Source organism: Rhinolophus sinicus, chromosome 14, assembly GCF_057876585.1.
Source record: "Rhinolophus sinicus isolate RSI-liver-muscle chromosome 14, RSI-T2T, whole genome shotgun sequence".
NCBI lineage: Eukaryota > Metazoa > Chordata > Mammalia > Chiroptera > Rhinolophidae > Rhinolophus > Rhinolophus sinicus.
Window position 1 is genome coordinate 67,350,929 of NC_142514.1, and position 72,089 is coordinate 67,423,017.

The 72,089-nt window shown below is 39.3% G+C and overlaps 3 protein-coding genes across 7 annotated transcripts; 1 reads left to right on the forward strand and 2 right to left on the reverse strand.

Annotated features, from left to right (window-relative positions):
* Positions 1-5,506: 5,506 nt before the first annotated feature.
* On the reverse strand, positions 5,507-34,845 carry LOC109439539 (guanylate-binding protein 7-like). 5 transcript variants are annotated; one of them, XM_088791300.1, is made up of 12 exons: positions 34,810-34,845; positions 27,667-27,772; positions 23,485-23,679; positions 20,476-20,603; positions 18,343-18,452; positions 17,948-18,144; positions 16,330-16,575; positions 15,119-15,399; positions 11,252-11,464; positions 10,077-10,179; positions 9,561-9,754; positions 5,509-8,698 (listed from the first exon to the last, which is right to left on the reverse strand). In XM_088791300.1, the coding sequence occupies exons 3-12, from the start codon at positions 23,672-23,674 to the stop codon at positions 8,504-8,506; spliced, it is 1,857 nt and encodes a 618-aa protein (XP_088647426.1). In that variant the 5' UTR covers positions 23,675-23,679; positions 27,667-27,772; positions 34,810-34,845; the 3' UTR covers positions 5,509-8,503. The 5 variants fall into 5 exon arrangements, with proteins under 5 accessions (XP_088647427.1, XP_088647423.1, XP_088647425.1 ...); XM_088791296.1 differs by lacking the exon at positions 34,810-34,845 and adding an exon at positions 34,535-34,673; XM_088791301.1 differs by lacking the exon at positions 23,485-23,679 and having other exon boundaries at positions 5,507-8,698.
* Positions 33,664-36,207, forward strand: LOC148755715 (uncharacterized). Its single transcript, XM_088791302.1, has 2 exons — positions 33,664-34,364; positions 34,557-36,207. Exons 1-2 carry the CDS (start codon positions 34,349-34,351, stop codon positions 34,907-34,909), a joined length of 369 nt encoding a protein of 122 aa, XP_088647428.1. The 5' UTR covers positions 33,664-34,348; the 3' UTR covers positions 34,910-36,207.
* An 11,297-nt stretch (positions 36,208-47,504) lies between these two features.
* LOC148755716 (guanylate-binding protein 1-like) lies at positions 47,505-59,250 on the reverse strand. The gene is made up of 11 exons (XM_088791303.1): positions 59,111-59,250; positions 56,395-56,603; positions 55,391-55,518; positions 54,382-54,491; positions 53,914-54,110; positions 52,997-53,239; positions 51,878-52,158; positions 50,870-51,082; positions 49,963-50,065; positions 49,529-49,722; positions 47,505-48,442 (listed from the first exon to the last, which is right to left on the reverse strand). Exons 2-11 carry the CDS (start codon positions 56,582-56,584, stop codon positions 48,326-48,328), a joined length of 1,776 nt encoding a protein of 591 aa, XP_088647429.1. The 5' UTR covers positions 56,585-56,603; positions 59,111-59,250; the 3' UTR covers positions 47,505-48,325.
* Positions 59,251-72,089: the final 12,839 nt, after the last annotated feature.

The following is a 72,089-nucleotide window of genomic DNA, read 5'->3' on the forward strand; positions in this document are numbered from 1 at the left end:
GCTGTATCTGTGGGAAGCCTCTGAATCCAAGTTGAAGACAGCCTTACAAAAAGCACTTGCTGCTGCTAGGTGCTCCGGCGCCCCACCAACTCCAGCCCAATTTAAGCAGTTTCCTAAACCACATTTATAATGTAGATTAAATCCAAAACCCAGGTGAGGGAAAGGTTTTATTTTTAAATTCTAAGGTAGTCTAAACTCAATTTTTCTTCTGCTGTAGACAGATATTTATTAGTCTATCCTTTCCTGGAAGTCCTTAACATTCTCTAATTTATTCTAAGTTTCTAATTAGAAAAAATCTACCTATCTCAGTCCGAAGTCTGCATCCTCTGATCTTCTTTTCGCCATAAAGAGTCAAAGATACTGACACCAAGATTGACACATGCCCTCAGGGCGGTTACAGCTTCAGATTCTACTTAGCACCATGGTTTTCTTCAAGTTTTTTATATTTGATTCCTGGGACCTTATGATATTGTGAACTTAGCTATACATTTCAAAATATTAGTAATATTTTTTTTTGGCAATTGTAGGTATAGATGTTTTCTAGGAAGAAGGTTTTTTCTCCATATCTAGCCTGTCATAATTGCAAATCTGATTATCAAATGCATGTGCACAGAATAATTTGAAAAAAAGGAATGAAAATGAGGAAGATGCTTTCTCAGTTATAGTATTGTATAGAAAATAAACAATCTCTTAATCCCTTGGCTTCAGAGCAAGAGTAATGTACCTGGTGATGTACGTACACTCTGTTTCTACTAGAATGGACATAATATTTGCAAGGGTATATCATTGATGAATAAAATTTAGATATAGAACTAAATCCCACTCCTTTTAGTCAAATAGTTCACCATAGAATGTTATATTATGCAAGCAGGGGTATGCTAATTTGGGTAGATTTTCTATAGTGATGATCCCGAGAAAATGACCTTTTGTTCAGCAGAATACATTAAAGAGTTGTTGAATATACAAAGGTAAGACAGGAACCTGGTTTGAAGTAATCAGCTAATCACCTAAACAGCTGTACAAATAAGTGAACAGTGATTGGGAATTGGACATAGGGAAAACACCAGATTCAGAGTAAAAAAGGAGGCCACAAAAGAAGACTAGGTTGACTAAAACACACACCATCACCAAACAATTGACTGTCCTATTTAGGGGAATACCAGGAAAAGAAGGAATTAGAATGCTGTACATCTGGGGAAAAGTGGTAAAAGAGGAACAGGGGCAGCAGATGACGAATGGGGTAGGAATGGAGAATTCAACTGATGAAAGAGACCCAAACTAATTTGAGTAAAAATTCCTGTCTAATTCTTATAACTTAATTTTGAGTTCCTCTGTCAATGGTTGTTACAAAGATGAATGAACCCTTCATAGGTCTACTCCCAAATCATGGTCAACAGGTCACATTTACTTTTGCTAGAAGTAAGCCCCCATATTCTGTGCCCATGCCTATCAACGTGAAGGCTGGAATGAGAAGCTTGTGTGATGCCATTTAGAAGAGTGTTTGACTTGCTGAGAAAAGCAATAAGAGACAAAGTCAGTGTAAAGCCACTGCTAAACAGTAATCAGTCTACAAGAATATACTGAAAATCCTGCGTGTAGGTATATAGGAGGGTATGGTCAGGACCGTAACAGCTCTATTCAAACAGCAAACCTGCTGAGGAAATCAACTGAAGACGAGGTTGATCATGAACGCTTTGGTTATAGCTGGACAAATACCCCACACCCAGCTACCCATAGAGCGACCTGCAGATACATCTTCTAGTCTTTCAGAATTAGTCAGGCCTTACAAAGTGGTTATTGAAAGACTTTAGTCTTTCCTTCTCGGTATGAGAGAATAAACCCACCTTCGTAGTATAATATTCTTTGATTGTGAAGCTGAATTTTGGCATCAGTGAAGAGAAGGATGGAGGTGGCATGTGCAGAGGTATTTATTTCCTCCCTCTCTAAGGTGAGAAGTTGACCAAATGTTCAAAATTATTCATTTTCTTTTCTTACCCACTGCTCTCTTTGATCCAATTTTAGTCAGGCTTCTCTCCTCCCTAATGACCCTGAACTCTGTCTGCCCCCCAGCTCCAAGCAAATACTAAACCCCAGAATGTGCCCCCTATCAGCTTATCCTGAGAACAAGCTGACCACAGCACCTCACTTTCCTGTGAGAGTCTGCTCGTCATGGCCCATTGCTTGCCCAGATTCCTCAAAGGTCCTGTAAAAGCTTTGCTTATAAAAAGAAAGCCTTTGTATGTGTGGTGTCTACAAACTTGGAAATTCCTGAGATTAAAGAGTTCTCCTGATTATAATGGGTTCTTATCTAAAAAAAGTCCCACCTTCTCTCAGTCTCAGTTGGCTTTTATTACCATTAATAGATACACATAAAATAACAAATTGCATTTGGTTTGTGTATGTGTGTTGTCGCCACTTTCTTTCTGTCCAGTACTGTTGCTGGCTCCTGAGGGAATTTTCGTTTGTTTGTTTCACGGAGACCAAAGGAAACTTGGGAAAAACAGTACCTTTTCATTCTTAGTGTGTTGAATTAATATGTGACGCCTAGAACTACAGCTGTCATTTTGGGAACAAGAAAGGAGCTGGCCTCAGAAAACAAAAATGAGGTAGTCGGTGAATAAAGTAAAAAGAAAGCTGGGTCAATTATGAGGCTCTTTGAGCTGCACATTTAACCATTACTTTTAATGACCTACCTTCAGATTTCTTAGAAGACTATCTTCTAAGAAATATCTTCTAAAACGTTCTGTTATAGACCATTTTATGTTGTCTTTAAATTTAATACCCTAAATTATTATTTTTTGTTTGTGCTTACATTATTTTTTATAATTTACAAAGTCTGTTGAAAACCATGATTAAATACATTTGAAATTCTTGTAAAAATTTAAAGGATGGTGGTCTCAGGACGATAAAAAAAAATAGGTACTGCTTCAAGAGAATGAGAAGACATGCCCCAGACTGGGAGAAACTTTTGCAAAAGATGTATCTAATGAACTACTTGTATTCAAAATATACAAAGAACTCTTAAAACTTAAAAATAAGATAACAAATAATCCAATTCAATACTTAGCAAATATCTAAATAGGCACCTTCCTAAAGAAAATATACGGACAGCAAATAAGCATATGAAGAGATGGTCAACATCATACTCATGTGTCATTAAGAAATTGCAAATTTTTTTATATATATTTTATTAAATTTATTGGGGTGACAATTGTTAGTAAAATTACATAGATTTCAGGTGTATAATTCTGTATTACATCATCTATAAATCCCATTGTGTGTTCACCACCCAGAGTCAGTTCTCCTTCCATCACCATATAATTGATCCCCCTTACCCTCATCTCCCACCCTCACCCCCCACCCCCCTTACCCTCTGGTAACCACTAAACTATTGTCTGTGTCTATGAGTTTCTATTTCTCATTTGTTTGTCTTGTTCTTTTGTTGTTTTTGGTTTATATACCACATATCAGTGAAATCACATGGTTCTCTGCTTTTTCTGTCTGACTTATTTTGCTCAGCATTACTCTCTCAAGATCCATCCATGTTGTCACAAATGTTCCTATATCATCTTTTCTTACCGCCAAATAGTATTCCATTGTGTATATATACCACAACTTCTTTATCCATTCATCTAGCGAAGGACATTTTGGTTGTTTCCATGTCTTGGCCACCGTAAACAAAGCTGCAATGAACACTGGAGCACACGTATCTTCATCTATAAATGTTTTCAGATTTTTTGGGTAGATACCTAGGAATAAATTTAACTAAGGACGTGAAAGACCTATATGCTGAAAATTATAAAACATTTTTGAAAGAAATTGAAGAAGACACAAAGAAATGGAAAGACATTCCGTGCTTATGGATTGGAAGAATCAACATAGTTAAAATGGCCATATTACCCAAAGCAATATACAGATTCAATGCAATCCCCATCAAAATCCCAATGGCATATTTTAAAGAAATAGAACAAAAAATCATCAGATTTGTTTCGAACCACAAAAGACCCCAAATAGCCAAAGCAATCTTAAGAAAAAAGAACAATAATGGAGGTATCACACTTCCTGACTTTAACCTATACTACAGGGCTACAATAAGCAAAACAGCATGGTATTGGCAGAAAAACAGACACATAGACCAATGGAATAGAATTGAGAACGCAGAAATAAAACCACATAAATATGGACAGATAATTTTTGACAAAGAAGCTAAAAACATACAATGGAGGGAAGACAGCCTCTTCAATAACTGGTGCTGGGAGAATTGGATAGCCACGTGCAAAAGAATGAAACTGGACTGCTATTTGTCACCATGTACCAAAGATAATTCAAAATGGATCAAAGACTTAAGCATAAGACCTGACACAATAAACTGCATAGAAGAAAACATAGGTACTAAACTTATGGACCTTGGGTTCAAAGAGCATTTTATGAATTTGACTCCAAAAGCAATGGAAGTAAAAGCTAAAATCAAAGAATGGAACTACATGAAACTTAAAAGCTTCTGCACAGCAAAAGAAACCATTGACAAAATAAAGAGGCCACCAACTGAATGGGAGAAGATTTTTGCAAACAGTGCCTCCGATAAGGGGCTAATATCCAGAATATACAAGGAACTCATGCAACTCAACAACAAAAAAACAAACAACCCAATTGAAAAATGGGCAGAGGACCTGGAGAGACATTTCTCCAAAGAGGACATACAAATGGCAAATAGACATATGAAAAAATGCTCAACATCACTAATCATCAGAGAAATGCAAATCAAAACCACAATGAGATATCACCTCACCCCAGTCAGAATGGCTATCATCAACAAGACAAATAGTAACAAGTGTTGGAGAGGCTGTGGAGAAAAAGGAACCCTCATACACTGTTGGTGGGAATGCAGACTGGTGCAGCTGTTATGGAAGGCAGTATGGAGGTTCCTCAAAAAATTACGAATAGAATTGCCATATGACCCAGCAATCCCTCTCCTGGGTATCTACCCAAAAAAATCTGAAAACATTTAGAGATAAAGACACGTGTGCTCCAATGTTCATTGCAGCTTTGTTTACAGTGGCCAACACATGGAAACAACCAAAATGTCCTTCGATAGATGAACGGATAAAGAAGTTGTGGTATATATACACAATGGAATACTATTTGGCGGTAAGAAAAGATGATATAGGAACATTTGTGACAACATGAATGGATCTTGAGAGAGTAATGCTGAGCGAAATAAGTCAGACAGAAAAAGCAGAGAACCATGTGATTTCACTGATATGTGGTATATAAACCAAAAATAACAAAAGAACAAGAAAAACAAATGAGAAACAGAAACTCTTAGAAACAGACAATAGTTTAGTAATTACCAGAGGGTAAGGGGGGTGGGGGGTGGGAGATGAGGGTAAGGGGGATCAAATATATGGTGATGGAAGGAGAACTGACTCTGGGTGGTGAACACACAGTAGGATTTATAGATGATGTAATACAGAATTGTACACCTGAAATCTACATAATTTTACTAACAATTGTCACCCCAATAAATTAAAAAAAAAATACAATTGTTTATTTTCTGTACAATAGTATAACAGAGAAAGCATCTTCCTCATTTTCATTCCTTTTTTTCACATTATTCTGTGCACATGCATTTGATAACCAGATTTTCAGTTATGACAGGCTAGGTATGGAGAAAAAAACCTTCCTCCTAGAAAACACCTACACATACAATTTCCAAAAGAAATATTACTAACATTTTGAAATGTATAGCTAAGTTCACAGTATCATAAGTTCCCAGGAATCAAACATAAAAAACTTGAAGGAAATCATGGTAGTAAGTAGAATCTGAAGCTGTGACCGCCCTGAGGGCATGTGCCAATCTTGGTGTCAGTATCTTTGACTCTTTATGGCCAAAAGAAGATTAGAGGATGCAGTCTTTGGACTGACATAGGTAGATTTTTCTAATCAGAAACTTAGAATAAATTAGAGAATGTTAAGGACTTCCAGAAAAGGATAGACTAATAAATATCTGTCTACAGCAGAAGAAAAATTGAGTTTGGACTATGTGGGGACAGAGCCCCGGAGAGTAGTTTACAGGCTCTCGGTCTCATGTGAAGGGGTACTGGCTCGGGTGGTGAATGGCTGTCGGCTGTGGCTGATTGGCCGTCGGCTGTGGCAGGTTAGCCAATTGGCCGCTGGCTAACTACTAATAACTGCTGCAACTACGGCGGACTGCCGAGGATTGCCGAGGAGCCGAGCAGAGCCGAGCAGAGCCAATAGAGAGGAACAGAGTTGAGAGAGTGGAGAAGAGTCGTCGGTCGGTTGGTTGGCAGAAAAGCGGACGGCAAGTCGGCATCCGGTGGGCCCAGCCTCCAGTGAGACCGTGGTGGTATGGCTCCCCTACCTATGGCTCCGTGGGTGTTCCTTGTTGGCCTCACCGTATCCTATGTTCTTGTGTGGGGAGCGGGAGCAGAGACCCCGCAGGTCGCCGCGCACGACAAATGGCACAGCGAGCAGGGTCTCCCGCAGGACAGACTACCTTAGAATTTAAAAATAAAACCTTTCCCTCTCCTGGGTTTTGGATTTAATCTACATTATAAATGTGGTTTAGGAAAGTACTTAAATTGGGCTGGAGTTGGTGGGGCGCCGGAGCACCTAGCAGCAGCAAGTGCTTTTTGTAAGGCTGTCTTCAACTTGGATTCAGAGAATTCCCACAGATACAGCCAGAGAAACATGGAGCCAAAGTGCAAGCTGAGTGAAATAAGTCAGACAGAAAAAGCAGAGAACCATGTGATTTCACTGATATGTGGTATATAAACCAAAAACAACAAAAGAACAAGACAAACAAATGAGAAACAGAAACTCTTAGACACAGACAATAGTTTAGTTGTTAGCAGAGGGTAAGGGGGGTGAGGGGGTGGGAGATGAGGGTAAGGGGGATCAAATATATGGTGATGGAAGGAGAACTGACTCTGGGTGATGAACACACAATGGGATTTATAGATGATGTAATACAGAATTGTACACCTGAAATCTATGTAATTTTACTAACAATTGTCACCCCAATAAATTTAATAAATAAAATTTTTAAAAAAGGTGATCCAGTTTCACTTTTTTTGTATGTATCTGTCAAATTTTTCCAGCAACATTTGTCAAATAAACTGTTTTACCCCATTGTGTATCTGTGCCTCCTTTGTCATAGATTAAATGACCATATAGCTGTTGGTTTATTTCCGAGTCCTCTGTTGTGTTCCATTGATCTATGTGTCTGTTTTTAGGCTAAAACCATATTGTTTTGATTACTACAGTCTTGCAATATACTTTGATATCAGGTAGCATGATACCTCTAACTTCATTCTTTCTCAAGATTGTTGTGGATGGGGTGGACAGATGGCTGAGTTGGTTAGAGCATGAGCTCTGGGCAACTGGGGCTGCCAGTTCGATTTCTACATGGGCCAGCAAGCTGTACCCTCTGCAACTAGAATGAAGTCAATGAGCTGCTGCTGAGCTCCCGAGTGACCAGATGGCTCAGTTGGTTGGTGTGCGTGCTCTCAACCACAAGTTTGCCATTTCAACTCCCACAAGTGGTGGTGGGCTGAGCCCCATGCAATTCACAATGGCTACTAGACCTGGAGCTGAGCTGCACCCTCCACAACTAAGACTGAAAGGACAACAAATTGACTTGGAGCTGATGAGTTCTGGGAAAAACACACTAGTGTTCCCGAATAAAAAGTCCCGGAAATACACACTGTTCCCCAATAAAGTCCTGTTTCCCTTCCCCCCACAAAAAAATCTTTAAAAAAAAAAAGATTGCTGTGGATATTTGGGGTATTTTGTGGTTTTTGTATAAATTTTAGGATTATTTGCTCTAGTTCTGTGAAAAATGTCATTGGTGTTTTGATAGGGATTGCATTGAATCTATAGATTGCATGGGTACTATGGACATTTGAACGATGTTATTCTTCCTATCCACGAGCACAGTATATTTTTCCATTTATTTGTATCTCCATCATTTTTTTTTTTCAATGTCGTACGATTTTTTGAGTAGAGGTATATTACCTCCTTATAAATTTATTCCTAGGTTGTTGGTTTTTATGCAATTGTAAATGGGATTGTTTTCTTACTCTTTTTGATAGGTTGCCATTGATGTATAAATATGCAACTGATTTCTGAATATTAATTTTGTAAATTTTCCTACTTTACTGAATTTATTTATCATTTCTAATAAGTTCTTTTGTGGTACCTTTAGTGTTCTCTCTATATAATATCACATCATCTGCAAATAATGACAGCTTTACTTTTTCTTTTCCAATTTGGATACCTTTTATTTATTTATTTCTTGTCTAATTGCTGTGGCTAGGACTTCCATTGATTTCTTTTTAATCACTTTTTATTTTTAAACTTTTCTTGGGTGAAATTATCCTGACACACATATTTCCAAAATGAGCCAGAGTGTTATGCTATTAAACATAAGAAATCTTTTGTAATATACTTAACAGGAATTCTCATCCTGTCCAGTAACAGATTATATCCATGGAGGCATTTTAATAGGCATCTTAAAATATTGTAGAAAAGCTGCAGTGACTACTAACTGAATGAACTCTTGAAATGTACGCCTATTGTTTTTAAGTGTTTCAATCTTTTTTTTTAGTTGATTTATCTCTTTTTCCATCGCCTCAGATTTCTCCTTAAATCCTTCATCAAGTAGTTCTTTTTGCATCTGTAGAAAAGAAAATCCCCAATTATGAAAACTTTATATTTAACAACTGCAAGTAAGCATGTTCTAGTTCTCTACTAACGTACATATTCTTTGATGAGTTTGTCCAATATTTTCAAACATTTGGACCTGATAGTGCGAGTATCCATGCTTAATATCTTTCTATGATTGCATAGCACCATCTCATTGAGGCTAGGGAGGAGTGGAGCTGGGTCAGGCCTGACAACTGTCCCAGGAAAGTGTCCCAGCACTAAGGATGCTCTTTGGGAAGGATGGAGGTTTAATTTGAATTATTTCTCGGTTCGTCCAAAGTAGGATGAGCACACATGTAACAAATAATGGGAACTAGTAATTCTGTGTAGAACATTGGCTACCAAACTCTATGTTGGGACAAAGGATGCACTGTACTTTCTGGGAATAGAATGAGCCAGACAGATCTGGAAACAAATGTGGCAAATTTTAGAGCTTTTAGCATCCTATATTTCATATCAGGCACAATCTGATACTTCCAGACCAGATGGATCTATATCAGGCCTCCTTGATGGTTGTACAAAGCATCCTAAGGACTGTAGGACTGAGATACTATTCACTTGGGGGCACAATGACACCCTATCATTATCACAAGCAGCACTCCAGGAGCCTGAGGCATGTTATTTGTACCCTGCAAACTCTAATACTACAGAAGGTGTGAGTCTCGCAGATTCAGGGCTTAGACATGATCCAGATTAATTTGACATTTCATTGAATCAATATGTCTTTGGATTTCCTTTAGGGTGTATGACATTAGTTAAAATGTTTGTACTTCCCTTCTTGAGGAAACAGGGTACTGTCCTTTATTCACTGACCAGGGCCCATACAGACTTACTTTCAGCTTGTGCTCCAGCACTTTTTCCTGCTTTTTCAGTAGTATTTCTCTTTCTTCCTCCACCTTTTTCCTCATTTGGACCATGTGTTCTGTGAAAGCTTTCTCTTGAGCCTCCATCTTTTCCTGCTCTTCCTTCCGTTTCTTTCTTTGCAGTTCCAGTTCCTCCTCAGTGGCCTGATTCTTGGCAAGGTCAGCTGTTCCCCAAGGGTTTTACAGAGGAAAGAAAGTAACAGTTATGTTGTGCTGTACCGTCCTGAGTTCAGAGACTGAAATGATTTTTAAATGGTGGGGAGAAATCTCTGCATATTCCTACTGGCCACACCAACAAATCATGCTTGATATATGATTTTATTGCCTGAATATGCAAGTAGAATTCCCTCGGTTATTTCCAGTTTAGCAGAGTTGTTGGACAGAAGGAGCAGACGCTCCTTGTTTCAAGAGGTTTTTGTTCTCAGAGCTGTCAAAGGGCCCTGTAAGAACTTCTCCTCCACTCTGTGACCAAGCCCTGCCCTGCACCTGCTAGACTCTTCTCTGCAGCAGTGAGGGCTCTGTCTGCCTGCAGGATGGATTCCTCCGTAGCAGCCAGTGACTGCAGGATGCTCTGGAGAACCTCATTTGCCTGAGGAAACAAGAAGGAGCACAGACTTGTTAGGCAACAAAGATATTGCTGTGGAAATTATCGTTCAACAAAACTACAAATCAGACCCGGTAAATTCTTCATTCTTTTGGGGAGATTCACTGTGTGGTTCCTTTCCTTCTAGACCATAATGAAAAACCACCCTTCTTAGATAGACATGAAAACCCTCTATAGCAACTTGTTTCCTAGCCCCTCCAGCTTCCTATACTAAAGAAGCCACCTGCCTTCTACCCTGAGTTATTGAAAACTAGATTTATGTGCAGTTCTATAAGTACCAATCTTCCATTGTTTGCAATATCTGCACATTCTTTTTCTTCTGACTGGATGCTCATCTACTCTTTTGTTACTCAGATATCATTTATTGATACTTTTACTTGAGCTTCTACCTCCTGTTCCAGGAAGCGTTACTAAACTTCTTGCGGACATTTAAATGGCTGTCAGGTACACAGAGCTGCCCTACCATTTGCTGGCAGTATTTTCTTAGGCAACTTAATAGATTTTCAGTGCATCACATTTCTCAATTGCATAATGTGGGTGACAGTAGTAGCTAATCCATAAGATTCTAAGGATTAAAGTAATAATCCAAACACAGAACCTAAAATGATATCTAGAATAGGAAGTGAGTGCTCTATATAGGTTAGCCACCACCACCATCATCATCATCGTCAACGTCATGTACTTGTATGATAATCATTACTCTACCATATCTAATTGTCTATTTCTATGTTTTGTTTTTGTAAGATCATAAGCTTTTTGAGATTGTTGTTTCTTTAATTATATATCCCCTATACGTAGCATGAAAGCTGTTGCATTGCTTAGTGAAAGGAATATCCTCTTCATCTAGATTTCTGATAATGAATCTTATATCTGGGAAGAAATATTTCTAGTTTATTTAAGAGTATCTAACTGTGGATATAAAAGTTAAAAATGTAAACGTATTGTCATTCTCTGATTTCTCTCCACAAATAGTGCTGTGGGCTCAGATTTTCAAAAGAATCAACAAAGACCCTCTGACCCTAATGTGATGTTCTTCCTTCCCCTTTGTATTTCTCACCTTAACTCCTTTCCTGGGCACCAGCTTATAGGATTGTTCAACCTTGTGCCTTTCTTCTAAGTAGAGTTTGTATCCTCCAGGCACAGAGAAAGTCCCTCTAGAAATATCATTCCTCAAGGGCTCAAGAAGCTTCGTAAGCTGAGCATCGCAATATTTACTAGATGCTTCTTCATTCTGCAGCAAGAAATCTTCTTTCTTTTCCTGTATGATGCTCTGTGAGGGAAAGGTGGAGAAACCCAAAGGAAAGATTCCATTAGAAGGGAAGTTCCAACAGTAATCCTCTGAGGAGAAGCAGTCTGCCTTGCAGTCAAGATGGTGAAATATGTAAATGTTATGCTTGCCTCCTCCCACATCACACTTACAACTGATTTACAGAGCCACCATCACTGAAAACCATCTGAAGAATAGCCTGACAAAAATCTTGTAACTAAAGACATAAAGAAGACGCCATGATGGGACTGATAGGAGAGGCAGAGAAGCAGAACGGACAGGTCCCACACCCATAGTGTGGTGATAAACAATTGGGATGAATATCTTGGCTGCTGAGGTTCCATCCTGAGGAGAGGGGGGTCCAAACCCCATCCTAGGCTCCCCATTGCAAGGGGCCTGGAAGAAGAGTTCCCACAACATCTCTCTTTGAAAACTAGGAGGTATTGCAGGTGAGTGAGAGGAGGGCTGCTGGAGGACCGGGTGTTCCTCTTGAGGGGTCCACATAAGGACACGCTTGCTCACAAACTCACTTGCTCTAACCTTGCCGGGATAGCAGCTTGGAAAGCTGCAGGGACATATATACAGGGAGGAGCTGAATTGACTCGGTTCAGGATTAGGGCTAGAAGGGCAGAGGTCAGGGTGGCTCTCTCTGGAGATGGGAAGCAGGGGCAGGAGCCATTGGCTCTTTTGATGAGCCCTCCCCTGATGCTCCCAGCAGGCACAGGTGGGCACCAACTCTGAGCTCTCCTCTAACCTGGTTAGAATAGTTCATACTACCCTGATGATGCATTGCCCCACCAGTTTGTACCTGGACCGATTGTTTCCAGCAGCTTTTCCACACGAGTGGCCTGTCTTGGCTCACACTATGCACTTTCCTAAACTCTCTGAAAGGTCCACAAACCCCACACAAGCAGCAGCTAGTATGGGTGCCCTGTACCTCTTGCTAAACAGCCCCGAGTTTGGCACAAGCTGCTACTAGTATAACTTGCACTGTAACACCCATCAGGTAGTCCCAAGCCTGGCCTAAGCTGTGGCAAGTGACGGCTTGGAATGTAGCCTCAACAAAGTAGCCACAAGCCAAACACAAGTGGCAGCTGGCCTCAGCTCACATTGTAGTGTCCACCAAAGGGTCCCAAGGTTCATAAGGTTCTAGTGGTAGCTGGCCTTGGTTCAGAGCATAGACTCTCCCAAAAATCTCCAAGTGCAGCACAAGTGGCAATAAACTGCAGATCATTTTGTAGCTCCCAGTAGGTGGTCCCAAGCTGGGAACAAATGGAAGTTGACCTTGGCCTGCATCAGAGCCCCTCCTAAGAGGCTCCAGAACCAACAAACCTGGTGGCAGGCTTCAGGCCACACCAGGGCACAAAAAGATACACATGAAGTTTTGACTTAGCAGGCATGAGAGTCCCACTGAGGAGACTCCGAGTCTGTGAAATCAGCTCCTGCACAACAGCTAGTCCCCCGCGGTCAGAGCCAGCCTTCACAGCAAGTCAGCCTGCGGGTCAATCCCACCCATCGATGTGCGAATAGCAATCAAGGCTCAACTACAACAGGAGGGTACACACAACCCTCACAGGGACAACCCTGAAGCACTCAACTCAGGTGACCAGGTAGACTGCACCACTGGGTCCTACAGGACACCTACTAGATAAAACCACTCTGCCAAGACTAAGAGATGTAGCAAACCTACCTCATATATAGAAACGAGCAAATAAGACTCCAGGAAAAGAACTCAATGAAATGGAGAAAAGCAATTTACCAGATGCAGAGTTCAAAACACTGGTTATAAAGATGGATAAAACATGCAGACTGAAAATGAAGAAACAAACAGTGGCTTTAAATAATGCTTTAGAGCAGGTGAACTTAATTGATATTTTTTAGAACATTTCTCCCAAAAGCAGTAGAATATATACTCTTTTCATGTGCACATGGAACATTTTCCACGATAGACCACATGGTAGGCCACAAAACAAATCTCAATTAATTTAGGAAGATTGAATTCATACCAAGCATCTTCTCTGATTACAATGGTGTGAATCTAGAAATGAATTACAAGAAGAAAACTGAAAAAACCACAAACATGTTGAGACTAAATTACATACTACTAAACAACGAATGAGCTAGCAATGAGATCAAGGCAGAAATCAAAAGATACTTTGAGATAAATGAAAATAAAAACACAGTGACCCAACTAAATGGGAGAAGATATTCGCCAATGATACATCTGATACGGTGTTAATATCCAAAATATATAAGGAACTCTACAACTTAACACACACACACACACACACACACACACACACACACACACACACACACACCAGAGAGAGAGAGAGACAGAGACAGAGAGCGAGACAGAGAGAATTCAATTTAAAAATGGGCAGAGGACCTCAATAGACATTTTTCCCAAGAGGACAGAGGGCCAACAGACATATAAAAAGATGCTCAACCTCACTAATCATCAGAGAAATGAAAATAAAAACCACAATAAGATAGCACCTCAAATATGTCAGAACAGCTATCATCAATAAACCAACAGACAACAAGTGTTGTCGAGGATGTGGAAAAAAGGGAAGTCTCACCCATTGTTGTTGGGATTTTAAATTGGTGCAGCCACTATGGAAAACACTATGGAGGTTCCTCAAAAAATTAAAAATAGAACTACTAAAAATAGATCTACCAAAAAATAGAAGTACCCAGCAACTCCACTTTTGGGTACTTACTTAAAGAAATCCGAAACACTAATTTGAAAAGACATAGTCATTCCTACAATTTTACAGCATTATTTACAATAGCCTAGATATGGAAGCAACCTAAGTGTCCATCGATAGACAATTGGTAAAGAAGTGGTACATATATTCTTTCAATGAGGGTTTGATTGTGCAAAAATATAGGAATAAAATTTATTTGTTGTGCTTCTCCATTTTGATGCAGGTGGATTTCTTCTACATGAACTGAGAGATTTTTATACCTGTAGGATAGTCAGAGACAGACTGAAAGACAAACTTTCAGTGAAGGAGCCTGTGCTAAGTAGAATCATGATGTCTTCCAAGAGTTCTCTTCTCTGGTGTCCACTCTCTAATTAAGCCTTGAGCTTGTGACTCTGATGAATATTAATCCTCTGATTAGAGTATGTTCTGCAGCACAGGTTGACTTTAAGATGGAAATTACCTGGGTGGGCATCACCTAACTACTTGAGCCCTTTAAAAGCAGTTTTCTCCAGTTGGTGGCAGAGAAGATAGTCAGAGACATTAGAAACAATACAAGGATGTGATGTCCATCGCTAGCTTAAAGACGGAGAAGAGTTTCCCAGAACCTCCATTTGATAACATAAGCCCCTTTGAACCTTGCTTTCAGTTGTGCTACACTGAGCAAGGTACGCATATCTTATGCTGGATTCTGACCTGAAGAAATCTGATCTAATAAATGTGTGTTGTTTTAAGCAGCTAATCACTTGGTCATTTGTTTTGCACTAATTGAAAATAAAGAACCAAGCCTTTAGAAAAAGGAACCATTATAGCCTATAGAGCCTTGTTACCCACAAGAATCTAAACTCCTACAATGAGAAACACATAAACTATGGGATTAAAAGGAGGTAATCTTGGCATCACTCTAAAAGGACAGGAATCGGGAAGAATATATGCTAAGACATATTACCACAAGCTTCTTCTGGAACTCCTGGTTTTCATCCTTGAAGGAGTGCTCCATGAAGATTTCAGTGGCTTCCTTCTCACAGGCTGCGTGCAGGTCCAGCAGCTCCTGGAGCGTGTCTGTGGGGAACGTCACTCGCTGGGCCATCTGCTCACTGTAGTGGGCGGCTGCCTTCTGCACGGCCGCTGAGTTCTCACGCTGGACCAGAGTTGTCACTGCATTTTCCAAACAAGGTACTGCTCCACTATTGATGGCATCCACATAGGTCACCACCAGGGTCCCCAGCCCTGGATGACACATGGTATTTAGGGAATGGACAGGAAGTTCTCATTCATTGCTTGAGAGATTTAGAGATTAGCATTCTAAAAATCACAACAATTTTACTAAAGTGAAGTTTTACTTTTTCTCTTTCTTCTTTTCCTCCTAATCTTCTTTTGGGCCTCAATGGTCTCCTTCTCCTTGCTCTTCTATGGATCCACCTCCTTATAATAACATCCCCGTGTCTCCTATTCACTGTCTCTTTTATGGTTCATGAACTCATCCATTACAATATTAAATTAATAACCTCAACCAATATGTGAAAGGTTTCCTAGAACACTTTTCCCATTGAAATAAAATATAAAAGATTGTTTTACACATAATTAAAGTACTTAATTTGTTGGCACTGTTCCAAATGAAAATACAGGGGCTCTGGTAAAAAAAAAAAAAAAAATCAAGAATCTTGGGACCGTGACATAAATATTAAACCAAGCCTGGGTGCATCTCAGCACAGGGCACTTTGTGTCCACCCAGGTCACATATCCATGAATCTAGCCTTGTACATAGGATTATATATAAATTTGCTTCTCAAACTCTAAATTAGTTCTCAGACACTATTTATCTTCTATCTGGTATAAATTCACAAAATATCCTGTGTATCCTCACCAAGAAATACTTATCCCACTGAACGTCTCATCCATATGCAGATTTGTATCCTTATCAGCAGCTCACGCTTATGTCGTAAGTGTATTAGTTTTATGACATACAGTAAGCTTCAATAATCCCTCATATAGGGAAACTATAATGAAGAAACAAGCATTGTCTATATGTGGTATGAACATCTGTTTTTCCACATCACATAAAGAAGAGAAGAAATTACTGACAAACCCAGAGAGCAGTCACAGTTTCATCACACACACTGAACCACAGAGAGACACGCTGTAATAAAGGAGACTTACTATTTCCATTGACAATGATTCCCTGTCTTAGGGTCTTAGCTTCGGCATTTTTGAAGACATATGAACAGAAATTTTTGGATTGCTCCTGGAAGGTCGTTTCCAGTTGGGTCTCTGATGCTTCATGAAGAAGGCGTAATACTTTTTTGTCATTTGTAGGCCGGTCAAAGACAAAGCACTTCCGTTTGGGGAAGAATTTCCTGATACACTCTCTGGTCCTGTTGCTGTTTTGGATTTGGGAACTCTCGCCTGCAGAAGTGAAAAAGAGCAATCATCGATTTGACTACCTTCAAGCAAGTTACTTGAAGACCTTCACTTCCAGAGATGTTTGTGTAACTGTAATTCTGGTGTCTGTAAATCTTTTATTTAATTATGCAAATCTAATCTACTCAAGACTTGGAAAATCCCCTACCCCTTTTTTTTCCTTTGGATAGAGGCAAGAATGAAGAAAGTACTTCTGGGGAAGAAGGAAGGCACGCATTCCAAGTGATGAAACGTCTGATTGTTCCTTAGTCTTTGTATGGCATGCACTGGATCGACTATTTATTAGATATTTGTTGAAAGATCGATTAACCAAAACAATTTTCAGGAATACCTTTTCAACAATACAGTCCCTCTGTCGGAAATGAAATGTGGGCTCTAACGTAAAGTAAGGGTAGGAATAAAAATATGTATATTTCAGAGAAAAACCCATGTGTAAGACCAATGATATTCAAGACAGTAAAAAAAGCTTTATAACACCAGAACCCTCTGTAAAAAAAGAAAACTTATAAATATGTTCAGAGACTCCTTTAATAGACACCACCAAATAGTAAGGTCACATAAATGTAAATTGGAGACCTCACCAGTTTTCTGTAGCAGGTTATATTGGACTTTACAATGTCACGCAATGGGATTCTGGCATGTATCAGCTGCTCAATAAATATTTTTGAAAAAAATGAATAAATGACTAAATAAACAAAATGAATATTGCTTCTAGGTGCCACTTTTATCCTCTCTGCTACATGCCAACCTAGAAATGAATTTATTACATTAACACAACAACATATTATATAAGACTACAGTTTGAAGAGAGTGTTGTTAATGAGAAACAGAAAATGAAGCATTTCATAGTGTCACTGGGGAGATATGCCAATGATTTGTTTTTTTGGACTCATATAGTGTATAAATATCCTTTATGTGAAGGATGTAGCTCTATGCAGTTAGTCAAATAGACTGCATGAAATATATTTCAAAAAAATTTGGTCTTTTGATATCTTTGTGATTCTCCAAATAGAAGTTGAGGAACTGTGAAATTAATAAGTAACAGAAGTATTTGTGCCTGAGGAAGTTTTAGCATTAGCTGTAATCCTCAAATTTTTTTTATGGTGTCTATTTTTCCAAAATCTTTTGGCCCGATATTGGATTCTAAATTCCTTCAGTGAGGTTCAACTGTAGTCACTGGAGTTATTCCAGTAGTAATGACTAAAACCATATCCACCTGTCACACACCAATCACCACTAGCAAGCCTCAATCCAATCTCAAGTAAAGATTGATGTCAAGTGCTGAGTGACAGGGCTCAGTTGGTCAATCTCTCCTACTCAGCTGGTCAATCTCACCACCCAGGCCGTGCTCTGATACCTTTAATCATCTTCAAGGCATTCTCCAAGTACTCATCTTCAGTGATGGGCTGTCCGTTTAACTCCAGGTCCAGCATGAAATCCCGTACAGTCCAGACAAAGTCTGGAAAGAAACTGACAAACTCAGCTGAGTCATCTACGTCACCAGAACGGGGAGAGGATTTTGTCCTGATTAGGTTGGTTAGTTTAGTCACGTAGCTGGGATCTTAGCTAAGGAATGAGAATAAACACCAAAATTTCCAGATCTTACCCAGAAACAAGATTTATAAATATTCCTGTTAGTCCTGTGTCCCATTCTCTTCAACCGTGAGAACTGAGTCATGGAAAAGAAGAAACAGTCTCAGTTACATTCCCATAACTCAATGACCCAGGGCGGTTTAATTTCTGGAAGGATACTGCAGCTGCTCCAGGGCCTGGTGGTTGATGGTCCCCATGCTGTTGTAGACAAACATGTTGCTCAGAAGCACGGCCAGCGCGAAGATCCACGAGTCATTGTTAGAATCACCCTAAAAAAGAAATGCTTTACAGCAGGCATCTATAAGCATTATTTAGGCATCTACTCTTCTCACTCATTCACTATGTCAGCTGGACTATAACTGAACGGGAAGGCGAATAACATAAATTGTGAAGACCACATTAAAATTCAAACCCCACTTCTAGTACCGACGTTGACCCCACTAAGGGCATGAGTTTCTTTAGCTATTAACAGAAGTGAACGACACTGTAAATATATGTGAAATATTTAATACAGTGCCTAGAACATGGAAGTATGTTATCATATGTGGGCAATGATTCTTTTGCAAATTTTCCTCATCATGGGCTTATTGGGGACAGAAATGCTATTCAGTTAAATTCATCAACTACTCATTGTGCAGCTATGAAACGCCAGACTGCATTTGCTTGTGTGGATATAAAGTTCCATATGATAATGCTTGTTCTTGAGAGATGAATTTCCTGAGGGGCACATATACATGGCAATGTGCAAATGCATCCGAGATGATAAACTCTGCCAGGAGTGGAACCACATATTATAATGTAAAAGACATGGGAGGGATTCAAAAACCAGATATGTGCTCTGTGAATTTAGAGCCAGAAGTGATTATGTCTGAATGAGATACAAGCCCATAAGGTTGAAAATAGCTGGGTTTTAATAGACTGACAGAATGTGAAATTGTGGACATAAGGGACCAGGCAGGTGGAAGGACCAACAGACCAAGCAGAATTGCCAGAGCGTGCTGTCATACAAAGGTATTATTATATGTACTATATGTACATATATCACTGGGGTATCCGCAGCACTTAACAAAAAGCCCTAGAATTTAGCTGCCCAATAAATATTTATTAGGTTGCATCTTTTACCCAGTGCTAAAAATAAGATCTATCCATAAAGCTTTGTATGGCAAGTGTTCAGAATAAGACGTATCCCTATATGTACTATATAGGTTATTTTATTTGACTGAAGTAGTGGTAATGTGTGTAATGGGAGATGATAAGGCTGAAAATAAGATTCAGGTCAAGTCATGTGACTTTGTAACATTATTTGATACTATTCAAATACACTCTAAGGTGTAAGGGCATCAAATACTTCTGATGCTATCAGTTTACTTTTGATATGCTTTGGTTCCTTGAACAATGCACTTAGATAAAAAGAAGAAGGTTTATACAAATTAAAATTTGTTAGGAATCAGTAGACCATTTTGGGTTTATATCAAGGTGACTATTGAGTACATTAAATCAAAAATTTTAAAATTCAGATTATCTAAATTCATGTCCCTACTCTTTTTGCAGTAATGGAAGTCAAAGACCTATTGTTGTTACTTTCACTTTAGACTCAGACTAATATAAATACGGAGAAAAGATTGCAGCTAACATTAAAATGGAGAAAATACTAAAATTACCCCCATTTACAATGATTTGGTAGCTCATGTTGTATAGAAGTCAGTCAGGAATTCATCTTCAAAGCACAGAAATGGACAAAACCTTAATGAATGTTCTTGGAGTAACTAAAGTCTTTGTGGAGATTAAGTAGATTACTTCACTGAAACCCTATTTTCATGGGTCTTACTTCCAATCCTATCAACCTCACACACCTTAAGTAGTAAAGTTCACTGATCCCATGGTTATAGCTTCCCTAGGATGTTTTCCCTAACCTGAATGATTGGATTAGGTTCTCACTTTTTGTATCCATAATGATAACACTGCATATTTCTCATCTCCCCAACTATGCTCTAGGTCTTTACCTTATTCACTGGGATATCTGTAGCACTTAACAAAAAGCCTTAGAATTTAGTTGTCCAATAAACATTTATGAACTTGCATGTTCCACCCCAGTGTTAAAAATAAGATCTATTCCCAATAACAAAAATATTGAGTTTACCAAGAAAGTAAATTCAAAGATACAGAATTTAACCTCATTAGTAATAACTAGTTGGATTTGTAGTTTACAGAAAACTGACATAAATGTTGAACTGAGTTTGTAAATTAAAATGTAAGTGGAGCATCAAGAGCAAAGAAGATTCTCTGCCTTACCTTTTCCACATCGCCCAGGCCCTCTGTGTCCAGAAGGACCAGGGTATGATTCTGTTTGGAGGGGTGGGGTACACACCACATCCAGATGCCCTTGGTTTCAGACTGCACCGTGGAGCCCAGAGGGAAACCTGCAAAGGAAGGGGAGAAAGCAATATGCCGTAACAGCTGATAGTGCAGACTGCAGGTGGGTTACGTTGGTTAAACTTCTTGGAATGTGAGTGCCTGGCTGGGAGGAAGGTTGCTTCCATTTCAACAAAGACAGTCAATACAACCTTTCCACACATTATGGACTTTCTAAAGAAACACTTTGTGTCCCCTATTCGCCTCATACCATCCATGACCCAAGCTATGTCACATTACAGAGTTAATATAAACTCTATTTACCTCTGTGTTTTTATCCAACACTGAAGAGCTTCCCTGTCCTCCAGGTTCTGAAGGAGTTCAACCAGAGGGAGGCAATAGCAGGACAATGAAAATCAGGCATGTGTTCCTGTAGCTTCCCCTCTGGTGAGCCACACTGTCCTGGTACCTCTGTTCCTGCACTTAGGGTCACAGCGCCTGTCATGTAGCTCCCTCCAACATCTCCAGTCTTTGCCACATGATGGTATCCACTCTTTGCTAGCCTGTTCAAGCTATAGGAGTTATAATGGCTACCTAGCCATGCTATTGCCACTCTCTAGGTGCTTGCCCATCGCTCACTGGTTTCCTTTGCCCTGCATATGCCCTTGTAAGCAGTACCTCCATTAAACACTCCTTAGTTACCTCTTGAATGGGTCACATGTGTTCTGCCAGGACCTGGAGTCGCCCATCAGCTTTCTGTAGGATTCCCCCACCCCTATTTCATTTCTTTTCTCTTCCTCTTCAAGCAAATAATGAGCTCTTCATTCTTTGCCTCAAGTGGGGATTAATGGAAGAGAAAGGAGAAAAGACCTGTGAGACTTACTTGCCCCTCTTTCCAGAAGCTTAAATTAAACACACAGGGGGAGAGAATGTGAGGTAGATGCCTTAGAACATGAGGGTGACATATCTTGTCCAACAGTTCACGATTTTGATTATGTGCCATATGCCAATACTTGTTAACGGAGAATAGAAATGGACACAATGAAATACATAGGGGAGGTTTATTCAGCATGGCTCGGGCCATTCAATTTCCACATCCAGTGTGATCTCCACCGAGAGGGTATAAAGCCTGAGATGGTCTGCATTCTTCTAACTGTGATAGCATTTGATGGCATGCTGATTAATACAGAGAAATCTGAACTTCCAATTCCCCGGTGAGATAAGATAGGTATAATTGGAGGCCATTACACTAGATTATGAGAGGTAATAAACACACAAAGCAGGTCATCAACAAGGACGAAGACTAGTGACCTGGTCATGCTCTTAGATCCTGACAAAGTGCAAATCTCTTTTTGTTCTTTCTGTGATATGAGTGGGGTGGTAGAATAGCAATTCAAGTGTTTGAAAACATTTTGATGTTAGGGACTTTCTCAGCAATGCAAATACCTCATTATTACCAGTTGTTCTCTGAATAGATTAAAAATGACATTGTTGAAACTCCTTGACTGATTTCTCTCTCTTAGGGGTTTCAAATCATTAATCTCTCACAAAATTGCCCATTAGTGAATTTAGGCTAAGCAAGAAAAAGTGCCCTCCCCTGATTGATGGTCAAGAAATTCTCTGCAATAAAAACCAAGATGAAATGTTTTGTTAGAAGTCAATGGGAGACTGGGAAGCAAAAAGGAGAAAGGGAGATAAAAGGGAAAAGGAGAGAGGGAAAGGAGAGACAGAAAGAAGGAGACACAGTGAGAAAGAGATAATGAAAGGTATTCCTAGGGATCTTTAGAGTTCATTGGACTGAGGTTTAACCTCTAATGGTGTTGAGCTGCTGAGCCACTAGGAAGACATTTGAAAACTGGTATGTGGTCTTCATAGACAGAAATGCCTAACAGGACATAGGCAGATTGTTCTAAAAATCAGTAGGAACCAAGAGAGACAACCTAATAGAAAACAAAACAAAAACTTCCTGAAATAAGAAATGAGACAGCACATAAATATGTGAAAATGTGCTCAAATGTATTTGTAATGAGCCAAATAACATGCAACTCTACAGTTAACCAGATCAGCAAAAGTTAAAAAGTCTTGCACTAAATTTTTATTAGGGTGTGGAGAATTCTTACTGCCGTTATGCACATAAATTGCACATAAAATTTGATATTACCTAGAAAGGCTAAAGACGTATATACCCTGTGACGCAGCAATTCCATTTCTGGGTATCTCACCCAGGGAAGTTTGTATAGTCGTACATATCCACCAGGATGTAAATAAAAGAATATTTATGACAACATCATTCATAAAAGATAAAAATTAGAAATGATACCAATATTCATCAACAAGTAGATAAATAAATTGTGGTATCTTCTGACTACAGCACATGACAAAGTAGTGAAAACAAATAAATTATCAACACAAATGACGAACTAGATGTTTAATGCACTCTTCTGTGTGTTATGTTCACATGTAGTTAACATAGAGAGAGAGCGAATGGGCACAATTTTTCAAAGTTTTGCTATGAATTGAATAAAAAAAATTGGATGATAGCCCTACTGAGATATAGGATATGTGGGATTCTGCTGTCTGTTCTTCCTTCTATATCTTTTGAAAACAGGGCATATTGAACAATACTTGGGTGCCACTTGAAATGACTCCGTAGTTTATGGCAAAAGTCATGTAGGTAAAGGAAAGGAATGATTTCTGGAGCTGAGCTCCTGAGCAGATGACTAATGGGATGGGTCTTTGGATGAAGATAGGAAACTCTTTATTACTGGACATGTGAAGGAGATGTTGTGGACAGATGGTGCTGCAGTTATCAACTGGGCAATAAGAATTAAAAGTTTTCTTCAGTGGAAAGAGTTAGGCTCATCCTTAAGATGACTCTGAAGGAGGTGAGGTCAGTCTGTGTTATCACTGCTTCCAAGCAAACGGCTCCTGCCCCAGGACAACACTCACCATGGTTCTGTCCTGCCAGACGGTTCATTAGGTAGGATTTTCCTGTGCGATACAGCCCTGCGATGGCTGCCACCACCACAGGCTGAGTGATCTTCTCAAGAATCTCCAGTGCTTTCCTATTTACTGTCAGCTGGTATTTCTGGTTTTCCACCAGACAGATGGGGGCCTTCATCATAGATCCACAGGCCATGTTATCTGTAATCCAGAGGAACACCTCAGTGATATACAGGTCTTGAAGTCATATCTAATGGTCACACAAGTCGCGTGCGTGTCAGTTTTCTGTGTGTAGAACTTATGAATAGGTTTCCTATGTTTTATGTGTTTTTCTCAAAGATAAGTATTTAGCCAGGTGTGTCAAGGACTCATACAGATACCTCATGTACATGATCGTGTTCATCCTTAAATGAACCTAAAACAACCCTGCCATGTGATGCATAAAATGAATAGGACAAGGAAAACGAAGAACTGATGATGGAGTCTAGAGAACACCCACATCATCGGGGAAGTTCAGGCAGAGTGGGACATGCGGGAGATGAGGAATGACCAGAGAAGATATCTGGAGTTCCAGCATGATTTGGTCTCTCATTAATTGCACAAGTATTCACTGCGTACCTATCATGTTAGAATGATGAGCGGGGAAAACAAAGGAGTACACACACAGAAGTTTTAAAGGTTTTAGTATATATGTATTTACTATTGATCAAAATCACTTGGCTAAATATACAAAGAAAGTTAATAGGGAGCATCCAAATGCAGTAATAAATTCTATAGGATAGCAACTATTACAGTAGATGCCAAAAGCTCATCAAACCGTGGGAAAGCAACACTAGAGAGGTTGGGAACTGATCAGATAATCACCTGTCCCATGGCTGGAGATGAGGGCGTCCCCTGATGCTGCCAGCTGCAGCTGCCAGCTGCATACAAGTTCCCAATAAAGGCCGTTAAGACTAAACTTTACATACTAATAACAATGTTATGCCAAAGAAGCTCACCAAACCATGGGGAAACAACACTGGAGAGGTTGGGAAACAGCCAGACCTCACCAGGTCCGCGGCTGGAAGTCAGGGCATCTCTTGATATTGCAAGCTGCATACAAGTTCCCAATGCTAATGTCAGCATGATGACGAATGACGAATACACTGCCAACTGAGGTCTGTCTTATACATCTCTTCAGATGTACTTTTGACCCAAGTTTTTGTTCATGCCTCGCCCCCAGAGAATTGTCAGTTCTGGGAGGTTTCAGCAGTTACTGTGATGAAAATATTGCTTGTACAGTTGAAGGGCCAATGCATTCAAACAAACAATACCTACTGCTCTTGCCTGGGACCATTGGCCCAAAGTCTTCCAAAGCCTGGCAACATGCCTGTCACGTCTCTCTGATATAGCTTAGATATTTCTTCACCTCATCTGCTGATGTGGGTAAAGCAGACAGAAAGCATCACCCCATATCTCTCCTGCCAGGAATGAGATGAGGGAGCATTTTCTTAACCCTAAGCTAACCATCCCCTCCCATGAGGGAAAAACAACAGCATCTCATGTGAAGGAACAAAAAGCTAACAGACAAACCTAACCATCACCTCATGAGGGAGAAACATAACCATCACCTCAAGAAGGAACTACCATTACCTCATAAGGGAGAAACAGACAACATGAAACAATGAAGCTATATCAGCCCTGGAGGCTATATCAGCCAATGAAGGCGAATTTTCCTAACATCCTACCCACACATGTGCTGGGCGCTGTGCTAGGTCCTTAGTATCAAGTGGTGAACAAAACGAATAGAAATTCCTGCCTTGTGGAGTGCTATTCTAGTGGGAACAGACAGATAACAAAGAAAACAAGCTAAATATATATATAATACATGTATTACATATGTAGCTTTATATATAATTATAATTATCATGAATCTATATATATAATATGATGATAGTAAGTACTCAGAGGAAAATAAGCAGGTACTGGGATAGGGAGCACGAGGGCTGAATTTACATAGAGGGCAGTCAGGGAAGGCCTCTCTGAGAAAGAGAAATTAACGTGATTTGTGACCTTGAAGAGGAAGATTTAAAGAACTGTGGGAGCAGGAGCGGACTGGAGGAGGAGAGACTTTGAGAGGAAGAAGAAGAGATAAAGAATGCCATTTGCTCTCAAAGCACAACAGGACAGATCTTTATAACCTACATAAAGTTATGGCTGCAGGAATTCACTTATTTCATTGGAATAAAAGGAAATTTCTTATGTATAGGCTGACAGGGAAGAGGAGCATTAGGCAGTGTTTTAGGATCTGCCCAGATCTGCTTGAGTCTGACAGCAGGGCTGAGCTCTCCTTTAATGTTTTCATCACATTGATTGGGTGTTTCATAAAATTGAGACACAGAGAACCGTTGAAGAGCTCTGACTGTCCCTTTGTGTTCTCAAAGACAACGCTAAGCAACATTCATGTGTTCCCATACTAGCCCAGCTGTGTGACCAGTGGAAAGATGATTAAATTCTCTGTGCCTCAATTTTGTCTTCTGTAAAATGGCAACACTACAGTACCAATCTATTGGTCATTAGAGGGATTAAATATCTCATAATATTTATAATGCTCTTAAAAATCACGCTGGTACATACCGAGTCCTATGTAAGTATTGGTTAGAATTTGAGTGTCTAAGAAGGATAAAGGGTAATTTCTAAATGAAGGAGGACTGCTTTTGCAGTGAAGTAGTGTGACACTTCCCTCCCCTGTCCCAAAGAAGTGTGAGGACACATCCCATGAGGAGAATGTGCAGGCAGGACAGTGCCAGCAATGACAGCTGAGAGGCAGGACACAGACATTGGACGAGTGTCCTTGGAGGAACCCAGAGCAGTCCTGGGATGGCAGAGCACAGATTTTGGAGTGACGCTGCCAGGCTTCAAACCACAGGGTTTAGCTCATTTACTGTCAGTGAGATCTTGAAAAAGGAACTTAACCTGTGTGTCTCTATTTTCTTATCAGTGTTATAGGAAAACAAGAACTCCTGCCTGATCCATTACTGTATAGGCTGGTAACACATAGGCTCTTGATAATTAGAAAAATTTCCCAGCATTAATGTACTGTTTCAACAATGAGCAAGTTAGGTAATGTGTTGAAAGGCGTCAATACATTCAGTGAGCTGCAAATTGTCAAGAAATAATACGGGGTGTAAAATCTTTTTCTCAGAAAATAGCATGCATTTGTTTAACAGACTTCCTCGGTACCATTTCTCTTCTTTTCTACAAGTGATTGGGAGCAGAGTTGGGGAGTAAAACATGAACCTTTGACTACTATGTTATCAGCAGGAGGAGTGTAGAGTTTATTTCTTAGATTTAATGTTTAAAAAGCTTTGGGTAAGAATAGGTGAATTTACTTTTTTTTTTAATGCAGATATACTTAGATATATGAAACCCAGAAGCTATTAATAAACCCAGAAGCCAAATAAACAAGTAGAATGAAATAGCTGTATTAGATGGATTTGGATGTTCAACTGTTTCCAAAGTTTACTATTCAGGAGAGGCATCTGAAGATACTTCTCAGCAAGTATCACAGGTTATTCTGACGCAGTTCTTGTATGGGCCACACATTAAAACAGTGTGTGGTAAACACCATTGGACCTTACATTTATTTTAACAGTTGATTAGTGAGAGTAAGATGGAATTATTCTATGTGACAGTTTTGTAGTATCTTGGAATGTTAAATGTTAATACAAGAATTATCCGGAGTCAATGTTTTAGGATATAAATGTCTGGAAATAAGGGCCATCTTTTCTTTCTGTTTTTTCAAGCTTGGGGCGGTGAGTTGTGGGGGAGGGGAAGCACGGCCAGGAAATGTCTGAGGCTAGAAGGAGGGAGATGGAGGAGGAAGGGAGCCCACCCTGCGAGGGCTCAGGATTTGTCCCCAGAAAGGACTTCAGCCCCTTCTGCAGATAATTGTAGTATGCTTTCCTCTTTCTCCCATGCAGGGCTCTCTGCGCAGTCCTGGGTGGGTGCCCACGGAGAAGCAGCCCTTCTCGGTGCTGGTGCTGTCTCCTGCCTGGCAGCCACTTCTGATCCTAAGGGAGACCCTGAGCTGGCTTGAGCAAACCGCCCCGCGGGGCCACCCGCCATTGGGCCCAGGCTGCACTTGGGCATTTGCTGTTGTGAGTTAATGGATATGGCATGGAAGACCAAGTATAGGGGTGAACTTACGTGGTGTGGGAGCTGCAGCCTGGGCACAAGTTCTCAGCTGTCCTTGGTCGTCCCTCAGCTCTTTCTGTGTCTGGCTCTTCCGGGTACAGACGGTTCTCTCTGGAAGCTGAAAATTGAGCCAGATATTAGAGCAAAGCAGTTTTGGTGAGGATGTGCAAAACCAAATCAAATAACACGCCCTTTCCTGTGAAGTTAACTTTGAGTTTTCATGCCCCACCCAGCCCCACCCGCAAGGAATGAACTGGGCTCCAGTGGGAGGAGAGTCATGGTTCCCCCACACCCGACTTCAGAATCCCAGGCTGGTCTCTCCTCTTCAGTTGTTGCTTAGGTTACCGGACCCCACAATGAAGACAGCCTGAATGTGTGAGCCAGAAATAGCAGGCTGATAGGTCAGCAGCCTGTCTCTCAGGGGTGCTTTGTAAAGGAAAGGGGTTTCGTTCAATTCTTTTCTTTTTCCTTTTTCAAAAAGTGTTTTGCTTTCCACGGTGATTTTTTAAATTATCAATATATATATATATATACAGGTTGTGTATGAGTGTGTGTAAAATGCCTAATTTTACAGCTCAGACATATTCACAATTATTTTGGTGCATATTCTTACACACTACTAGGGTGTCCAGATTTGGTGGGGAAGGTGGGCAATGCTAAATATAATTTGAGGGTCTCCTTCAAATCAAATAATAGAAAAATGTGAAGTAAAAAATGAATATTTGAAATGAGCAAGACCACACAACCACTATTTTTTAAAAGTTGACAAGTACTACAAATGTTTTCTTTCATTTTGTTTCTTTCTGTTAAGCCACTCCTATCATGTTTGAATTTCACTGTGAGCCCTAATACTGGCAAATATGTTTGAGTTGTATACCAGGGACTTTTCAGTTCTCTTTAAATAATTCCATTCCATTGTATTGAACAACAGAACAAAAATTGTATCAATTAATTGACAGTGTTAATTCCGTCTCAGCCAATATATTTCTGTGAAAGGGGCTCTTTGATAATAACAGTGATAAAAACAAAAAGCAGTTAGATGTTAGAGACTCAGTTTTACAGTACTAACAAAAATGGATTTCTAAAATATAACCTAAAAATACAAGACTGTTACACAGAATAAAGGATCAGTAAATAAAAATGCCTTGTTTTTCTTTCATTGGTGACATGATTCTAGCAATCACATTTTCATCAGGAAGTTATCTTTAATATGATTTTATATTTTAAGTGTTAAAATGGACTCTGCGTGAATTACAATGAAAATCGATGATCAGTTTTCCAAATTGTCTTTATGTATATATAAAATTGGGCAATGCTATTTTTTTTCCAGTGACACTCAACTGTACGTTTTATTGGTATTTGGAATCCAAATGTGGGAGTCATTGCTATTGGATAATTAAAGATAAACAAATCAAAGTTCTCACCCTTAATGAATGTACATCTTGCAGTGAAAAATGTTAAATACATAGAAAACTGAAGGTTGTTAAATAATGTTGCAAATAAAGTGCTTATTTAACTACAAAAGTAGTTAGACAACTAGAACAGAAACAATACTTGCAAGCTTATTTCATTGGTGAATAAAATTTAGGCACACACCCAAATCCCACTCCTTTTAGTCAAATACTTCACTGTAGAATCTGGTTGAATCCACCAGGGACTTCAAGAATAAGACTTATACTGTGCAAGGACTACACTAAATTGGGAAGATTTTCTATAGTGATGATACCGAGAAAATGACCTTTGGTTCAGCAGAATACATTAAAGAATTGTTGAATATACAAAGGTAAGACAGGAACCTGGTTTGGAGTAATCAGCTAATCACCAAAACAGCTGTACATAATACGTGAACAATAATTGGGAATTGGAGATAAAGAACAGTTTCAGAGTAAAAAAGGAGGCCACAAAAGATGACTAGGTTGACTAAAACACACACCATCACCAGACAATGGACTGTCCTATTTAGGGGAATACCAGAAAAAGAAGGAATTACAATGGTGTACATCTGCGGAAAAGTGGTAAAAGAGGAACAGGGGCAGCAGATGACAACTTGGGTAGGAATGGAGAATTCCACCGATGCAAAAGACCCAAGCTAACTTGAGTAAAAATTCCTGTCTAGTTCTTATACCTTAATTTTGAGTTCCTCAGTCAATGGTTGTTACAAAGATGAATGAACCCTTCATAGATCTATTCCCAAACATGGTCAATAGGTCAAATTTACTTTTGCTAGAAGTAAGCCCCCATATTCTGTGTGGCCATGCCTATCAACGTGAAGGTTGGGATGAGAAGCTTGTGTGATGCCATTTAGAAGACTGTTTGACGTGCTGAGAACAACAGTAAGAGACAAAGTCTGTGTACAGCCACTATTCTTATCAGTCTATAAGAATATACTGAAAATCCTGCATGTAGGTATATAGGAGGTTATGGTCAGGGCAGCGAACAGCTCTACTCTAGCAGCAAATCTGCTGAGGAAATCAAGTGAAGACGAGGTTGATCATGAACGCTTTGGTTATAGCCGGACAAATACCCAACAGCCAGCTACCCATAGAATGACCTGCAGATATATCTTCTAGTCTTTCAGAATTAGTCAGGCCTTACAAAGTGGTATTGAAAGACTTTAGTCTTTCCTTCTCGGTATGAAAGAATAAACCCACCTTCGTAGTGTAATATTCTTTGATTGTGAAGCTGAATTTTGGCATCAGTGAAGAGAAGGATGGAGGAGGCATGGGCAGAGGTATTAATTGTCTCACTTGCTAAAGTGAGAAGTTGACTAAATGTTCAAAATTACCCCTTTTCTTTTCTTACCGGCTGCTTTACCTCGATCAATTTTAGTCAAGCATCTCTCCTCCCTAATGACCCTGAACTCTGTCTGGCCCCAAGCCTGAGCAAATACTAAACACCAGAATGTGCCCCCTATCAGCTTATCCTGAGAACAGGCTGACCATAGCACTTCCCTTTCCTGGGAGAGTCTGCACGTCATGGCCCATTGCTTGCCCAGATTCCCTTAAAAGTCCTGTAAAGTTTTGCTTATAAAAGGAAAACCTTCGTATGTTTGGTATTAACAAACTTCGAAATTCCTGAGCTTAAAGAATTCTCCTGATTTCAATGGTCTTGCATCTAAAAAAAAGTCCTACCTCTCTCAATCTGGGTTGGCTTTTATTAACGTTAATAGATACACATAAAATAACAAATTGGATTTCGTTTATGTATGTTGTGGTCACTTTCTTCCTGTCCAGAACTGTTTCTGGCTCCTGGGGGAATTTTTTTTTTTTTCACAGAGAACAAAGGAAACTTGGGAGAAACAGTGCGTTTCCATTCTTACTGTGTTGAATTGAAGTGTGAGGTCTAGAACTACAGCTGTCATTTTGGGAACGCAAGAGGAGCAGTCCTGGGAAAAAAATGAGGTAGTCGGTGAATAAAGTAAAAAGAAAGCTGGGTCATTAATGAGACTCTTTGAGCTGCACATTTAACCACTACCTTTAATGACCTACCTTCAGATTTCTTAGAAGACTATCTTCTAAGAAATATCTTCTAAAATGTTATAGCCCATTTTAATTTGTCTTCAAATTTAATAGCCTAAATTATTATTTTTTGGTTGTGCTTACATTATTTTTATAATTTACAAAGTCTGTTGAAAACCATGATTAAATACATTTGAAATTCTTGTCAAAATTTAAAGGACGGTGGTCTCAGGAGGATAAAAAACATAGGTACTGCTTCAAGAGAATGAGAAGACATGCCCCACACCGGGAGAAACATTTGCAAAAGATGTATCGAATGAACTACTAGTATTCAAAATATACAAAGAACTCTTAAAACTTAACAATAAGATAACAAATAAGGCTCTTGTTGAGGCTCAGTTTACCCATGCTTCCAAACAGATGAATAAATGCATCCTTGGTTTGAAGGTAATCTCAGAAGACACTGTAAGTCACTGGCTGATCACGTGTGAGTTTAGACTGCAGCTCTTGGGAGATTTCATCCCAGCCATGCCCTCAAGCCACGAGGGAATTGACATTAAATCGACCTGTTTTCTTCTGAAAAATCCCAAAGCTTAAGTCCCACATCTTCTCAGTCTTTGACAGCACGTTCCCTCCACAACACAATGTACTACCTGGCACTGACCCAGTTCTTCATTTCTCTTCCAACTTTCTAAACCTTCCATTGTATCTTTTGGAATACTTGCACCATCATCAGCAAATCCCATTATATCTTTATGTTCTCAGAGTGTTCCCTGTACCTCTTTGCTTTAACTCGAACCTTATAGTTTCCTGAAGACACCACTTCTTTATTCCTCAACATTGGCTTTTGTTTTTACCTGCCCCACCTACCTCTTTCGTGATGTCCCTTTTACCACTGCCAGGCTATTACCTCCCTCATCTGCCTCACTGATGGTCTCTCCTGACCCGCTGATAACTCCCTGTCGTTCATGAAGGGTTTTGTCCTTGGGCACAGTTTTCTCTTCAACTCCAAGTACTGTGACCATCCAGGTAATTTCAATGTCTTTAGACACCACACATCCAACAACTGACATTTCCATGTCCACTGCTCTTCTTCATCCCACCTCAGTCACTCTGTCCTACAGTCAGTCGTACCCTGCACCTTGCCATTACCTCAATCTGGTCTAATTCCAAAATAATTGAAGCATCCTGCTCTTTGACCATAAACTACCATGGTTTCCCGAAAATAAGTCCTAGCTGGACAATCAGCTCTAGTGCATCTTTTAGAGCAAAAATTAATATAAGACCTGGTCTTATTTTAGTATAAGACCCGTTTTTCTGTAATATAATAATAATATGAAATTATATACATAGTATACTATACATAAGACCGGGTCCTATTTTACTATAAGACCCAGTTTTATATAATGTGATAATAATATAATATACATAATATAATATACATAAGACCGGGTCTTACATTAATTTTTGCTGCACAAGACGCATTAGAGCTGATTGTCCGGCTAGGTCTTATTGTCGGGGAAACATGGTACCTATCCTTTCATTTTGCTTACTTATTCCAAAGTACTATTCTTCAGTATCATCAAGATCTCTAGGAGGCCGCCTCCCCTTCCTCCAGTCAGTCCTCACCTTCCTTTATTTTCTAATTTAGATGCCAGTTCCATCATTTCAACAATGTTCTTGACAATGGCCTACCCCCTTGTCTGTCTTTTCACCTGTCTATAAAACCCTAGCCCTGGATGAACTCAACTACCAGTGTCTGTTTTTTCTGTGGCCCATGACGCTGTGGACTGCTGGAGAAAGTCACACTGGACAGACTTGGTTTCACCACAAACTCATGGTTATTAATCTAAAATGGGCCCCCAACATTATCCAGCATTTTACTATATTTTATAGGTGAAGGATGGCAGAATATGGCACCCCAAAAATATGCTGCTAAGTATAAGGATTATTTTGACATAAAGGCACTTGAAAAACAGCAGGGGCAAGAAGGGTGATCTCAAAAGCAAAACTTTAAAAAATATATCATTAAAATAAACACATTTTTAAGCAGCACTTTTTAAATGCAATTAATATTCCATAGGTATGTTCACCGATAAGCTGAATAAATATGAAAAGTTGGATGTCACTGAAAAATTGGAGAAAATCCAAAGGTATACGGTTTTTAATTCTAAACAACATGTTCACTATATTTTTCTAGTTTCTCTTTTAAAACAATGTTCTGTGAAGAAAACCAGGCAATTGTGAATCAGGGTGACCTAGTAAGCCTGATTACGGCCATTTACATATAAGGTAAACACCATATTACAGTACGCATGATCAATAGACAATTAAACTGTCCATTTATTATCATAGGAGTAGACTGTTTAAAACGAAGATATAGAAGGTACGTGTGACAGATGTGGGAGTGTGATCTGAAGCTGAGATGGCTGGTGAATTGTTGGGGACAGAATCCAGAGGTAAAATATAAGCAAGGCAATCAAATGAATTGTAAAAAGTTTGAAGCTCTGGACTTAAACCTAAATGACCAACTTATTAACCACTCCACATATGAAGATGAGACGTAGGAAGATATTTAGTTAATTTTACAAAGTCCAGAACATTCAGGGTAACTGCAGGCTCAAGGAAGACTTAATGTGAAGTGACTGCAAAAAAGGTTAGTGCTAAGAGTCTGACCAAAGGAAAGATGATTTGTACTACACGCTCTATCTGTTCATTCACTTCTGGAACATGTTTATAAGGTTCAGTGATTACAGCAGTAGAGGGCATCTAGAAAGTGAACAAGGTACTGGCTGGTTTAGTACAATGGGAACAATAAGCCACACCATTGGAGCAAGAGTGGAAACATTAGCTATATTTAGGCGGCACGATACTTAAGGAGACAAGATCCTGAAATTGCTGAAAAGCTGTTCTGGAAAAATGGGATTCGTGTAATTATAATTTTCTCCGCAGTAAAGAGAAGTATGGCTGACTGGTATGAGTTGGCAGGAACTGAGTTTTAGCACAAGGTCAGGTAAAACTTTCTAGTGGTTGATCTGCACCGTTGGTGCCCGGTGTGCACGTGAGCAGGCAACCCCAATTCTTGCCTCCGGGATTATCAGTGGAGCCCACGTGTCACGGGGGTGGAGGAATGACATCCGTACTGGGTGCGGGGCTCATACTCCGAAAGCTGCTTGGACTCCAAAAGCAACAGACTAGACTGCTTTACTCTTTTAACTGAAAACTTTAGATTCACTATGGTTCATTTACACCGTAGGTTAACAGCCTTTGCTTTATTTTTTATTAAAAATCCCGGTTATGGGTGAACTGGAGTCGGTGTTGCCCTTCCCACACTGATTTCAAAATACCCAAATTGCAAAATCAAGAGCAAAAGGGGCAATCGATGACCGGGGCCCAGGAGTACCACCCTCGAATCCAATCACCTCTGTGTCATTCCCTTTCCAGAGGAAACTGTTAATTCCAGCGTGGACCCTCTGCAGCCAGCCCCGCGGTCCGCCAGAGTCGGGATGGTCAGCTCAGGAGGGCGAGTCCCAGTCCCGAGGGGAATCCAGCTCCGGCTCTTCCTCCCAGCCCCTCCAGAAGCGCTGCTCCCGCAAGCGCAGCGCAGCCCGGCCGACCTCTATCCTTCCCAGCCTCGCTCCACACTACTCCGCACGCCGGGCCCGCACCCGAGTGCCCTGCCTCACAGCCCACTCTCCTCCCTCGCGCGACAACCCTGCCTCGGCGTCTGGAGTCCTGGGCTCACCGGCCTAGTGGGGCGGGAATCGGACTTGGGGGCGGAGCCTGGGCGGGACTGACGCTAGGGTCCGATTCCGAGCGCGGATTGGCTGAGGGGCGTTCGGGATCGCGGACTGGATGAAACTGGACTGGGGGATGAGATGGGGCGGGGACTTGAATATAGCTGGGGATTGCGTATGAAATATCGACACAGGACTAATTGGATGTGTGTGACTGGTTGGGTTGGGGATGTTTATAGGAGGAGGATTGAGTTGGAACAAAAGGCAAACTTTGCGGCCTCAGGGCTTAGGCAAGGGGAGAATTGTAGTTAGGATAATGTTGGAAGCTGCGGGAGAGAGGGCAAGGCTGAGAGATTATGCAAAAGTTATATTTACCACCCATGATAGGGGTGAGGGGGAAAAACAGCGAGGAACGCTCAGAACATTCCTGAACAGTAAAATGAGTTTGATCAAAGAACTGAGAATGAGGGGGAGATGTGAGACTGAAGGACGAACATAAACAACACTTTAAAAGTAGAAGGAAAATCGGTTAATAAAAGGAACAGCGCGAGTTAAACCTTTGGGGAGGGCGGTGTTAGCAAAAGGAGAGCTTCTGTTAAGAATCGAGTTTCATTATTACATTTTCTTCCCCTCCTCTTTTAAGAAGATGAGAGGACATATGGAGTGGGAATGGCAGTAGTATTGCTATTCAGCCCTAGGGAAGAACAAAGATAATCTTTCATTGAAGGAATATATTCTTCACCCAGGCACAAGGACGTTCAGAAGATGATACGGTGGATGGAGAAATTACAGTGTACAATAGGTAGTCTACCCATGGATGGTGAGCTGTTGTGAGAGGCATTCATTAGTCAATAGTCTCCAGCCAAAAGGCCGCCAGTAAGTTGAGTTTATTACTTTTTTGCAACGAGGGAGAACACACACCTTAGCGTACCATGGGACGTTTCAATAACAGAGTGTTAGGAATGACATAGGATTTGGGATTGTATTAGGTGATTTGTGGGGAGGTGATTTGTGGGAAATGGAGATTCTTTCTGTTTGGGGTGCTGTCAGGATGTGGGGGTAATTTTAAGATTGGGTTTTATAATACAGCTTGTGTAAAAGAAGGGAGGAAAATTTCAAGGTTAAATCTGTAATTGGTCAAGAAGCAACAGTTGTACTAGCTGGAAGAGGAGGAAGTGACCTTGTTTTAATCTGTGTTTAAACAAGGTTGTGAAGTGACTTGTCTGTTGTCTCCGACAAGATCAGAGTGATTTTGTCTCATGGTGGTGCTCTGTCAGATTGTTCTGTTTTACAGCGACACACACCATGGCTAGTTCCTAACTACACGGAAGCCTTAAAGGTGTCAGTTCAGTTCCCAATGCCAGCTGCTGCTTTTTCTTTTTCTCACATTGAACTAATATGACTTAGTATGTAGGTGTTGAGACTATTAGGGAAAATGAGGCAGAGAAAATGTACGTCTTAAATCTTACAGAGGAACAGACAATAGACAAGTAAATATATACAATGACTTCAGAGGGTGATAAGTGCTATAAAAGAAACAGTGATGGGTGGAGATAGATAGTTTGAACAGGATGATCAGTAAAGGATTTTTTTTTTTTTTTTCGGAGGAGCTGACATTTGAACCCAGAATTGATGATGAAGAAGCAATTCTGCAAAAAAAAAAAAGATTCTGGAAAGGAAAATAGCAGTTGCAAAGGCCCTTATATGGGAACAAACTTGGACATGTTCAAGGAATGAGAGACCAGTGTGTCTAAAACATAGTGATCAGGGAGAAAGTGCTTCCAGATTAGGATGGAGAAGAAGGCAGGTGCAGGTCATGCAGAGTTTTGAAGACCACAAAAAAGCATTTAGATTTTTTTTCTGAAACATTGGAAAATCTTAAGCAGAGTAATGATGTAATCATAATTAAATTTTAAGAAAGATACTCTAGCTGCCTTGGAGGTAAGACTTGTGGGCAGGCAAGAGCAGAAGCAGGAAGGTCTGTTAGGAAGCTGTTAGAGTGAGAGATGAGTTTGGCTGGGACTAGGGTGGTGGCAGAAAGGGAGACAGGGCTAAAGATCTCAACATTCATTATGCTGACGGTCAGTTATTGCCTCTATTTCAGCGCTGTCCCTTCACAGTGCCTGGTTTCTCCTAATTCAGACACTCTGTTTACCCTCTCCAGAGTATAAACTACTGATCTCTTGCTGAGGTGAAGGGTGACCAATTGGTGGAGCTATGGCAGGCCAGGGGTGGGGATCTGGAGATCTGCTTGTTTAGTAGAAAAGCCTTTAAGTGATTCTCCTGTATTTGGTCATGAACGTTTGGAGAGTTCTGTGCGGGTTAACCGAGTTGCTTTTTTGGCTTTCTCCATGACTGGTCTAGGATTCAGCTTATTTAAATCTACTGTGAGGTACCACTTGCCCATTTGCTTTCTAACTTCTATAATTTTGTTGCCACTGTCATTCCTTTTATTGTGTTTGTTCTCATGGGGCTTAAAAGAATCTCCTTCCTGTTATTTTAGTGGGGCTTCAGTAGAGAGAAAACGTAAATGTGTTTCATTTGCCATCTGTTGTTGTCATTAGTTTACACACATGTTCATTCAATGACCAATGAGCAGATGCTGGGCATTTGAATGCTTTGTTCACATGACAAGCGTTGTGTTATACCTTATACTCATGTTGGTGTTTAAAAGAGAAATATGAGTGACTCCCTGGAATTAATAGCTAATAGATATATTTTCCTTATTTCTTCTGCTGAATTAAAAGATAGTATCTCACTTATGTAGATAAAGCCTTTTCCATTGCCTCACATAAAAGATTAAAAAATCTTCTGAAATATAGCTGAGAGAAGGCAGTACAGCATGGTGGGTAAGCCAAACTGGCTGGTTCAAATCCCAGCTCTACAATTTTCTAGCTGTGTGACTTTGGGCAAGTTACTCATATCTCTGTGCTTCAATCTCCTCATTTGTAAAATGTGGGTAATAGAACCTTACTTATAGTGCTACTGTGAGGATTAGATGACTTACTAGACCTGAAAAAACATAGAAGTGTGCTTGTTTCTTTGTAAGTACTATAAAATTATTCCTTAAGAAAAAGGGAAAGAGAATCTTTAGGATGGGGCTGCTGATTATACCCCAATATTTAGTATTCTATAGAAATAGAGCCCCAAATTTCAGCAGAGTACATGGGCGCTTGTAGAAAGACTGCATTGCCAGCCTCTATTGTAGCTAGGTTGGCCATAAAACTAAATTCTGGCCCATGGGATATAAGTGGAAGCTGGATGTGCTGCTTCCAGGAAATGTCTTAAAGGGGTAGCACGTCCTTATCACTCCCTTGGGTGTTGTTTCCCTGATATTCTCAGTGCAGTTGTGATTACTGCAGCCCTCTTGGACCACCAGGTAGAATCTGCAAATGTTAGTGTCATGCTGGGGACCCTGCTCGCTGCGCCATGTGTCGTGCAGGGAGGCCTGCGGGGTCTCTGCTCCCGCTCCCCACATAAGAACGCAGGACATGGTGAGGCCAAAAAGGAACACCCACGGAGCCATAGGTAGGGGAGTCATACCACTATATTCTCTCTGGCGGCACTATACTCTCAATGGAGGCTGGATCCACACTGTCCGCAAACCGCCATCCACACTTGCCAGCCCAGCCGCCATCTTCTTGCTAGCCCCCATCTTTCTCTCTCCTCTCTCTCTCCTAGCGTAGCCACAGCAGTTATATTGTGGCCAATGGCTCACTGGTTACAGCTGACGGCCAACTAGCCACAGCTGATGGCCATGCAATCACAGTTGGCCATTTACTACCTGAGCCAACACTTTTCTATGTGAGGCCGAGAGCCTGGAAACTACTTTTTTGGGGCTCTGCCCCCACAGTTAGAAACCATAGGATGGTAGAGAGGGAAGCTGAGCCCTAAATCATGGAGCCACCACGCCAGCCCTGGACCTACTACTATAGTTACATGAGAAAGAAATCAGTTTTAACTTAGTATTTTTATTGGTTTTCTCATATGCAGTCATCCATCTATGGCTCTAATGGTTTACTGACTCTTCTAGTTTGCTTACCAAAGGCATCTCACGTCACTGTTACATGAGCCTTCCAGGTGACAATAGAGGAGTGACGGGGAGATTAAGGGTAGACGCTATTAGCAATACCTCATTATCTGGAAATGCTTGTCAAGAGGTAGCTGTCAATTCTGGCTAAGAGTCAGGTAGGCAGAACAGCATTCTTCCTTTATCTTATAACCCTAGAGCAGTACTAAGAAGGACCTGCTCTAGGCAGAAAAAGACAATTCAGTCTGAGTTTGTAAGTTCCTACAGCCTTTTCCACCTTACATTGCTGCTATAAAGAGTTGTGTTCTTGAAAATTGCTGAGAGTAGATCTTAAACATTCTCACCACACGCACACACACACGAAAGAGTTAACTATGTTGGTAGTTATGGATGTAGTAATTATCTTGATCTTGGTAACCATTCTACATGTATGTACATCAAATTATCACATTGGACACCTTAAATAGGCACAATTATATTTATCAAAAGTTTTTGGCCTCGTGTAGCTATTTTAAATGCAAAATTTTTTTGTGTGTGTGTATTATTACAGTAAATTAATGCTTTGCAGCCAGATTATAATAGCTATACAAACATTAGTTTATATATTTCAAAAATCATAATAGAAATTGTACATTTACCCATAGAAAGGTTTCCCAAGGTAACTATGTATCCATTTATCTATCTGTCTATCTGCCTGTCTGTCTCTACACACACACACACACACACACACACACACACACACGTGACTCGATTTATAGCAATTTAATATTAACATTGGTTACTTGAGTCAGTGCAAAATTCTTCACAGTCTCGGAACTATTTTTAAAAAGAAAAAAATGCATTTTGACGTTACAAATCAGATTGGTAGGAAAATAATTCATCCAAAATATGGGGTCCTTATGGAAGATATAATAAAAAAAGTTGTCCATGTGAAAACTTCGGCAAGTGCTGTGCCCATTTTACAAGACATGGACTTGATGTGTGGCTTCCGGCTACTAGTGTTAGAACACGCTGCTACACAAGTGAGTATTACTATGTTAGGACCTTGTAGAAGTCGCTTTTCTCAGGAAGGTCTTATGTTTCTTTTCTCAGTTTGACTTTGCCTCTGGAATTCCTGGTTCACATTCATGAGGGAGCTCTTAAGCTTTCAGAGGCCTCTCTCTTTCAGGTTCTATGCAGGTTCTCAGCTCCTGGAGGGTTTCTACGGGGACTGTCCTTTGCTCCTTCAATTTGTCATAGCATGCAATGTCCGTGTGGCACTGCTACTGGTCCAAAGTCAGTACTACGTGCTGTATGCCGATAGGTTCCCCTGAACAGTGGCAGGCACGTAAATCAACACCAGGTTCTCTATAAAGAAGTGATAATGATGAAATCCTTCGTGGGGAGGGAGAAGATTCTATTCTAAATAGTAGAAGAATCAAAATAACTATCAAATTCTTGTAACATTCAATATGCTATTAAATAATCAAATGTTAAACTTTGTGGGAGAAGCATCAGGAATGGAGTTGGGATGGTACACTGTTTATATCAGATGTTCACTCATAGGTTTAAAAATATTTGTTGTACGGAGTGTTTACTATGTATCGGGCACCGTTCTGGATGGCTGATTGTGTGATGAACAAAACAGACAAATTTCCTGCCCATATTATATTCTAGTGGGGGAGACGGGCAATAAACACAAATTTAAGTGATAAAACACTGAAGAGAAATAAAAATGTTGGCCACTAGATGGAGCTCATTGCTCTCATTTCTTTCACTTAGCAATTCACAAGGGAGAGATAGATGCTGAGTGTGAGACGCTATTCAAGTTGTGATTTATAGATGATGAATTACAGAATTGTACACCTGAAACCTATGTAACTTTACTAACACTTGTCACCCCAATAAACTTTAATTTAAAAAAAGTTGTGTTTTGGGGCCAGGTGATAAGTTATCTCTCTCTTCCTATCTCTCCATCCCAACTTGAATTAGTTTTTTTCTACTAATTGACTAATAAGGAGAAATACGGTTAAGAGATACTAAGGAGCCATCTGAGATACCTTGGGGTAGGGAGTTTAGATCAACTCCTTTTTAAACCATAGCTATCCTCTCCCCTCAATTTCTTGGGCAATTAATTTTCTGTATTTATTTGTTTAATCTCTGTATTTACTAGACTGTTAGCTCCTTAAGAGAAGGACTACAACTGTGTTCGCCCTCCTTTGCAGAGTATCTGCGGGATTCTCAACCAGTATCTTCTGAATAGAGGAATCCCTGTAGCTTCAGCAATTGCTGCTTTTCACACAGTCTTATCTGACTTCCCAGGGACTCTGTTTTGGAGTTAGGTTGGGAAAAAATCTCCATAACGAAACTTGGGTAAGTTTGCCTGTCTGTGTTCTCCAAAGTCCTCTTTGTCAAAGAGCTCTCAGTGGGTGGGAAGGGTGGGATGTTTGTATGTGTGTATGGTAGGCATATTATTTGGCGCTCTGAGTTCTGGACCATATATTCCCCTTTCTATTTGATAAAAGCCTGACACACAATGGACATACTATCAGTGCTCAGTGCAGCTTGATGAATGATAGGCACATGACTTTGTCAGGGCTAACTCTAGAAAGAAGGGTCTTGAACCTTCTTCTTTACAGTGAGTAGAAGGAACATTGTATGTAACTGCAAGGGACATGGAATCTAAGATAATTCATGGATTGTGATCTGTCCCATAATTTCTAGGTCTTAGAATGGTTTTCTGCAGAGAGATCCTGTGCATGTTTGGTAGATTTCTTTCTAAGTATTTCCTTTTATTTGATAGCTATTGCAAGTGTTGTTGTTTTTTAATTTTTGATTTCCAGTGTTCAGTGCTTTTATATAGAATGCAGTTGAAAACTGATTTTTGTGCATTGATCTTGTAACTTAAGACCTTGTTAAACTTACTTATTAGTTCCAAGAGTTCTTTTTTGTTGTTGTTTTGTTTTGTTTTTGTAGATTCCCTGGGACTTTCAATATGGATCATCATGTTGTCTGAGAATAAGGACAATATTATTTCATTCTTTCTGGTCTAAATGCGTTTTAAAAATTTTCTTGCCATATTGTACTAAGCCTTTCAGTATACTATTGAACAGGAGTGATGAAAAGTAGACATCCTTGCTCTGTTCCTGAGTTAAGGACAAATAATTCAGTTTTTCATCATTAAATATGTTAGGTGAAGGTTTTCATAGATTTGTTTAAATCAACCTGAAAGGTTCACGTTTTCTTTTAGGTTGCTGACAATTTCATGATGAATAGGTGTTATATTTTGTCAAGGTTTTTCTCATCTCTGTATAATCAACTGGTTTTTCTTCTTCAGACTTTTTAGTATGGTGAATTACATTGGTTTTTGAGCCAGGCTTGTGTTCACAGAATAAACCCCACTTGGTTGAGGTGTATTATTGTCATATATTGCTCGATTCAACTTGCTAATAATTTGTTGAGGATTTTTGCATGTAAGTTCATGAGGGATAATGGTCAGTAGTTTTTTTTGTTTTGTTTTGTTTTTGTAGTGTTTGTATCAGATTATGGTATCAGGATAATGCTGCCTTTGTGGAATGAATTGGGAAATGTTCCCTCTTCTATGTTCTGGGATAAATTGTATAGAATTGGTATTATTTCTTCTTTCAATACTTGCTAAAATTCACCAGTTAGGAGGAACCATCTGGATCTGAGGAATTGCTTTCCAGAATTTTTACAAACAGCTTTATTGAGGTATAATTGATATACAAGCAACCGCACATATTTTATGTGTACATGAGTTTGGACATATGCAAATACCCATGATAACATCACCACAATCAAGGTAATAGACATACGTAATGCCTCCCCAAATCCCTACCCTCTCATTTTTGGTGATAAGAACACTAAATATTAGATCTACCCTCTTAACACATTTTGAAGTGCACAACTCCATGTTTTTAACGCTGGCATTATTTTGTACAGCAGATACCAAGAACTTCTTCATCTAGCATAACTGAAACTTTATACCCATTGGACAATGATTCCCCATACCCACCAACCCCACCCTCTCTCTAAACACCTGGCCACCACCATTGTATTCTCTGCTTCTAAGAGTTTAACAATTTTAGATAACTTATATAATTGAAATTGCGCACTGGTTGTCCTATTGTAACTGGCGTATTTCACTTAGCATGATATCCTCCAGATTCATCCATGTTGTTGCCAATGGCAGGATTTCCTTTTTTTTAAATGCTGAATAATATTACATAGTATTGTATACACCATATTTTAGTTTTTTATCTATTAACCTGTCAGTGAACACTTAAGTTGTAGCCATACCTTGGCTATTGTGAATAATGCTGCAAGGAGCATGAGATGCAGCTATTTCCTCAAGGTCCTGATTTCAATTCTTTTGTTAATATATCCAGAACTGGGATTGGTGAATCACATAGTAGTTCTATTTCTAAGTTTGGAGGAATCTCTATACTATTTCCCACAGTAGCTGCACAATTTTACATTCTCACTAACAGTATATAAGGGCTCCAATTTCTCCACATCCTCTCCAACACTATCTTTTAATAAATAATTACAATTTAATGTGTATAAAGTAATATCTCATTGTAGTATTGATTTGCATTTCCTGCTGATTAGTGATGTTAAGCATCTTTTCATATACCTGCTGGTCATTTGTATGTCATCTTTAGAGAGATGTCTGTTTAGGTCCTTAGCCCATTTTTAATCAGGTTATTTACTTTTTTTGCTATTGAATTGTAGTAATTCCTTCTATATTTTGGAAATTAACCTTTTATCAGATATATGGTTTGAAAATATCTTGTCCAGTGGCCAGGTGGCTCAGTTGGTTGGAGCTCAGTGCTCATAGCACCAGGGTCAACGGTTCGATTCCCACTTGGGCCAGTGAGTTGCTACCTCCACAAGCAGATTGAAAAACAATGACTTGCCTTGAGCTGATGGGTCCGTGTTCCCCAATATTCCCCATAAAAAAATTTTTTTAATTAAAGATTTTTTTTCTCTTATTCCATAGGTTGCCTTTCCATTCTGTTGATTGTTTCCTTTTCTGTACAGAAACTTTTTAGTTTGATGTAGTCTCACTTGTGTGTTTTTGCTTTTGCTGCCTATATTTTTGGAATCATATCCAAGAAATCATCACCAAGACCAACATTAAGATGCCTTCTCCCTGTTTTTTCCTAAGAGTTTTACAGTTTCAGACCTTATGTTGACGTCTTTAATCCATTTTGAGTTGCCTTTTGTGTATGGGTAAAGTAAGGGTCTAACTTCATTTTTATTTGTCTATAGATATTCAGTTTTCTAAACACTATTTGTTGAAGAGATTATCTTTTCCCCATTGTGTATTCTTGGCACCCTTACAGTATTATTTGATTTATCCCTGGGATGTGAGGATGATTCAACATACTCAAATCAATAAACCTGATATACCACATTAATAAAATGAAGGACAAAACTTATACAATCATCCTTCAGGGTGGGAGCTGCTATTTTTCCCTAAGTACAAATTGTTAAATAAAATATTTTGCACCCTTGAGCACCCTAAAATATCATACAATGTTTTCAATATATACACATAAAACATTTGACAAAATTCAACATCTTTTCATGATAAAAACACTCAACAAACTAGGTATAGAAAGAATGGACCTCAACATTATACAGGCCATCTATGACAAACCCACAGCTAACATCGTACTCAATGATGAAAAGCTGAAAGCTTTTTCTCTAAGATCAGGAACAAGAAAAGGATTCTTATTCCTCTAAGATCAGGAGCAAGACTCATTCTCACCACTTTTATTCAACGTAATACTGGAGTGCTAGCTCAATAAATTAGGCAAGAAAAAGAAATTTAAAAAAATCCAAATCATAGAAGAAAAATAAAATACGATGACATTATCCTATGTAGAAAACCTTAAACTCCATAAAAACTGATAGAACTAATAAACCAAGTCAACAAAGTTACAGGATACAAAAGCCACATACAAAACTTACTTGCATTCCTATACACTAACAATGAACAGTCCAAAGAGGAAATTAAGAAAACAATCCCGTTTACAATATTATCAAGTGGAAAAATTCTTAGGAATAAACAACCAAGGAGGTGAAAGATTTGTACAGTGAAAATAATAAGACACTGATGTAAGAAACTAAAGAAGACAAAATGAATGGAAAGACATTCCATACCCAATTCCATGGGCTGGAAGAATTAATGTTTTTTAAATATTCATACTACTCAAATGAGCTTACAGATTCAATACTTTCTCCCCCAAATCCCAGTGGCCTATTATAGAGAAATACAAAAAAATTATTCTACAATTCTTTTGAAACCATGAAAGTTCCAGAATAGTCAAGGCAATCTGGAGAAAGGAAAATAAAGCTGGAGCTGGAGCATCACTTTTCTGATTTCAAAATATATCACAAAGCTACAGTAATTAAAACAGTATGAGACTAAAGATTGACATATGGACTAAGGGAACAGAATCAAGTAGGCAGAAATAAACCAATGCATACATATAGCATCAAATGTACTACTGTGGTCAGAAAAAGACACTTGCTATGATTTCAATCCTTAAATTTATTAAGACTCCTTATGTGGCTTACCTAACCTATGATCTATTTTGGAGAATGTTCCAAGTTTATATGAAAAGAATGTGTTTCTGCTTCTGTTGGATATAATATTCTACATATACCTGTTTGTTCAGTTTGCTCTATAGTGTGATTCATAAGTCCACTCTTTCCTTATTGATTTTCTGTCTTAATTTTGCTTAGTTTCAAATTTCTTATTGTTTTCAAATAAACAAACCCTGCAAATACATTTTAAAATATGATACTCCTACTTATGACAGGTTTTACACTACAGAGAATTAGTGAATTTTATTTTGTCCTTGATGCCTTTTTATTTTTTCTTTTGAAAGATTTTTATTAAAATATAGATAACATGCAGCATTATATTAGTTTCAGGTGTATATCATAGTCATTCAACATTTATATACCTAAAGTGATCACCATGATAAGTCTAGTGACCATCTGACACCATATGTTATTATAATATTTTTGACTATATTCCCTATGCCATACATTACATCCCAATGAGTTATTTGTTTTATAACTGGAAATTTGAACCTCTTATTCCCCTTCCTTAAAATTCCTCCCCCTTAAACATCTCCCCCCTAAAAATTTTTTTCAATTATAGTTGACATTCAATGTTATTTTATATTAGTTTTAGGTGTACAGCATAGTTGTTAGACATTTACATACTTTACAAAGTGATTTACATACTTTACAAAGTACCCACCTGGCACTATACATAGTTGTTGTAACATTATTGACTATATTCTCTATGCTGTACTTTAAATCCCCATGACTACTTTGTAACTACTAATTTGTACTTCTTAATCCCTTTGTCTTTTCATTCAGTCCCCCAACCCACCTCCCATCTGGCAACCATAAATTTGTTCCCTGTATCTATGAGTCTGTTTTGTTTCATTTATTTGTTTATTTTGTTCATATGGTATTTTTTCTTTCTCTATCTGACCTATTTCACTTAGCATAATACCTTCCATGTTGTCACGTCAATGTTCTTATTTTCAAATGGTTAATAAAGAAATCAGTATTTGGCTTTGAAGGTTATTCTTTTCTACCATGAAGTTTCTTCAACTAATGAAAATGTATTTTTTTTTAATTAAAGTTTATTGGGGTGACAATTGTTAGTAAAGTAAAACAAACAAAAAAATGTATTTTTAACTCCTTTGTTGCAATTGGAAAGGAGAATACAAAGCCTATTTACATAAATACTCCATCTAATACGCTGTATGTCTGACTTGGTCAGCTGTGAAATACTGCTCAGCAGCATGTGCTCGACTGTGGAAGGAGGCCTTCCCCATCTGACGGCAGGAAGGGGGCTCAATGGAATTAATGGGACACAATTAGAAAAAGCAGGTTTATTAAAACAGATTTAGTGGCATTAGCCGCTTCCCTCCTTTCTCTCATCATGTAATATTTTGAAACACTGCAAAACATTTTTAATATCCTAACATATACAGTCTAATCCATATATTACTTAAGGAACATAAGGCAGATACACAGAACTTAGACCACTGTTTTTATAAAGCAAGAGCCAGCAAAGTATGGCCTGTGGATACCACCTATCTTTGAAAATAAAGTTTTGTTGGAACACAGCCATGGCCATTTATTTATGTATTGTCTATGACTGCTTTTGCACTACATGGCAGAACTGAATAGCTGAGAGAGAGACTGTGTGGCCCACAAAGCCATGAATAGTTACTATCTGGGGTTTTTTGTTTGTTTGTTTGTTTTTTTATAGAAGTTAGCTAAGCATTGCTATGAAGACTAAAACTTTATATTTTGGAGAGAAACTAAATAACAAACAAACATATCAGAAATGAAAAGCCTAGTGAAGTATATTTTATTTCGAGTTTGAAAATAATTCTTAATCACTTTAAGAAACATCATCCAGTTGCCTAGGAGTTTTGAGAGTTGGGATAAACTCTACACAAACTAAGTAATACCAAGGGCATTATTTTATTGCTTAAAAAATGTTAAAAACAATCCATGCTCTCTTTGGGAAAATCAGCAGGCTTTTAAGTATGAATGTTAAGAATTGGGGAAAAAATATGCTAAACTTTAGGATTACAAACAATCTGATGACTAAGTTAGCTTCATTGTCTAACACATTATCTTTGCAAACTACATATTGCTACAAATACACAATAAGAATTTGTCATCGTGTTACTATGTTTAATCCAGTGACAGTTAGCTAAAGTTCTAAATTGTCCTGTTAAATTTATAATCTGGGTGAATCAAGGAAGAAGGGGAAGTTTCCTTCTTTAGCCCATTTATTTATGAACCAAATTTTACTCATGCTAATGATTTCTTCCATCCTCCTTTGGAAATTCTGTAGCGGTGTTAGATTGCTATGTAAGGTGGTTGGCTTTAGCTTGGACTTCATCAGTGAGCATCGTCTATTCTCAGGGCCTAGGAATCACGTCATTGATCACAGACTGTGGGGTCTTGATACAACAGAAAACTGTACATGTCTTCACTAAGAAGGTAGGATAGTTGTCCCTGACATTGGAGCCTGTTGTACACTGGGCCAGACTGATGCCCAGCTATGTCTCAAATCTTTTACCTAAGGCTTTGCTCAGTATCCATTTATCTGCTGGTGGTCAACTGAGAGAATAAGCTTCTCCTGAGTGGTACCAACTCGTGATACCTCCTGTGTGGGTAACAGAGGTGAAAGGCATTCATGTTACACCGTTGACAATATTGTTAGGAAGATGGACATAATTTCAATTACAGTACTGCATGTATTTGCAAATTTTTGATGTTATAAAAATGCAAGACCTAATTATTATCAAGTGTAGTGGCTATTTTCCAAATTCTGTTTGAGTTATGGCTTGGATTAAAAAGTGACCAGGAAAGCTCTATTCTTTAACTCTTTAGCTTATAGTGCATAGCTTCCTGGGTCTTTGCATGTTGTTCTTGAGATTCTGTATCTCATTCTGAAGTTGTCTGCTCTCATTTTTGAATCCTTCTTTTAGTAATAGCGCCTGTTCCTAAAAAGGGACAAATGGAGAGTAAATAAATTACAGCAAGCAGTAAGTAAATCTTTAACCTCTATTTAGTTTCCACATAGATTTTTTTCAGTATTTAATTTCTTCTTGAAATGTGCTCTATCACTAATTTTCATTATATTTTCTCTTGGGCATCCGAGCTCTGTGATTATTTTTCCTGAGTCTCCTTTAGCTAAGAAAGATTTGGGGGCTTGTACCTCCTGATATAGTGATGGACCTAAATTACAAGTCATGATCTCTTCTCCCATTAATTCTACGCAGCCTTTGTGGGCAATCTTAATCATTTGTTTGTCTTGAAATCTTATCTGCGCATCATAGACTTTTACACACACACGCACACACGCACACTCTCTCTCGCTCTCTTTTATGTGTGTAAAACAACACAGGAATAAAGAATTCTCAAAATCGAATGAAGTGTCTGAATCTTAGAGCAGGGAATTTGACTTAAGACTCCACAGTTTGTTGACAGGCGTAGAAGACTATAGGTAAAGAAATCAGGGCCCCAGACCGTCCATATTGAATTTCTGCACATAATTCCCAACTCAACACAAACTGGGAGTAGGGCACAGAAAACAGGCAAAATAAGCAGGCTGAGAGTTAGGGAGTCTTTCTGCTCATAAAGGTTCTCTTAGAGCTAAAGTCATAGACAGAAAGAGCAACCACTGTGGATCCCTCTAAGTGGTGAAGACAGCCCAAATATTTTATCAAGCTGTAAAAGTTATTTAATCTTTTCTGAAACTCTGTTTCTTCTCTTAACTAATAGGGACATGCCAGTTCTTGCTTCATATAATACTAAGCAAGAGATACAGATAAGACATTTTTTATATCACCTAGCAGATAATAGCTACCATTGATTGAAAGATATACTGATAAAAGACTGGATGTGATAGAAATACAAATAAAATATTTGAATAACCAGACATAGGCAGGGGCCAAGTCAGGGGCAGACAGGGATTGAAAAGGTAAGTGGGTAAGCAAGTTCCTTCTGGGTTTCATGTTATTGCCACCTAAGAGATCAGGGAAAGTGGAGAAAACAGAAAGAAACCTCAAGGTGATGCAATTAAATACCTGAAGTTTAAGATCTAGAGTCCTCTGTTGTTCTGCCATTAACTGGGCCCTCTCCATCTCCATCTTCTCAGTCAATTGTTTCACATGTTCCTGATGACTCTTTTCTTTCTGTTCCATCATTTGCTGATTCTTTGCTTGCATTTCCTCCAACATTTTTGCTGCAGCCTCTGCAGATTCAGCCTTCACACGTTGCACTGTCAGGAAGCAAAGAAGAAGAAAAATTTATGGTGGTGACCACGTTGCTTCTTTCTTCTTGGTATGCTTACCTGCCATTATTGCTGCCGACTGCATATGCCCTACTCAGAACTGACTTCAGCTGGTAAGAGGCATCTTTGCGCATCTTGCTCTAGTTTAACATCCCAGATTCACCCAGCCAATTTATTTAAACTTTTAAGAGTTTTTGAGGCTATCTAGTCTCTTGACTTGCTTCTCACCTTCAATCTCCTTTTCTTTTTCTGTGAGAGTCTGGTCTGTCTGCAGAATTGCATCACATATAGACTCCTTGGACTTCAAGTATGCCTGAAGAATTTCTTCAGCCTAGGACCCGGAGAAAATGCAATTAGTAATAGGAAATGGCTGTAAGCACTATTCCTGTTTGCCCACCATCTTTTCCTGTAAGAATTGTCCCTCTTGGCCCTGGTGTGTCTGGTGGCCAAAATCCCCTGTCATGGGGTGGGCACATGCTCCAGACTGGCCAAGCATGGCACCTCACAAAGCAGAATTCTTTATAAGAGATTGATATAGATCTAGATGGATAGTCTCTGTGCTTTTAGCCTGGGGGCTCTAATTTTGGGGCTTGTTGGTGTTATGGTCCCATACGGGGTGAGCTTGCTGGATAATGAGGCCATCGTGGAGAAAAGGAGGCAAAGAGGTGGAGGAAGAAGAGGAGGGAGGGAAGTGTGGGGTTGAGGGGAGAAACAGACAGAAAGGCAGGTGATGGCATTCTCTCAAGTCTTGGATCCAGCTATCCTTATAGCAAGTTTGAAGCCGAAAATGATGAATTACCATTTTTGTTTAAGCGACCATCATTATGTTTCTGTCCCTTGCAACATAAAGATCCAGCTTAATAGTGGATTACAATAACAACCTAGTGATTAAATCTGATAATCCCCTTTATAATCCAACTGTTCATTGATTGCACTCTCTTGGATGAGCACATAGGCTGTACATATCTGGTATAATAGGCTCTTTGTACATGTTTATTAAATGAAAACGCTAATGCTGTCAGTCCTGTAATTGTACGTCTGTGTGCATATCTGTGTCCAATTGCACTTGGTCACATTGGTATTTCAAGGAGGAATGTCAACAGCCTCCCACAATCAACAGATGAATCTTGGTTACCTGTACTCCCTTGCTGGGTTCCTGAAGGTACTTATTCTTCAGCTCTTGTGTCTGCTGGATGAAAAGACGATACCCTCCTGGTTTAGAATAAATCCCCTGCTTTAAACTTTCCTCCAGAGGAGTGAAGATATCCTCAAGTAGAGCTGAGCAACGATCTGATGATGCTTTCATATTCTGTTTACAAAAGTCATCTCGCTTTTTTTCTAGCTCACCCTTTAATGTGAAAATAGAAAGTAAAAAGAATAGAGAGATGTTAGCTGGACCTCAGAATTTTTTGGAAAGGCTTCTCAAAAAATAAAGTCTATGACACCTAGAAAAACTTACAGGCACATCAGCAGGACAATATCCTTCCTCCTGATCCTGACTTTCTCCTTGGAGGTGAATTTCAGAGGAGAGATTGCTGGCTTTATGCTGGCATTTATGCTACCCATCTGCTGGTCAGAGTGGGCAATGCCCTTTTGCATTGATGCCGAGTTCTCAACCTGGGCCCAGGCCAGGACTGCATTCTCCATGCAGGGCAGATCCCCACTGCTGATGGCATTGACATAGGTCAGCACCAAAGTCTCTAGATCTCTAAACTCACCTTTAGAAATAAACTTCTGTTTTTCAAATTAGACCAATGCTTGCATATGGAATAAATGTGGCTCAATATAAGCCTGCTCAAGATAACTAAGACTACATATTTCTTTGCTCTTGGCTAAAATATTAAATCAGTCTGATAACAGCAAGCACGTAATATGATTAGAAGCTCTGGTTGTTACTTATATGCATTTAATTAAATTATAGACACGATTATTAGTTTATTCATGAAAAATAAAATGTTTCAAAACTTTGAGGTGATCATAATAAAATTGGTTCTTCTTATTATGATAGTAACAAAGAGTGGTTTTCACCATTCTAAAGTTCCAGTAAGAATTTCTTCTCTCATAATAAATACCCATTTAATTTTCTAGTAGTACTTTGCTTTCTAAGACCCCAATCCATATGAACGTGAGAAAAAAAAATTACCGCTAATTCCTTTTGAAATAAATGGTCTACGTCTTTGAAGGAATTCTTGAGGAAGATTTCGATGGCCCCTTTCTCACTGGCCCTGTGCAGGTCCAGAAGCTCCTGGAGGGTGTCAGTGGGCAGCTGCAGCTTCTGGCCCATCTGCTTGTCATAGTGAGCAATGGCCTTTTTCACTGCGGCCGAGTTCTCGATCTGGGCCAAGGCCAGGACTGCATTCTCCATGCAGGGCAGATCTCCACAGCTGATGGCATTGACATAGGTCAGCACCAGGCTCTCCAGTCCTAAAAAACAGAGAACAAATGATAATTTTTGTTGTAGGTGGGAGGAGTCAACATTGTATTCTATGTAATTCTGATAATGTCGATTACCACTCATTTGCCTCACGGCATCGGTGTGCTCAGCGTCACCTGGAAGCTTGCTAGAAATGCAGACTCACAGCCTCTGCCCCAGGTCAACTGAATTGGACCCTCCTCTTTGGCAATTTCCTTGGGTAATATGAGTACATATCATAGGCTGAGAACCTCTGTTCTAGATACCATAGGCTTGTGTTTATTGAATGCATGTATTTTACAACCAAGCACCATTAAGGGAGGAACCGTACCTCGGTCATTTATGTCTCTATCATCAGTTCTAGCCCATAGTAAGCATTTGATCAGTATCTGTGGAATACATAAAAAGGAGTCCTCCATTATTTTGATTCTAGCAGAGCACCGTCTGAGAGAACTTTCTGTGATGATGGAAGTGTTCTCTATGTGCTGTGCAGTATGGTAGCCACTAGCCACATGTAGGTATGAGCCCTGGAAATATAGCTGTGTCATCAGAATTTTAAATATTCTTTCATTTTAATCACTCTACATTTAAATTTAGATAGCCACACTTGTCCAATAACTACCTTATTGGACAGTGCAGGTCAAGTTCAGTAGGGCAATTTTAAGCAATAGAGCTTTTTTCTTTGGCCTTTCCTACCTTTTCTCACCCAAGAAATCTGACTAATAAAATCTATTAGAAATGTTGGTGCCACCTAGATTTGCATGTTCCAAAGCTGAAACTAGGTGGATGTTTTCCACCTTTCTTTAATCTTAACAGTGAGCTTAATTAAAGACAGGGAAGAGGACTCACGAGGCCCGTTGACTTGGATGCCTCCTGAAAGAGTTTTAGTTTTGGAATTGTTGAAGATGTAGGAACAGAAGTCGGCAACCTGTTGCACGAATTCGGAGTCCAGTTCATCATCATGCAGTGTCTCAAGCTGGCCTAGCTTCTTCCGGTGAGTGGGACGATCGAAGATAAAGCATTTCTTCTTTGGGAAGAACTTCCGTATACAGAGTCGGGGCAGATTAAAATTTTTATCTTTCTGACTGGTACCTGGAGGAAGATAAAAAAGGAATTTGCTTAATGTAGTGGGCTTGGAGACTTTTTCTGTAAAAGGCAAAACAGGAAATATATTAGGTTTTGCAGGCCAGTGGTTTCTTGTCCAAGTATTCAATTCTGGTACTGTAGCACGAAAACAGCCTTGGACAATCTATTAGGTTGGTGCAAAAGTAACTGCAGTTTAAAAGGCTAAAAATAATTGCAAAATCCTCAAAGACTTTTGCACCAACCTAATATGAATGAATGCATGTAGCATTCGTCCAATAAGACCTTATTTACAAGACAGCTGGCAGGCTGGATTGGCCATCATTTACCTGCGGGCCATAGTTTGCCAACCACTGACTAGTGCACTCTTTATGCTTTAATCTGTTTTCTCCATATTCTTTGGCTAATTACAGCCATCACAAGCCCTAAACAGGGAGATAAAATCAATCTGATCATAGCACACAGAAAGGTGAAAGAAAAAAGAAACTTGTTGGTAGAACAGGGGGGAAGATAATTTAAAATCGAATCTATTAATTCTGATATTAAGCAAGCATTAATTTTTTGTAATAGCCAGCTGAAAAGAAGCAGAAAACTATAAATATAAGGAAACTACATAGAAAAATAAAAAATCATAGTTTCTAGTGTTTTGTCATTCTCAGTAATCAATTCTAAGTCCCCTCTACCTTGCTTAAGTTTGAGTGAATTCTCTAGGTACTGGTCTGCTGAGATGGGTTGTCCATCTGCTTCCAAGTCTAGGGAGAAATCCCTCAGCGTCCACACAAAGTCTGGAAAGAAGCTCACGAATGCAGCAGAATCCCCAACCTCATTTGCATCAGGTGAGGAATTTGCCCTGATTCGATCTGTCAGCTCGGTCACATAGCTGAGTAGCAAACTAAGGAAAAGTGGTGTAAAAGAACAGTGACCCAAAACCCATATTAGTCCCACATATTCAAAATCTTCTCTTTGCCTTTGTTCCTAACCCAAGTGTCAATTTTGTAATAGGTGCATAGGATCTTTCCCCTGCCCTTGGTTATTTTTAATGTTTACTCTTTTTGTGCTTCATTCAACAGGATTCACATTCAGGCAGCTGGTGTTTGAATACAAGTCCCCGTCCTGACTTTGATTGTTGTTCTGGACCACGGAAAGGATACTGCAGTTGGTCCATGGCCTGCTGGTTGATGGTCCCCATGCTGTTGTAGACGAAGGTGCTGCTCAGGAGAATTGCCAGGGCAAAGATCCAGGAGTCATTCTGGTTGTCACCCTAGAAGTGAGAACACATTTGGGCCAAGATTATGTTTCATTCTCATGGCACTTTCCAGATCATCAGTAGTAAAAGGATGCCAATTTAGAGCATTGTTTTCTTTTGCTTTGTTTTTAGATTAATGACCTATAAGAGGAAACCATTTGAAACAATAATGAATGCTAGTAGGACTTGGATTTTGAATCACCTTCTGATTGGTATTTTTGGTTTACACTAATTCTTACTGAGTCCTCTTATGATCATTGGCAGATAATTGCAAAACAAGTGGTCAAGATTGGTGGGCGTTCTAAGGCCTTAAATATCATTTTAATTTAAAAATTTCTTTATGTTTTTACACAAAATTGAGTGTAATTGTAGCTATTTTATTGAGCAATTATTATACCCCTAACGCTTTCCATTACTTATGAACATTCAAAACAATACTATGAGGCAAATATAGATTGTTTACATCTGTTTTACAGATCAGGAAGCTGAGGTTAAAAGAGGTCAAATAATTCTCTCAGGCCTCTGTGTTAGTGACAGAGTTTAAATGTAAACACAACAGTATAGGACTTCAGAACCTAAATCCTTAACTAAAGTTCTCTGGGGGTTAACACTCATGGAATTGATTTTATTTTACTACCTTTATGCATCTGGGTTAACTGGTTAGGTTAACTTAGGTTATATGACCTGTTGTTAATAAGTAAAATACTATTTACTGACCATTATGTTCTTCTAGGATTCTGCTTTATGAATATTTTCCTAACCCCTGATTACTAATCTTGGTCTCATGGCATATACACAGAAGTGAAAAAACATATTATGATTAAGTGCCAGCTTTTACTTGAAGAAAAATTAAATAGTGTAGAGAATATTCAGAGATGAGGGCCTTGTCCCAAATTTGAATCCTCAATACTTACCTTCTCTACATCCCCCAGACCCTCAGTGTCAAGCAGAACTAGGGTGTGGTTTGGCTTCTCAGGATGAGGCACACACCACATCCAGATGCCCTTGGTGTGAGACTGCACTGTGGAGCCCAAAGAGAAGCCTGCATGGGGAGTGGAGATAAAAGGGAGTGGAGTTTTAATGGCCGATGGGTCTGGAATTGAGATAAAAGTTAACATAATCAACGGTAAGAGAGAGAACCAAAACCACAACAAGTATTCATCTTACTTACAATCAGAGAAACAGAGAAATTAGAATATCCAATACATGAAAATACCTTTTCATGGAAAACAATCAAAAACTAGAAATAGAAGGAAACTAACTCAACACAATAAAGGCCATACGTGAAAAACCTTTAGCCAAAAAAACACTAAACGATGAAAGACAAAAAATTTCCTTCTACAAAAAATAGCCAAAATAGATCAAAGACCTACATGTAAGAGCAGAAACTATAAAACTCCCAGAAGAAACCATAGGGGAAACTTCACGATATTGTATTTGACAATAATTTCTTGAATATGACACCAAAAGTATAAACAACAAAAGAAAAAATAGATAAGTTGGACTTAATTCAAATTAAACTTTCGTGCATGGAAGGACACTATCAACAGAGTTTAATAGGTAACCCTTGAAATGGGAGAAAATATTTGGTAGTCATGAAACTAATAAGGGATTGATATCCAGAATATATAAAGAAGCCTTACAATGCAGAAGTATGGTGATTTCTTAAAAAAAAATAAACATAGAATGCTGGGAAAGGAACAATTTATGCTTTTAAAAGGGGAAACTAAGACAAAGTGGGAATAGAGATTGAGTTGACTCTTTCAGATCATAGTGAAGATGAGAGCATAACTGTGTATTGAAAGTTAGCTTACAATATTCCTTTCCATCTCTAACTTTTTCTCTGCAAAACCATACTCAAAGTTGGGAAGGTGGGTGGACACAAGGGACTCGGCAGAGCTTTGCTGGTGCCACTCACCCTTTTTCTTCCCAGCCAGCTTGTTCATCAGGTAGGATTTTCCTGTGCGGTAGAGACCCACAATAGCCACCACGACAAGAGGCTCTGTAATGGCAGACAGGATCTTCAGAGCTTCTGGATTAATCACCAGTTTCCCGTTAGTGTTTTCAATGAGGCATATCGGGCCTGGCATGTGGATCTGGGAGGCCATGTCCAGGGTGTGACCTTTTCTGCAAGGGAAGAGATGGGATTAATTAGAATTTCCAGTCTAAGTAGATCAAGAACTTCCACCAGGTTATTTTGCGTTCAGTTGGCAGAGTCATAAAATTCTTCAACATGGCCAAAAGTTTTGTGTCAACAGTGTGATAAATGAGGGGAATATCTGTATCTTTTAGAAAGTTGCAGAAGTATAATCAAAGTAGCCCACTGAAAAAAATATTGGAATGTGAAGTGTAATTGAAAAAAAAAAGTACAAATTGGTAATTACAAAATAGTGATGGGGATGTAAAGTACAGCACAGGGAATATAGTGAATGATATTGTAATAATGATGTATAGTGTCAGATGGGTACTAGATGTATCAGGATCACTTTGCAAGTTATAGAAATGTCTAATCACTATGTTATACAACTTAAAACTGATATAATATTATATATCCACAGTAATGGAAAAAAATATTTAAAATAATTTGTATGACAGTGACTTATCAACATGTGACCCCTTTCATGAACAAAATCTTTCATTTAATTTATCATGGATAATTATCTTTTTGGACTTTCATTAACAATTTTACACTAGATATTAAATGGAAAATAGAATAGGGTTCAGAGAGTATTTTACATCCTGGTTATAGATAAGAAATTCAATACTTTTTTATTCATTAATTCTTACTATGAATAAAGACTTTTATGAATAAGTGTTTCATCATTTGATGTATGCCCCTTTGACAATTTCCAGAGATTTTAAATGTATGCCCTTTTGACAGTTTCCCACGACTTCCAAGCTGGTTGGGAAGTAAAGATTTAAAATGTGTGTGTCTGTTTTTTCCCACTAGTTACATTTATTGTGCTGGAATGAACTCCACAGAACTCTTTACACTGCCATTCAGAAGTAGAACCAACAACATAACTTGCTTTTGCAAATTTATAAAAATATTTGACCATGTGAAACACATGGCTAGGGACCCTTCCAAAGCCTTGGTACAAGCTTGTTTAAGGAAGGGGCCCTGATACTTAAATTTCTTTAGCTTCACAATAAATTAGCCTCCAACTAAGTGGGGGTATGACTGCACAATTACAAATAATGAGTGTTGCTAAAAATCATGTTTGTGTATATATATGTGTATGTGTATGTGTAAGGGAACAAAAGACGATGACATATGGATTAAAAGGCAAATCAGGAGGTTGTTTAAGGAACATATCTTTCTAGCCATACGCTTCTAGGTTTTCTGTTTTGTTCTGTTTTTCCATTTGGTAGAGGAGGATGAGAAGGAAGAAGAGGAGAAGAGGGGAAGAGAAAAGGGGAGAAGGGTGGGGAGGGAAAGGAGTGGAGGAGCTGAAAGGAGAGAAGAAAGCTGTCAGACAAGGAGGTGATGAATGAAGCTCATGGGAAGCCAAGGAATTGAGGGGTAGAGTTTCCAGAGGGAAGAACAAACCTGCCTGAGAGCAGAGAGGTCAAAGCAAACAAAAATGTTAGCTTTAGTGATGCATCTCAGTAGATTCTTTAAAGAGAAAGCTCTTTATTAAAGTAGTGGGGTCAGATTCTACTTGTAAGGGGGTAAGAACGGGGCTAACAAATTGAATTTAGTAAACCGGGGCTATTTCTTTTTTTTTAATTTTTAAATTGTTAATTACAGTTGACATTCAATATTACAGTACTTTCAGGTGTACAGCACCGTGGTCAGATATTTATATAATTTATGCAGTGATCCACCCGATAAGTCTAGTACCAGCCTGGCACTCTACATAATTATTACAATATTTTGACTATATTCCCTATGCTGTACTTTACATCTTCATGACTATTTGGTAACTACCAATTTGCACTTCTTAATCCCTTCACTTTTTTTCACCCAGCCCCCAACCCCCATCCCGTCTGGCAACCAGAACCAGGGTTATTTCTAAAGAAAGAAATCCACTTTGAAACAAAGTTCATGTGTATTATTAAAAAGTATAATGTTTTCATGAATCTTCATCTTTCACTGTGGGTTTCAGTTTTGCATTTCTTTGTCTTTAACAGTGTCAGATGGTTGTTTACACCACATCTTACTATTCTTTCCTTCTCCTGAAAAATAACATATCTGTAGCCCTTTTAGTTTCTTAACTGCAGTCAGATCAGTCTGGAGCAAATTCCACCAAAGACAATTGTAATTTCACTGTGCTCCCAGCAAACACAGACAATGTCAGCAAATTGTTGAAATGCAACAATCCTAATGCATTTCTAACTCTTAGGTTAGCCTCATGTCTGCTGGTGCCTAATTCCACACAAGTACAGTAGGGACATTTAAGGATATGCTGCCTGCCACCTGGTAACAGCAGGATTTCATCTGACATTTTGTTTCACATTGGGCTCAGCAGCAACCTATCTTCATTCTGATTGTTATTTAGAAAACTAACTGGCCCTTATAAATCCCTTCCCACTCCTGCCCCAACTTTATCCTGGGCTCCATTTCTTAGATTATATGTCCTTTAGAGCTGGAGAAAAAGCTGCTTCAATGAGAAAATATATTGAGTTCTTACCTTGTTTTTCCTCCTCAGTTTAGGTTGGAGTGGTTTCTGTTACGTGTGTGTCTCTCACCGGATGATAGAACTTTTATATCACCCATCTAACGTCAGGGAGTTTTCAGACTTCCTTTAACTTCCCTTCTTAAAAGTATTTAGAGTAATGTGAAACTGAAAGCACTGCATACAAAGCCGTTGACTCAACAACTATACGAGGAATTTCCAGAAGTTGTGCAAATAGGAGGGTACATGGATTTGACAGGATTTCTCAACTTTTCAGTGTGACAAAAGCCCGGCTCCTGGTGGGTATGGCCAACAAGGTGTAGCTCCCTCCGCCCTCCTGTTACAGGGAGAAATAAGGTCTGGGGAAGGGCAGGCCACTGTGTTTCTCATCCTTTCCAACACTGAGTGGGAGAGACTAAATTCCTGGTTAGTGTGCAGAGTGAAGGCTCTAGCTCAGACATGGTAGGCTGAGATTACCCTCACTCTGGCCTGATCACCCTCACTCTGACCCACTTGTACGGGGTAGTTTCCAAGCTGGGAGATGCAAGTGGGAAAGACCAGTGACTACCACCCCTGCCCAGTGGGACAGAGCAGTGGCTCAGAGACTTTTGTTCTGAGAGAGACGCAATTCATAAACACGGAGAGCTCTGAAGCTCTCTGCAAAAGAAATAACTATTTGAATCAGAGTGTGGGGCAAGTTCAAGCCTAAGGACTTGCAGAAACTTTATTGCTAGCAGATTGACTTTACATGAAATACGAAAAGGAGGTTTTCAGGAAGGAAGCTGGTGACTCCAAATGGTGATACAAATCCACCAAGAAAAACAAAGACCACCGGTAAGGGAATAATGTAATAATAAAGGACGGTATAAATGCATATTTCTTCTTTTTTAACTGATTTAAAAAGCAATTGTATACAATAATATGTATACAATAATATATATTGCCAGGCCTATAACATATATAAATGTAACATATTTAACAATAACAGCACAAAGGAGGTAGATGGGCACAAAGCTTGTTGGAATAAAGATATGACACCAGATGTTAAGTTGAACCCATAGGAATAAATAATGAGAACCAGAAATTGTAAGTAAGGAAGTTAATATAACAAGCCCTATGAATTTATTCTTTCTTCTTCAGCTTCTTTAAGACATAAAATTCTATAAATTAATAATTATCATAATACATTGTTGGGGTTGTAACATATATAGATATAATGTGTAATATATATGTAAGAATAATAGCACAAAAGGGGAAAGAGGGAATATAGTTATAGGATAACAGTTCTGCATCTCACTAGGATGAATTTAGCATAAATTTGAGATATATTCTGAGAATATATATATACATATATGTATATGTGTTATATATATATATATATATACACACATACATATATGTATACACTTATGTATATGGTTAGCCCGATAGCAACCATAAGAAAACAACTGATCTCAAATTAATATCCTTTCACCGTAGGATACTGGTAAAAGAAGAGCAAACTAAATCCAAAGCAAGCAGAAGGGGAAAAATGCTAAAAGATATTTGTAAATGAATGTCATGAAATTCATGAACTAAAAAATAGAAAAAAAATCAATGAAAGCCAAAGCTGGTTCTTTGAAAAGACGAATAAAGTCAACAAACTTTTAGATAAGAAAGTTCCTACTTTTCTTTGGCCACAAAAAACAACAACACAAAACAAACAAACAAATAAACAACAACAAAAAAAAGATAGAAGACTCAAATTACTAAAATCAGGAAAGAAATTAAGGGACATTACTATTGACATTACAGAAATAAAAAAGGATTATAAAGCAATATTATGAACAACTATATGCCAACAAATTAATTTTTAAAATTCCTAGAAAGACACAAACTACTGAAACTGTCTCAAGAAAAAACAGCTCATCTGAATAGACTTGTAATGAGTAAAGATATTGATTACTAAAAAAAATACCACCAAGAAAAGCTCAGGCCCAAATTGCTTCACTGGTGATTTCTATCAAACATGTAAAGAAGAAATTATACCAATTCCACACAAACTTGGCCAAAAATAGTAGAGGAAATTTACCCCAATTGCCCAAGTGATATTTTACCATGTTGTGGGGACAGAGCCAGGAGTGCAGTTTCCAGGCTCTTGGCCTCACATGGAAAGGTTCTGGTTTGGGTAGTAAATGGCCATCAACTGTGATCAGATGGCCATCAGCTATGGTTAGTTGGCCGTCAGCTACAACCAGTGAGCCATTGGCCAGTAATATAACTGCTGTGGCTACGCTAACAGAAAATGGGGGCTAGCAAAAAGATGGTGGCTGGCAAGCACAGATTGCAGTAGCAAGGGGTCGGTTGGCAGGCAGAAAAGCGGACAGCAGGTTGCATGTCATGTGAATCCAGCCACCAGTGAGACTATAGTGGTATGACTTCCCTATCTATGGCTCTGTGGGTGTTCCTTTTTGGCCTCACCATGTCCTGCGTTCTTACATGGGGAGCGGGAGCAGAGACCCCGCAGAACGCCCCACACAACACATGTTACTTTGTCTGAACTATCTGAGAGTTAGTTACAGAGACAATGCTTCTTTACTTCTTAATAATCCAGAGTGTATGTCCTAAAAAATTAACTGGGAGAGAATACAGCTTCTCCGCCTCCTGCGTTCAATTACATACGTAGTCTATCTGATTTCTAGATTGACCATCTGGTGATGTCCACGTATATATACAGTCGTCTGTTTGGTTGTCTGAAGTATGTGTCTGTGATGGGCAAGTTGTTTTACAGAAATTCATGAGCTGATCTTTTGTTTCGTTTCTGACCCCTCATCCAAATTTCCCAACATTTGATTCTGCTTTACTTCCTGTTTTTCTGTGCCAGTCACTGATAGTTATCAGCATGTCTTGTGTTGGTGTGTGATCAGTTTCTTGTTGGATACTTCGATAAAAGCATTCGCTTTATTTTATTCAGTTCAGTAAAATGAGAGAGAGAGAGAGAAGAGAGAGAGAGAGAGAGAGAGAGAGAGAGAGAGAGAGAGAGAGAGAGAGAGAGAGAGAGAGAGAAAAGAACCGGAAAAGAAAATGCAGCAGTGGTTTACCATTGCCTTCTGCTGTGTAGTGTGTGGGTCTAAACCATGTGTGCTCAGGTCCCTGGTGACACAATCACCAAACTTGTAAGAAATCTAAGCTCCCCTGGGGTTCTAAATTCCTGACAGGTGTTATTCATTACATTTAATTTATTCTTCAGCACATGCTTACAATGTAGGTGTTATTTGTATTTTACACACCAGTAAACGCAGCTTAAAGATGTTTAATGGTTTTCTAATAGCAGTTCATTGGGCCACAAAGCCCTGATAGTTGGTTGATTTGGAATTTCCTCAGATGATGTGTCAGTGTGTTAAAAAAGGCAGGTTAAGTTAGGTTCTTCCATGGCTCTGTGTTTACAAAAGTAGACTGAAACACTCTCATGCTGCAGGTCTTTCCCAACTATGACAGCCTGATTGGTCCTTTTATAAATTAAGTTTCTGGCTCTTCTTTTTCTCTCGAGTAGGGAATATCTTGAGTCAGTTAAGGACAACTTGAAAGCATTTTTATCAAACACATATCAGTTGAAAGTGAAAGCAAGAACAAGCTCTTAGTTTCTCAGAAATAAACCTGATGTTAAAAAAGAAAAAAAAAAAAACAGCTCCTTCCTGTTTATACAATGATTTTGTATAGTTTTTGTGCATTTTGTTTCCGGCTGTTTGGACAATTTTCTAGGGACTTTTTGTTTTAAATGCCAAGTATGAGGAAGCTATAGTTCCTCACTTTTCAACATACTTGGAATTGAAGTCTCTAGAATACTTATGCTAGAAGAATGTCACAGATTAAATTAATTTGCATGTTAGTATTATTACATTAAAAATTCATATATGTATATGTGCTGAGCGGTTTCAACTGTTGTCCAGATTCTGAATTCCAAGGGTGGAATGTTTTTATATTAAGCTGCTTTTCACATGAAGAACTCCATGCAGCATGCTCTACGGTTCTCCCCAGCAGGAATTCATTTAACTGGGGTCACTGAGTGGCATTTACAATGGAGGGAAGACCAGCAAGTTAGAAACACAATGTGCAATGTGTATGAGTTTGCATAGAGAGCATATGTCCTGTGCGCACAGCACTGTGCTAACGTGCTGAGGGAGTGTGTGAAGATTACTTAGACATAGTCACTGCCCTACATGGCTTAATCTAGTGGGTGAGACTGACTTGCACTGAAATAATAAAAGCAAAGGAATGCACAAGAAAGTGAGGGAGGAGCACTGATTACTGAGGTAGCTAGTCTCAAGATCTCATATTGGGACATTTGAAATTTTACCCATGAGGAATTTATTTTGATGTCAGTGATAGGAAATACATTGGATTTTTTTTTTTTTTAAATGGCCTGACAGTTGTTCTTTTTCATATGTAAATTTTTCAACCACCTATTCTGTTCTGTTGTCTATCCTAATAAACTCCGTACCACCCCTTTATATGACTAGTATTTATAATTTGTTTGAATAATATAGCAAATTCTTTTCCAGTGCATTGTTTTGCCTACTCTTACCAACCACTTCTTCTCAGTGAAAATTAGGATCACTGTGTGAAGATCTTGCAGAATTGGGATTATAGTGGATATAATAGACAAATATAAACTGACTTATAGGTGTATTTTCAGCTAATTGCTTTCATTTTTGAGTATGGATTAGTGCTCTACTTATTTAAAACCCCTTTTTAGAATTTTATTTATTAAGTATACTAATAGCATTATTATTTTTCTTTCTTTTCTGTGTAATTGTAGTTTTAAAAAAAGTAACATCAAATTTACCATCTTAACTATTTTGGTATAAGATTACATGTAATGAAATGTTAAGTATATTCACGTTGTTGTGCAACAGATCTCTAGAGCTTTTTTCTTGCAAATCGGAAACTCTGTGTCCACTGAACAATTCTTCATTATCTTTCTACCCCACTCTTGGCAACCATTATTGAATTTGTTTTTTTGAGTTTCACTATCGTAGATACTTCATGTAAGTGGAATCATCAAATACTGGATTATTTCACTTAAAATAATGTCTTCATGGTTAATTCATGTTGTGGCATGTGACAAGATTTCCTTTGTTTAAGGCTGAGTAACGTTCCATTGTCTGTATTTACCTCATCCTCTTTATTTGTTCATCTGTCGACATGGCTTGCTTCTACGTCTTGACTGAATAATGCTGCAGTGAACACGGGTGTGCAAATATGTGTTTGAGATCCTGCTTTTAGTTCTTTTGGACAGTAGTAGAATTTATCGACCATATGGTAACTCCATTTTTCGTTTTATCAAGGGATAACAAATATAAACCCACCTTTATTATCAGGCAAATAAATTAAAGCATTATATGAGGTAGCGGGAAAAAATAACTTTTTCCAAAGTTTATCCAATTTAACAAAACAAAAAATGTCATACACAGAGGATTTCTTCTGCTTTGTACTCTTCCTAGAACTCCGTCCGTCTCTTCATTGGCCTCTAAAGGAACCTCGGATATTACCACCCTGGCTTGTCACACTGGAAACTTGGTCTTGATCATCTCTCTTTTCTCTCTCACGCCTCCAACTTCGTGCATCATTTCTCCCATTGTTACATGATGATTTCTTTGCTTCAGGTTGACATCTGGAGCTGTTCTGGGGATCAGATCTTTCTCATACATCATGTAAGTGGCGTGGTACCCACTCACTTGCGCTTATTAGCTCGCTTTTGTTGATCGCTGGACTGAGCCTCGTCCTCACTGACATTTTCACCAGGACCATCTAATTTTGCTTCGCAGCTTTCTTTGCTCTCGCTGTTACTTCTCAACTTTGTCTTCTCTTTCTCTTTTATTTCGTGGCTTCTTACTTCCTTGGTTGATGACACTCTGCTATCCAGTGTTCACGAATTCACGTGGTGTTGGCCAGTTCACCATATCGCTGAAATCACTAGCCTTGTTGGATTTCTTTGTCTTGAGTTTTCCTGCTTTTACAATTTTGGGGTAACTGAGCTCTCTCTCATTCCAGTGACGGCGGCGATGGCACAGATCCGACAGGGGTCAGGGGCTGAAAAAACTTTTTTGTGCAAGGATTCTCCTTAGGTGGCGGCGGCTTTTCCACAGAGCGTGTTGCCACGTCCTTCTTTGGGCATCCTCAGCAGGCGGGTACCGTGGGGCGGGCGCTCCCCACAGATGGGACTCCCCACCCGCGTGCCTTGTGCGCTGATGCAGCGCGAGGTCGCACGGGCACGGCCGCCTGGGGCTTGCTGTGACCCAGCACTGGCACAGGCTGTCCCCTGCCCCTGTCGTCCTGGCCAGAGGAGGCCCGGGACCAGGGAACCCAGCTGCCCGTTTCCCCACCCAGGCACCGATTAGGTCCGGCCTGGGAAACGGAGCCCAAGGGCCCGGCCGCCGGCCACGGTCGCTAGCGGCGCCCAGTACTGCCGAGGCGGTGCTGCAGCGGTCGTCCTGCCCCTTCCCGCGTGGAGCAGAGCGCTGACCGCCCGCCAGCCCAGCCCGCCTCAGCAGCGCTCGCTTGCAGCCAGAGACCGCAGCCCGGGGTGGGAGCCGGCCCCTCTCACCTGGCCAGGCAGTGATGCATGGTAACTCTGTTTGTAAGTTTTTGAGGAAAAATCCTTACAGTTTTCCATAGCAGCTGCATCATTTTCCACTACCACTTACATTTCACTACAGTTCCAGTTACTCCATGTCCTCACCAATATTTGTTATTTTCTTCTTTCCTTTTTTTTTTCCTTTTGGATAGTAACCATCCTAATAGGTGTGAAGTGATATTTCATTATAGTTTTGATTTGCATTTCTCTAATGATCAGTGATATTGGCATCTTGTCATATGCTTGTTGGCCATTTATATATCTTCTTTCAATACATGTGTATTCAACTCCTTTGACCATTTTTTAAACAGTTATTTGTTTTTGTTGTTTTGAATCATAGGAGTTCTTCATATATTCTGAATATTTGTCCCCTATCAGATATGTGATTTTCAAATATTTTCTCTCATTGCATAAGTGCTTTTTTACTGTGTTGATTGTTCCTTTGATGCACAGAAGTTTTAAAGTTTGATGTAGTCCCATTTGTCTATTTTTCAATTTATTTTATTTTTTAAGGTTTTATTAAAATATAGCTAACATACATTATATTAGTTTCAGGTGTACACCATAGTTATTCGACATTTATATACCTAAAGAAGTGATCACCATGGTAAGTCCAGCAATCATTCTAACACCATATCATGCTATCACAATATTATTGACTATGTTCCCCATGCTGTATGTTACATTCCCATGACTTACGTGTTTTATACCTGGAGATTTGAAACTCTTATTCCTCTTCAGTTTCCCCTGACCCTTTTAAAATGTTCAATTACACTTAACGTTCAATATTATATTAATTTCAGATGTACAGCATAGTGGTTAGTCAATTGTATAATTTAAAAAATGATCCCCCTGACTAGTCTAGTGTTCACCTGGTACTATACATACTTATTACCATATTAACAATATTCTCTATGTTTTACTTTATATCCCCACGACTATCTTGTCACTACCAGTTTGTAATTCTTACTCCCTTCACCCTTAACACACTGCCTCCCAAACTCCCTATCAGCCTAAGAAATCTCATACCCATCTGACACCATACATAGTTATTACAATATTATTGACTATATTCCTTATGCTGTACCCTACATTCCTATGACTACTTTGTAACAGTCAAGTTGTACTTCTTAAGCCCTTCCTCTTTTGCACTCATCCTCAACCCCCTCCTCCCATCTGGCAACCATCAAAATGTTCTCTGGATCTATGAGTTTGTTTCTGTTTTGTTTGTTTATTTTGTTCTTTAGATTCCACATATGAGCAAAATCTCCTTGCATTTGTTTTTCTCTGTCTGATACTCTACTCAGCACAATTCCCTCCATGTCCATCCATGCCACCCACACATGGCAAGAACACATTCCTTTCCATGGCTGAGCAATATTCCATTGTACATATGTACCACCTCCTCTTTATCCATTCTTCCATCGACAGACACCCAGGCTACCTCCACATCTTGTCTATTGTAAACAATGCTGCAATTAACATATGGAGGCACATGACTCCTTGAAGGAGCATTTGGGTTTCTTCAGATAAACACTCTGAAGTGGGATTACTGGGTCCTTTTTGCTTCTTGTTAGAGCCTTTGTTTTCAAGTTTATTTTGTCTGGTATAAGTATTGCTACAGCAGCGTTTTTTTTTTTTGTTGTTGTTGTTCTTTGTTTGTTTTCATTTCCATTTTCATGAAACATATTTTTCACCCCTTTACTTTCCATCTGTGTATGTCTTTCAATCTGAAATGAGTCTCTTGTAGGCAGCATATGTAAGCATCTTGTTTTCTGATCTATTCAGCTCTCCTATGTCTTTTGATTGGAGCATTTAATCCATTTACATTGAAAGTACTTGTTGATAGATATGTAGCTATTGCCATTTTATTATTCATAATTTTGATCTTTTTTTTTTTTTTTTTCCATCTTAAAGAAGTCCCTCTACATTCTTTATAATATTGGTTTGGTGATGGAACTCCTTTAACTTTTTCTTATCTGGGAAGGTCTTCCTCTGTCCCTCAATTCTAATGATAACCTTATTGGGTAGAGTAATCTTGGTTGTAGGTCCTTACTTTTTCATGAGGTTGAAATTTTGTGCCAATCCCTCTGGCTCACAAAATTTCTGTTGAGAAATCAGCTGACAATCTTATGGGAGCTCCCTTATAAGTTACTACTTACCTTTCTCTTGTGGCTTTTAAGATTCTGTCTGTCTTTAACCTTTGCCATTTTAATTATGATGTGTATTTGTGTGGGCCTGTTTGAGTTCATTTTGTTTGGGACTCTCTGCACTTCCTGGACCTGTATGTATGTTTCCTTTGCTAGGTTAGGGAAGTTTTCAGTCATTATTTCTTCAAATAGGTTCTCAATCCCTTGCTTTCTCTCTTCTCCTCTGGTACCCTTTGACTGTTGTTATGTTTGATGTTGTCACAGAGGCCTCTTAAACTATCCTAATTTTTTTGGATTTTTTTTTCCTTTTTGCTATTCTGATTGGGTGTTTTCTGCTACCTTGTCTTTCAAATTGCTGATTCGGTCCTTTGCTTTATTTAGTCTGCTGGTGATTCCTTCTAGTGCATTCTTCATTTCAGTTATTATATTCTTCACTTCTGACTGTTTCTTTGTATGGCTTCTATGTCAATTTTTTATGCTTGTTATCTCTTTGTAGAAGTTCTCATTAAGTTCCTTGGGCATCCCTTTAACCATTGTTTTAAACTCTGTCTCTGGTAGGTTGCTTTCCTCCATTTAGTTTAGTTCTTTTTCTGGACTTTTCTCCTGTTCTTTCATTTGGGATGTATTTCTTTGTTTCCTCCTTTTGGCTGCTTCTCTATTTGTTTCTATGAATTAGGTTGATGTGCCATGTCCCTCAGTCTTGGCCAGATGGCCTCATGTAGTAGGTGCCCTGTGGGGCCCAGTGGCACAGTTTCCCTGGTCACCTGTTCTGGGTGCTCCAGGAGTGTTCCTTGTGTGGGTTGTGTGTGCCCTGATGTTATAGTTGAGCCTTGGTTGCTGTTGGCATGTCAGTGGGTGGGATTGACCCTTGGGCTGATTGGCTGTGGGGTTTCGCCATGTCCACAGCTTACAGGCTGCTGTGCAGGAGGCTTACCTCACTGAGTGGGATGTGCCCCAGCGGACTCTGGTGCCTGTTAAGACTGCCCTTTGTGTGTGCTGCTTGTGGGACTAATTAATTGGTGCTCGGCTCTTATCTGAAGCCAACCTCCAAGTATGTTGGTCCTGGGGCATCTTGTGAGGGGCTCTGGTGCAGGCCCAGGTCACCCACTGCCTGTGACTAGTCAGGGATTAGCTGGTAAGAGCTACAAATTGATCCGTAATTGTTTGCTGCCTGTGCTAACCCTGGATGCACATGGGAGAGCCACACCGTGAACCAAGGATGTCTGACACCAGTACCAGGCTAGGGGTAGCTCTGCAAAATGCCAGGATACCCCAAGGCCTACTGTCACCTGCCAGCTCCCTTATAGTTCAGCCACTGATAAACCCTTGTGCTGTATGCAAGTTGGGTGAGGCAGGGTCTCAGGGAGTCTCTAGAATGGGAAGAGTTGTGGTCACCAGGTTAATGTAAATTCTGGTTCGGTCCAGTACTGAGCCTGAAGCTACTCAGCAGAAGTCTCAGAGAACACTGAGGCCAGCTGCCGACACTTGAGGTTTGTCGTGCTCTGATAGTTTTCCAAGAAAGAGTGCAATTAGTCTGAGCTGGCTGCTCTTGGAGAAAATGCTTCTGGTGTTGGGGGCAGTGGGTTGGGTGGGGTCCCAGTGAGCCAGTAGGGTAGAGCTTTGGAGCTCCCCAGACCAGTCAGATTTAGATTTGGCTGTAAGCAAAACAGCCAAATCAGGGGGTGGGCTGAATACAGCAAAGGTGGCACCTGCCTGCCTTCTGCACAGGAGCAGGAACCATCACAGGGAAAATGGCCATGTCCTCCTGCCTTTGCCCTGAAACTACACAACTCAGTCTGCTTCCCGTATGTCTCCAACACCCCCTGAGTGTCTAGTCGCTCTGCTGGAGCCCAGTGTGAGTGCCTGGGAGTGAGTCTGTGCTTGGGCCCTTTAAGAGGATGCCTGGGTTTCCCATCCCTCCTGGACGGTTGGAATTCTCACTGTTTTTCACAGCCAGATGTTGTGGGGGTTCATCTTCCCAGCAACAGTAGTCTGGGCTGTGGAGTCCAGTGTGGGGCTGGGGTCCTTTGCTCCTCTGGGAGGAAACTCCGTGGCTGAGATATCCCTTCCGTTTCTCAACCACCACATGGAGGTTAGGGGTTAGCCAGTTCTGAGTCTCTGCTCCTCCTACAGTCTCGACATGGCTCCTTCTTTATATCCTTAGTTATAAAACTTCTGTTCAGCCAGAATTCAGATGGTTCTCCAGGTTGATCATTGTATAATTTAGTTGTAATTTTAATGTGTCCATGGAAGGAAGCAGGCACAGTGCTTCTTTACTCTGCCATCATGGATTTCCCATTTGTCTATTTTTGCTTTTGTTTCCAGTGCTTTGGTCTCATATTAAAGATATCATTGCCAAATCCAATGTCATGAAGCTTTCCTTTATGTTTTCTTCTAGAAGTTATATAGTTTTTGGTCTTATGTTTAGATTTTTAATATATTTTGAGTCAATTTTTATATATGGCTTAAGGATCCAACTTAATTCTACCTCCCTCACCTGGAAAGGCAGACTGCTCCCAGCTCCAATCCTCTCCCTTCCCTCTGTTGCCACAAACCACTTCAACCAGCCTCTGACTTTTAGATGTTTTTACACATGACTCAGGCACAAATCTTAGTATCCCCAAACTCCAGGGAATGCATGTTAGCTATTAAGAAGATCTATGAAGTTCTAACTATACTTGACTTACAGAAGGGGAAGGCAAGCAATATCCCTCATAGTGGTATGGGGAAGGTGTGAGGAAAAATGGAACAGGGATAGCAACACACCAATAACTCTCTCCAGTGGAATTTTCCACTACTAATCTCCTCTGATTAGTCTCTTCACCTGTTTTGATATACACAAGAGTTGAGATTTGATAGAGTTTGAGAGTCTTAAGGAAGACTCACAGAGAAGTTTCACAATCTCAGAAGATTAAGTATAGTGGCATTTCCACTATGGTTTACACTTTTTAGAGCCTTCCTCTGTTAAAACTCCAGGAAATGGCAAAAAAAAAGCACTTGAAATCCTATTATATATGTTTACATGTACCCATATGTTTGGTCTTATCTTTCTCCTCGGTTACTTACGTGCACCCCAATCCTTCCTTCCAGAATCATCTACTTGATCTTGAATGTTGCCTTTTGAAAGCACCTTTACTGAGAATTTCTTTTTGAAATAACTGCCTCTGTTTTTGCATGTCTGAAAATGTCTTTATTTTATCCGGACAGCTCCAAAATTGTTTAGTTTGGAATAAAACCCAGGTTGGCAGTTATTTTTTCCAAACACTCTATAGATATTCTGATCTCATATTGTTGAAAAACTCATTGACGTATGATTCACTCCTTCTTAAGGAACGTATCATTTGTCTTTGGCCGCTTTGATATAATATCCGTGTCCTTGTTATACTATGATATATCTAAGTAGGAATTCCTTTTCATTCGTTTTGCTTAGGATTCACAGTAACTTTTTAAGCTGAATATTCATGTCATTTGTCAATTCTGGAAAATTCCACTTATTATTTCTTTGAATACTGTGCTTCTTTTTCATTGGAAGGCAAATTAGATCTTCTGAGTCAATCTTTATGCCTTTCATATTACCAGATCTTTGTTTCTCTATACTATATTTGTAATTTATTTATAACTATCTTCACAATTGCTTTTTCCAGAATTATCTTATTTTCTCATTTAAATGTCAAGGTTAACTATATTATCCAGTCAAGATAAACTTTTTTACTTTTTGTTTTTTTCAAAATCTGCCTGATAGTATTTTATGGCGTATTGTTTCTTGCTAATTTTTCTAGTCTCTCTTGTATTTTTAAACAGTGTAAACATTTCATTTTATAACGTGAGTTCAAACCTACAATGTATAGACTCCTTGTGGGTCTTTCTGCTGTTTGTTGCTTTCAATGTCTCTTGCTTGTGAGGGATTGGACCCTTTTTTGAGCTTGCACTTTGGCTCCATGTTTCTCTGGCTGTATCTGTGGGAATTCTCTGAATCCAAGTTGAAGACAGCCTTACAAAAAGCACTTGCTGCTGCTAGGTGCTCCGGCGCTCCACCAACTCCAGCCCAATTTAAGTAGTTTCCTAAACCACATTTATAATGTAGATTAAATCCAAAACCCAGGAGAAGGAAAGGTTTTATTTTTAAATACTAAGGTAGTCCAAACTCAATTTTTCTTCTGCTGTAGACAGATATTTATTAGTCTATCCTTTTCTGGAAGTTCTTAACATTCTCTAATTTATTCTAAGT

Bases quoted from the DNA above. Each gene is read 5' to 3' on its own strand.
- LOC109439539 (XM_088791300.1), bottom strand. From the start codon at position 23,674: ATGGCCTGTGGATCTATGATGAAGGCCCCCATCTGTCTGGTGGAAAAC. The intron at 11,465-15,118 runs GTAATATGTCTT...TTTCCCTCACAG, and splicing joins AGTTCCAGAAGAAGCTTGTG to AGCATCATACAGGAAAAGAA. The intron at 10,180-11,251 runs GTGAGAAATACA...TTGTTTCCTCAG, and splicing joins TGCCCAGGAAAGGAGTTAAG to GCAAATGAGGTTCTCCAGAG.
- LOC148755716 (XM_088791303.1), bottom strand. From the start codon at position 56,584: ATGGCCTCCCAGATCCACATGCCAGGCCCGATATGCCTCATTGAAAAC. The intron at 49,723-49,962 runs GTGAGAAGCAAG...GCTTCCTGACAG, and splicing joins AAAAGAAAAGGAGATTGAAG to TGCAACGTGTGAAGGCTGAA. The intron at 48,443-49,528 runs GTATTTAATTGC...GTCCCTTTTTAG, and splicing joins CTCTAGATCTTAAACTTCAG to GAACAGGCGCTATTACTAAA.